Raw genomic sequence first — 70613 nt, 5'->3', positions numbered from 1 at the left:
AGGGAAGGGAAGGGAAGGGATCGGGAGGACCTGGGATTAGAGACCAGGATTCAAGCTCCTCTTTCTGTGTGGTCTCTGGCAGGCCTCTCTGAGCCTCTATCCTCCCTTGTGTAAAATAGACACAATCTACACACATCTCAGGGTTGTCTGTGGGTTTAAATGATAGGGGATATGAGTTCTTTGTGAACTACAAATGAGATGCAGAGGGTGTTTTTATCACCAAGGGAGGGAAGAAGTGGGTGAGAGCTGTGGATGATTCAAAGATCGAGTCCACCCCACAGCTCACAGCTAGCAGAAGGCAGGCGTTGCCTTTGTCCAAACACAGCTTGTGACGCAATGTCTTCTTAACTTGAAAATCCCAGAAAACTAATTCAAAACAGCTTAGCCAGTGGGGAGAATGTGTTGACTCAAGACATTGGGACAGTTTGGGCATTAACTTCAGGTAGGTTTTGATCTGGTCGCTTAAATGTCGCCAAATACCTAGTTTCTAAGCAACAAAGACTAGGTGACTAAACACTAATTAGCAGCCCATTCACTGAGCACATGGGAAGAACCAAGGGCTTTGTTTTGTCAGAACAAATAAAGAATATTGCCCTTGACCTGACATGGAGAACAAATATTAGCTTTGATCATTCAGGAATCTGGTTTTTCGGTTACATGCAGCAAAAGCCGTGTTGCTATTGTTGCTGTAATGGAATGCCTGACATTTTCATTTTAAAGTATGACAGCCATGTTTCAGCCCACAGTCTAAGAGATTCCAGTCCACAGTCCTGGGCTCTGTTGGCTCTGGACCTGTGCTGAGGCCAAGCAGAACATCATGGCAGCAGGAGTGTGCATAGAAGCTGCTCAGTTCATGGTGAGCAGGAAGCAGAAAAAACGACAACCCTCCCCTCTCCCCCCAGCATCTGTGTAACATCTGGTGGTGCCTCTGTAATTTCTGCACTGGGGAGGCAGAGACAAGTTCCTGGAGCTCACCAGCCTAGCCAAATCAACCAACTCTAGTTCAACTCTAGTTCAACTCTAGTTCAACACAAATTAAAATTTCAAAAAAAAATAAAAGAATTCCAGTTCAGTAATGACCACACACACACACACACACACACACACGCACACACATGCACGCACGCACATGCACGCACCCATCCTGACACCGACCCTTTCTGTCAGCTTCTTGTCACCAATGGAATGTTTGGCATAAACAACTTCAAAGGAAGAGTTCTTTTCTCTGTCTAACAGTTTCAGAGTGCTCCATCCACTTCATCTATGATGGACGGAGAGCAGCCTTGAGGAGTCCACATCAGGGCAGGCAGGAAGTGAGAAAGAAGGGAACATAAAAACTAAGCAGGCTATGATACAGTCTCCAAGGACACAGCCCCAGTGCCTTGCTTCCTTCTACCCAGCAGGAAGTCCCACCCCCTCCTTACCATTTGTCTGGTGTGGAATCCATCAGTCAGTGTCAAACCATCTAAACCATCATCTATAGCAATAGCCTGGCAGACACGCCCAGAGTTGTGCTTTTCTGATCCCCTCGGTATTTATGAATGTGAAAAATCAAGATGATCCATTACACTAACGTAAGCCCAAGAAATGCATGGGAAGAAGTGATGGGGAGGTTGGCAAACAAGGCTTGGAAACAGGAGTCAGTGATTGGCAGGGCCAGGTCAGGGAGGACCAACAGCGGCAATGTCCCTGAGAGGGGCCTGTTGCTTCTGTTTGCGTTTAAGAGAAGCCTCTGACTGCAGGGGAAAAGGGCAGAGATAAAGAAGGGAGACAGAGACAAGGCCACTGTTGTTCTTCAAGTGGGAGATGACGGAATCCCACACAGGGATGGAGGATTGAGAGACATGAAGCAGGGATTCAGCAGGATATCAGACTAGGAGAAGGCAAAAGTGGAGCCCACTGAAGGTTCCAGGCCTGACACCCGAAGTGGCACAGGCTGTGCCCACTGAAATGGAAGACTGGAGAAAATAGCTTACCCTAACTGGGCCTCGGTGGGTCTGATGCAGCCAGTGCCACTTAGCCTACTCAAAGCCTGGGCCAAGGAGACCAGTCAGGGATGGACAGACCACAGAAGGATGCTCAGCCTGGTATCAGACGTCAGGGTAATTCCACACTCCTTTGGGTACAGCCCGGGGCCTCTAGAGCCAAGTTCTGGAATGCTCTTTGCCTCTGGCCTCCTGCCACAGGCATCATCTGCAGAGAATAGTCCCAGATGTAAGCATGGTGATTTCATCAGGGTCCTCGTGTGAGGGGACACATGTGCAGGAGATGGCAGCCCATCAGACCATGGAAATCCTGACCCCAGAGGCTGAGACACAACAATGCGGTGGCCTCCTGCTCCTGCTGGCCCGCGCCCAGTTCTCAAACGTGGCTAATTAGTGTAATGAATTATGACAAATGTGGATGGCGCCTCTGATTTGCTGACAGCAGATACAAACAGAGGCGCTGGCCAAGAACCTCAGCGCGTACATTACACACACACACACACACACACACACACACACCACCACCACCACCACCACCACCAAAAATAGCTTGCCGTTGGTCTGTAATCCAGTGACTTCCATCTGTACTGGAACCTGGCTGCTGCTGAGGGTAGAAAAGAAACTGAAGTCGTGGGGTCTCCCTCCTTTTAACCACTTGGTCTTCCTTCTCATCGCTGCTTCTTTCTGCCACAGGCACCACAGCCAGCCCTGCAGTCCTTCAAGGCAGGGACTTGAGCTTTCTGGGGACCGTCTGTGTCCTTTACATACTAGATCAGAATGACTGGGGTCATAGAGCTATTGATCAACAAAAAGGTGTGAGTTTGGGACAGGCCTTGGAAACCAAACTCTTATAACCAAACAGAAGCTGAAACCCAAACCAGGGCAGGCAGACAGCTAGAGCTGGTGACTGATGGATGATGGATACCCCACTGAGCAGAGAGACAGATGGATGGATAGGTAGGGAGGTAGAAGACAGATATGTAGATAAATAGATAATAAGCAGATGACATAGGTGGTTGATAGGTAGGTAATAGATTGGTTGATTGATTGAATCTGTGTCTGAATGTTTGTCTCTTTACTAAAATGTATTCTTTTGTCTTAAGGAGAGAGGACACGTTTCTCTCCCAACAGAAGTTATAGATCTAATGCCTGTGTGTCCTTTGCTAATGACTGTATTAAATAAGCTGTTTAAAAGGAACATACAGTCAGGCGGTGGTGGCACACAACTTTAGTCCCAGCACTTGGAAGACAGAGGCAGGTGGAACTCTGTGAGTTCGAGGCCAGCCTGGTCTACAAAGAGAGTTCCAGGACAGCCAGGGCTGTTAGACAGAGAAATTCTGTTTCAACCCCCCCTGCTCAAAAAAAGAAGATCAATAAAAGAAACATACCAAGCATAAGGTTACTTTCCAATGCAGTTGATGAAGAGGTAACTCTCAGCTTACAGATGCCCGCATTGTGAACTGCGTGCCTGCTAACATCATACAGCAAGGCTCCCTGTTACCTGAGGTACTGCCTGTCAGCTGCCCATCCTGCCTTCCTCACTGCAGCTTCAGGTCCCTTGTCGGGGGTAGGGGGCAGACAGCCCTGTGCATCCCAGCCCTGCCTCCAGGGGTGGGAGCGCCCTTTTTGGATACAAACTCAGGACCAGCCAGCAACAGAGAGGCAGAGAGCCGTGTCCATAGCACCTCCCAGGAAAGCCATATCAAAACTCAGACACAGGATTTCCAAAAGAACCTGTTGTCACAGGCTGGGAAGTACTGAGCAGATAAACATCACTCACCCACACACATGCACACATATGTGCAACATATACAGGCACATACATATATGCACATGCACACATATACACACATGCACATTCACACACATATATACACACATGCACACATTCATACGCTCTTGATACACATGCATGCATGCATTCTCACATATGAATACACACATACCCACCTCCATGCAACGCACATTTATGCACACACATTTGCAAATATGTACACATATGCATGAGGTCGTACATCTGTTAAAGTCTTATTGCACGTGTTTCTGCACATTTGCATGCCACCTGTAACACCAACAACTGGTGTTCCTTAAATTAACTCTTTCTGCCCTTGCTCATATGGACTTAAAAGGGAAATTTATGTTTCTTCCATATATAGAAATTGATCATCAAAATATACTCACAACATTAAAATAGAAAGCAAATGTTAGTCCTAGAGCCAGCTGCAGCCCTCCCTCTGAAGGCTGAGCGTGTGTTTACAGCAGGTTTGCTCCCTGTCTGGGAGCTCTGTGCAGGGGAAAACACAGTTTACCCTTTCAACCCCGTTCAGGGCCCCCACAGAATGAGACTCACAAAATGTTATGCACCCAGGCCTGCATGTTGCTCCCAGGTAGGACTGGAGAGGGGGCAGCTGAGGAAAGGGAGCCCTGCAAGGGCAGTGGAGGACAAGGCTCGGGGCTACTGCTTTGTCTGGCTGAGCCCTGTGCAACCTGACCTCAGAGACTGGTGACTAGCTGCCCTTCCCACCTGTCAGCCTGTCGTGGGCTCTGTCCCCTTCCTGAAGCGCCCTCCCTTCTCTTCAGGACTCGCCTCCTCTTCTATGTCAGTTGGGTTTTCAGCAGCACAAACCATAAAACCCAACTGAGAAATAGATCCAAGGAAAGTCCATCACCTCTGCTGAGAAGACACCAAATGTCTTTGTCCCTTCCATCCCTTTGCTCTGCCAGCCTCAGCGCCGTGATGTCCTCTCCTTAGGGTTGCAAAATGGCTGACATCCTCACAAAAAACCCAAACTCATGGAAAAGAGTCATGACTTTACTACACCTTCGTTATTGTTGTCTTGAGAAAGGATCTTCCTATATAGACCAGGTTGACCTTAGACTCACAATCCTTCTATCTTCGTTTCTCAAGTGCTAAGATTACAGGGGTGTGTCTCTACACTTCTTCTTGTCTTAAGAAGTCTCCCTAGAAAAGATTACCTACTATTATAACTCATTGGCCAGAGTGGAGTCACATGACCCTGCTGAAGTCAGTTACTGGCACAGGGAATAGAGTTGACACGGTGGATGTGGGAAGTCTAGACTCATGGCACAGATTCAGGTGGGGGTAGCCTTTCTGAGGTCCCCTTCCCCATTGTGCCCTCAGAACCGAGTGCTCTGTGCTGAGAAGTCAGCCCTATTCTCCCCAGCACTTCCCCTACTGGAATCGACCTTCAGGGAACTGGGTAAAGCCCCCTGAGCAATGGGAGCTTCAGGGACAATGGTTGAAACATCTCATCTGTTTCCCCTTCTGTCCTCTCATGCATCAAACTCCGCTTTCCTCCCCACTCCTGGGTGTGTGTGTGTGTGTGTGTGTGTGTGTGTGTGTATGTGTGTGTGTGTATGTGTGTGTGTATGTGTGTGTGTGTGCCTTGTCTAGTCTCATTGGATTTCTTTACACTTATATCAAATACATGTTTTCTTTTATTTTTTTTTTAAATACTGGGACCAGTACCCAGAGCCTCTAGGACACTGGCAAGCACTCCACTGCGAAGCCACACTCCACTACAAAATGAAACAATCAACCTGCTTGTGAGCTTGACTTAGTCACTAACATGTGAGTCCCTTCCATGGGCTGGATTTGCTCTGGGATCCAAGCCGGCTCATCTCTGCCGCTGTGCAGCCCTTCCCATGGTGGCACTTAGCACACTGTGGTTGCTATGGACTGCTTCTCAGTCACATGTGTGACACTCGCTTTTGGGTTCCAAGGAACCCAGTATACAGTAAGACCTCAGAACACATTGCAAGCAGAGAAAAGGAGGAAGGCAGGGAGGCAGACCCAAACTTTATAAACTGGTGTGTGCCCAGCCTTTCCCTATGCTTTCCTCCTAAGGGACTCTGTGGAAAGCAGGTGAGCAGCCAGTGGCGAGGAGAAAGGTCAAGATTGAGACCGCATATCTATGGATGTGGCCAACTTTGTTTATGAGACCCTGTCAGTAACTTTGAAAAGCACAGGTATTCTGTAGAAGCTATATCTCACACAATCAAGTTCATTTGGATCTTGAATAAATTTATGTTAATGACTAGTGGCAGCAAATGAAAGATGGGCCCTCAGGTGAGAAGAAAAAGAAGGGGTGCTGGGCAGAGTGATACATATCTGTAATTCAGCATTCAGGAAGAGGAGGCAGGGGGATCAGGAGTTCAAGAGAAGCCTGGGCCAACCTGGGATACATAGGGAGACTCTGTCTCATATATATATATGCTGTTGGATAAAGCTTTTGTACATTGTAAAGATTTATCACTTGTATTCGTTTAATAAAATGCTGATTGGCCAGTAACCAGGCAGGAAGCATAGGCAGAACAACCAGACTAAGAGAATTCTGGAAAGAGGAAAGGCAGAGTCAGTCACCAGTAAGACACAGAGGAAGCAAGATGAGAATGCTGTACTGAGAAAAGGTACCAAGACACATGACTAAACACGGCAAGAGTTATGGATTAAGTTGTAAGAGTTAGTTAATAATAAACCTTAGCTAATAGGCCAAATGGTTTATAATTGGTATACACCTCTGTGTGTTTCCTGGGGACTGAACAGCTGCAGGACTGTGCAGAACAGAAATTTCCATCTACAAGAGTATTTATAGAATCTAGTAATCTTTGTATGAAAGTTAAGTGAGAATACAAGCACCAGTTTTCCACAAGTACATGGTATTTTACATGGGACAATCTGTAGAAAGGGAGTTTGGGACTGGCAAGATGGTTCGGCAAGTAAAGGCATCTGCCCCCAAGCCTGAGTTTGTTCCCAGGGACTCACATAGTGGGAGGAGAGAACTGAGTGCCACAGCTGTCATCTGACCTCTACATGTAACATGGCACACACACAGTAAATAAATCTAATTTTAAAAATTAGATAAGTTTGGAGCATTTCACTCCTGATTTGAACCTGAGAGAGATAAAATTCACAGAGACATAGAATATGACAGGAGTAGACAGGAAAATGGCATGACTCCCCAGCTGAGATTTGCCTTTTCCAAATCTTACATGTGGTAGTTTCAAGATGATCTGGCCAGTATGTAGGTAGATAGGCAGGTGAGTGTGCCAGTGGGTGGTGGGATGGATAGATGGATAAATGGATGGATGGATAAATAGATGGATGAATAGATAGATAATGGGTGGGTAGATGGATGATGGGTGGGTGGATGGATGGATGGATGGATGGATGATGGGTAGGTGGATGGATAGATAATGGGTGGGTGGGTGAGTGGATGGATGGATAAATGATGAATGGGTGGGTAAATGGAAGAATGAACAGTTGGAAAATGCATGAATGCATGGATAGACAGGTGGATAGATGGTCAAGTAGACCTACTGATGCATGGAAAGATACATGGGAAGGTAGAAGAATTGATAGGCAAATAGAGTGAGTATTTAGCCCTGAGTTTGTGTTTCCAGAATCAAGCTTCTCCTACCATTGATATTTCTCTCCCTATGAGGAACCCTCTGTTACAGCCCAGTGCAATACAAGTCAAGATTTGGAGAACAGGAAAGACAAGGTAGCAAACCAAGCTGTTTCCACTCTTACCACCCAGCTGTGCCTGAGCTCAGAACAGCCCAACCATGTCATGACAAAAGCCATGTTTTATTTCTCTAGAACTGGTGGATACCAGGCAGCGAAGGTAGAGGTCCCTCCCACAGGATGAAGGCACCGTGACTGAGCATCCCTATCTTGGACTCCATGCTCTAGAATTTTCCACAGCCCAGGGAAAGACCCAAACAGCAATGCATTGTGGTTAGAGCTACTGCCTTCTCCAGTGAAGTGGAGAAGGGCCACTGTGGAAAGGGGAAGGAAGGAGTTCCTGTTGGTGCATGGAACATGTGCAGGAAGCCAAGCTAGGACAGAGTGTTGAGAGAGGCTGAAGATCCGTGCATGTTCCTGTGAGATTCCTGTGTCCTTGGGCCTCTTGGAAAGCATCGCATACCTTGAGGTGAGTGCATCCCAAGTTGAAGGCCTGGCCTGGGGCACATGCCCACATGGCACAGAAGGATGCACTGAGGGTCAGAACACAAGAGGAGAAGAACGGTAACTTGTGTAGCAGGAGCCTCAAAACCTGCCAGCAGCATAAATCCGAGAACAGCCCCCAGGCTTCTGAAGGTGAGCCTATTGGGTGGGTCCCAGCAACCATGTGTCAATGGGCTTGCAATGTGCTCTGAGATGAGGACCCCAGGCAGGGACTGCCTTTTCACCTGGCATATAATGCCTGTGACCCATCGGTTCCATTTCCAGAGAATATAGCTCAACGGAACCTGTTTTTTCCCTCATCCCAACCTAGATCCATGGGCTGGCCCTGGATCTAGTCCTAACTACATCAGCTTCTGTGTCCCCAGTGACTGGTGTAAAAACATGCAAGACAGAGGTTCATCAGGTCGGAATCAGCAGGATTTTTCCTGGAGCCTCTGAGAATGATGACGTTATTAATCTGGTTGGATGGACAAAAAAAAAACAAACAAATAAACAAACAAACAAACAAACCTCTTCCTGAGAATCAGACGAAAGCCAGTAGGATGGAGTGCGAAGACACTGAGCTTCCGGACCCAGCTTCAGCTGAAGCCAGCTGCCAGCTCACTTTTCTACCATGCATAGTAACAAGGTTCTTTCTGGACTTTCGTTCCCTGTGTGTCTCACACCTGTGGCCCAAAGAATCGCAACCATCATAGGAACAGAACTGGAGACAGGGGACAGAGATAAGGCTCTTTAACTGAGTAGACAAAAGCTCAAATCCTGGCTTTTTTACTTAGCAACTGTGTGACTCTGGGCAACCAGGAAAACCACCAGCTTGCTGTGGTGGGAAGAGAGGGAGACTTTTCCCTGTCTTAAAAACATACGCAGGTCAAATAAATGACCTCCAGCGAGCATGCTTCCCTCCTTGTGCCTCGGTTTCTCTATTGGGAAGAAGCAACTTGGAGAACTGGAAAGAAAGAGATGAGAAAAGTCTGAGAGGGTCACATGATGCTGCTGCTCCGTGGTGATACCTCAGCCTGCACGGTGTGCAACACACAAGCCTTCAGCTGCAGACGGTGACCCCCCCCTCCCCGCAGCACAGCAGACAGAAATTCTCCAAGCGCTAATTAGGCCTGCACACTGCCCAGAGAGGGGGAATGCCGGCTTAATAACTGGCTGTCCCAGCAGGGGACCATACCCAAAGCTACCTGCCACCTTCCCTCCTGGCCAGAGCTGGAAACCCCAGCCAGAAGGCCAGGCAAGTCCTGTCCCAGGACAGCCCGCAGAGTTGAGCCTGGCAGCCATCTGGCCCCCAATTCCGCCTAATGTCTGTAACAGACCTGGAGCTAATTGCCTGGTTGGGGCACTGCCTGGACATCTTTCACACCTAATTCACTACTGTTTCTCTGGAAGACCATTCCCCGCCTGCCCGGGAGAGACATGCCCGTTTACAGGGATTTTAAGGCTCTAGAATCCTGGTCTGATCTGGCAAGGTTCCAGCTGGCCGCATGGCCAGGAGGGCATCCTTGGTTTCTAGCTCAAGCCCTAAGTTAACCCTGTACCAGACCAGCCACCTGCCCCAGGCCTTGGCTCCATCCCCCCCCCCCACTCCACCCGCAGCAAAAGTGGAGGATGGGAGAAACCCAGGATGTGAGACATGGGATCGGGGACCTGGGTTCAAATCTTGGCTCTGTTGTTTCCTGATGTGGGTCCTGGAAGCAATACCATTCCCCTCTGGTCTGTTTTCCTATCTACAAAGATGGTATAACACATGCTCAGTATGAGAACATCTGGGATACCAAGAGCCCTGCTGGAACCCCAGGTCAGAATCAGCGATGTGCTGCAGCAGAACCGGCAGGGAGACTCCATCTAGACAGCACCCCTGGGAAGATGTAGGAAGGACCTTTTTCTCAGACTCTCCCAAAGTTGGTGCTTCTCAGTACCATCCCTGCCACCATCTTGAAACACGATGCCCAGATCCCTTTGGACCTCTGCCCAATGCCCAGGCACACATACATCCCCACTGTGAGCATAGAGCAAAGAACCAGTGTCCCCCACCCTCGCCCCGGCATCCCTTCCCCCATCTCCCACTTCAGATCACAGAAACAGATTAAGGAAGACACTAGTAGGTCTGGCTGTCCTATGATGTCGTCATCCTGACGGCCTCGCTCACTGTAAGAGCTCTCACTGCTTCATTTGCCGTGGCCCCTGAGACTTTCAAGCAGACTGGGACATAAGTCACTGGAAGGCCTAGAGAGTCTCTGCTCCTCTCCACATCTGGGTTGCCTCATCTCTAAAGAGACCGGGAAACAAAGCATCCCTGCTCCTGCCCAACAGTCAAACCCCCTGTTGTCTCTAGAACGATACTTCCAGTCAGTCCCATGAGATCAAAACAGTTGGGGCTTGAAAGGAATCATCCCAGAAAGGGTGTGATGAGTCAAAAACACTCCGGTTGTAGGTCCTGTCTAAAGAGTAGGAAAAGCAATAGTGAACACAGGGGAGCTGGAGCATGAACCTCTTTGCTCCATCCAGTGGCAAGGGACATAATGAGCACCAAGGCTTACTGCAGCCTTCAGGGCTCCAGGGATTGACTTAACTGGGGTGGCGAGGGGTGCAGATGACAAACACACGGACACACTGGAAAAGCTGGTATCAGGGGGTCTGGGCTCTTGGATGAAGCTGTGGCAGCCTTGAAGCTCAGAGATTTTACTACTTACAGGTGAACAAGGAGAGAAGTTAATCTCTGTAGAGGTGGTCTTCAGGTCATAACCGTCCAAGTAGAGAAAGCCGCAGTGGGAATTTTGGCACACCCAATCAACATCCACACGCACACCAAAGGAAGGTGTTGCCATCCTGCCGAGCCTCACCCAGGAGGAAGGCTTTGTCATTTTGCCATGAGACTGGGGCTTTGATCCTTGACATGACTGGTTTCCGTCAACAATACACACCCACTCGATGACTTCACACCCTCAGTGCTTCCTCTGCTCCCCACAAAAGCTGAAACGGGTACCCGAAGCTGTGAAGACACTGGGACTCTGACAAACATAGACAGCTCCAAGCATCCATGGGGTCAAGCCATGGCATTAGAGATGGGCAGGGCTGGACTCAAATCCTAGCTTCTCTGTTTCCTGCTTTGTGGCTTCAAGCTCTGATCCTCCTCTCTGATCCAGATCTATAAAGTATCGTTATCAATGACCACTAAAGAAGCTGCTTGTGGTGGGTCCTGGTGCACAACCTGAGTTCTGAACATGTGGACTGGGATTCTTGAGGTTCCCTGCACAGCTGGACTGTGGGAGCCTTTCCCCACCTCCTCCCTAGAGTGAGTATTCCTAAGAAAACATCATCCACGGCAGGGACGTCTTCACGCCAGCCCACTATGCTTATCATTCACGTATTTCTCCAAACTCAGGAAATGCACAGAAAGTGCTGCTTAGAGCCAAAAGAAGCTGGCCCACATCTGCTGCATCTTCTACCTCGGGTCCAGTGACCCTGATATGGAAGCAATACACCCTGGGGGCCAAGCTCAGAGGCCTGAGTCATCTCAGGGATGCTATTTCTGGGCAGACTAAATCTCTGAGAGCCCAGGTTACTCCGGGACAGCCTCAGGCTGGAATCTGCCATTCTCCTCTGTAAAGCTAAAGGTCCTTGCTTGTCTCACTCTAAACAGAAGCTTTAGGTGGAGTCTGGCTGCCTCCAGATCCCGACTCTATCGCCTTCTTATTCCACGACAGGACACCTGCCTTCACACACTCCGCTCCCTGCCAGGAACTCCCTTTCCCTTGGTGTGGATATGCAACTTCTTGTCCTTCAGATCTGATCAGATCCCTTCCAGAGGCCCCCTCTGCCTGCTCTGAAACCGCAGCCCTACTTGGTCCCCCTCACCTTCTCGTTTTCCATATGGTTTCCTCACTACCTGACATCATAGCCCACACATACTTGCATGTGTATGTGTGCTTGTGTATGCGTTATACATGGACGTATGTGTGTGGGTGCATACCCAGGTGTGTTCATAAGGAGACCAGAAGTGTCAGGTGTCTTCTCCTGTTATTTTCCACATTACTTTTGTTGTTGTTGTTGTTTTGAGTTGTTGTGTGTGTGTGTTTTGTTGTTGTTGTTTTGTTTGGTTGGGTTTTTTTGAGACAGGGTTTCTCTGTAGCTTTGGAGCCTGTCCTGGAAGTAGCCCTTGTAGATCAGGCTGGCCTCGAACTCACTGAGATCTGCCTGCCTCTGCCTCCCAAGCGCTGGGATAAAGGCATGCGCCACCACCTTACTTTTTGAGACAGTATCCTTCCCTGAACCTGGCTCTTGTGGTTCTACTGTGGGCCCTAGAGTCAGTCTGTCTCTGCTCCCCTCCCCAGTGCTGCATGTCCAGCTTTTATTTGAGTTTTCGCTTGAACTCAGACCCTCATGCTTGTGCCAGCAAACTCTTTCCCCATGAGCCATTTGCTGATCCCTAGAGACTGCTCAGCTCCTTGCTGTCCCCAGCCCCTGGGACAGCAGCAGCCAGCAGGAGTGAACAGGGTGTGTTTTCTGCATGAGTGAATGGATGGATGACTGAATCCTGGGTCCAGGCACCCATTCCTTGTGGTTATTTTTCTAAAGAATATGAGTAGAGGGGAGGGGACAGAAGGTACCAGGCAGTGAGGCACTATGGCTTGAATAAGGGTCTCCCAAAAGTTGTGCGTTAAGTTTGGTCCTCGGGGCAGCATTACTAGAAAGAGATGGAGCTTTATGGGAGGCCCCCAGTGGTGCATCCTTGAAAGGGATCAGAGGATTACAGGCCTCTTCCCTTTTCCCCCTTTTTCTTCCTATGATGTTACCACTAGAGCAGTTGTGACCTCCCACATACCTTCCTAGTGTTGTACATAGCCCCACACATTAGGGTTCTCACCAAGGGTTTCGCTGAGGCCTCGAGCGAGTCCATGGTTTTGTTGAGCCTGGGAGTATCTATCTACCTGCCAAATGTGGAAGGAGGCAGAGGGCATCAGAAGGTGCCTGTCCTGCCTCTGTCTTATTCGGTGATCTTAGCCAAGCAGTTTTATGCTTCTTAGCCTCGTTCAACATCTACAATTGGAACAATCACAGAACTCCCCACCCCACTGGGCACCTAGAGGGCCTCCCAGAGTTTCAAGGACACAGGCTGTGCCTGCAGGAGGGAAAACCAAGTGGCAGGAGCTGGGGAGGGGGTGAAGATGATGCGTATGTCATAGTGCCCTGTCCAGAGTTCAGGGCAACTTTTCAGAAGCCACCCGAGGCCCTCCCTGACCACAAGACTTCTCTCCCCAAATCCCCGCCAGACATGGGACCCCTCTCGTCAATCTCTGCAGGAATTCCAAAGGAGGAGGGTGACCGGAAGGCTCAGGGTTCCCTTCCAGCAGTAGGGAAAAGGCGTGGCTACACACCTCACTCCAAGCCTCAGGAAAAGGGCTCCCTAGAGTCACAGCACAGGAGAAAAACTCCAAGGATGGAACTGACCTCCAATCCAGCCTGAGCTTGACCAAACACTGTGGAATTAATTCATAAACTCTTCCTTGATGGATTCCCAACACTTCGCAAAAGTGGTTAATCAATGATAAACGGATAAACACATCAATGAAGCCATGAATCTGAATTGCTAACGGAGAAGTTTCCCAGGGGCTGGGTAAATCCCCAGGGCCCAGACTAGAGTGGAGGCTGTGTCAACACCTAGGAGCAAAGGTCTGAGTCGATCCCCCTATCAAGGACACTGAAGAAGTGATTTCTCTGAACCTGAAACAGATTCCCATCTGCCCTGAGGTGGCAGGCTCAGTGCCTAGACTATAGTGTCCCCAGCACACAACCATGGTGGTGAACGAATGCTCACCACCCAGCCCTCAGCACAAAGAGACTGACTGCCCTGCCGGAGCCTTGCCCCCAACCACAACAACACGCCTCACCGATTTTTTTTAAATAATTTGTGGGTTGTTTTTAATTGTTGAGGCAGTAATACTTGGTTCATGAAACTGCAATATACAGAGAGGTGAAATAAATAGCTTATATATATAATATATATAATATAGCTGGTTTTAAAATATTCCCTTATCATTGGTGTACTAGGTCACGTGAGTCACGGAAGGTCCATAGCAGCATCCTCCAGAACTGCGGGCAAGGCAGGCCACCATGATTGGACGAGGCGTCTGTCGTCGGAAGGTCGAGGCGCGGAGAATTCTCAGGGGCGCCTTCCCTGCGCGGTGTCGCGGGACAGCTTGCAGTGGACAATAAATAAATGACTGCAAACCAGAGAGCGATTCTTGTTGGAGTCTAGGGCCGGGAGAGGGGCAGGTAGGGGGGCTGAGGTGAGAGAGGGGCACTACTTTTCTTTTTCTTTTTTTTTCCTTTCTTTTTTTTTTTTTTTTTTTTTTTTTTTTTTTTTTTTGCTTTCAGAACCTTTGGGGAAAAGGACTTTGGTTTCTCGCTGCGTCAGTTTTCTCATTCAAGTCCTCCTCTGGGGATGAGTTTTGAGTTGTCACGCCCTAGAGAGAGGCAAGCACCTGTGGGTTGACAGCAGTCCCCTTTTGTGAGTCCTTTGTCATGGGGTTCAGGTCAATGGTAGAATCCTATCGCCCCGGCCCCCCCAAGACTTTAGGTTCAGTTTTTGTCTTCTTTTTTAAACACAATGTACAAAAATAGAGATTCTTCCTTATTTTTCGTGTAAAAATATTCCTCTGATGTAGTTCTCTAGGGATGAGTGTGGCCGGACCTAGCCGGGGTGAGTAGGGCGGATCCGCCGGGAACGCTTGGTGACGGTGGTATACTTGAAGGGCTTCTGCAGTTCGGCCTGTCCCTTGGGGTAACGCTTCATGAAGTGCACGTCTTGCTGGTTCTCCCGGGTCTTGGGACCCTTGCGAGGCCTCCCCTTCTTGGTGAAGCCCACGTACCAGCCTGAGTACTTGGCTGACATCAGGGCTGTGTAGTTGTTTTCCAGAACCTTCTCAATGAACACACACTCCTTGCTGGTACCATCAGGCTGCAGGAGAGAGAGAGGAGAAGCGTTAAAGAAAGGAGAGTCAAGGCTCCCTGGTAAGTGTGCTACAATAGACATTACACACAACCGCAGTGATGGTAGTGAGTATGGGGGTCCATTGCACCTCTAGCCCCCCATATTCAGAGGGGCTTCACTCAGCTCCCAGCCTCACAGAACCAGCAAGTGTAGCCTCAAGGGAAGGGGTTGAACACAGGCGTGAGCACACATGCCTTGTGAACATGGTAGGTGATCAGATACCAAGAAGGCCTCTGCTTAAAACTAGGCTTCACAAGCATTCTAGGGATGGGCCTAGGAGAAGATTGGGGAGCTGGGACTAAAGCCCAGCAGGAAGCCTTTGCCTGGAGGAGAAAACAAAGAGAAAAGAAAGTGGAGGCAGCAGGGGAGTGTGTGTCTTTAATCCCAGCACTTGGAAGGCAGAGGCGGGCTGGTGGGTGGATCCCTATGAGTTCGAGGCCAGCCTGGTCTACAGAGTGAGTTCCAGGACAGCCAGGACTGTTTCACAGAGACTGTCTTGAAAAAACAAAGCAAACAAACAAAAAAAAGAAAAGAAAAGGAAGGAGTGAGGGACGGAAAGGGAGAGAGAGAAAAAGAAAGAAACGAAAAAAGGAAGGAAGAAAGGAAGGAAGGAGTTGGCTGCTCTAGGGTGGCCTGGGGCTGGGACAGCGCAGCACAAAGGCCTCATCTCCACTTCCTTATATGCAAATGTACTTATGTTACAGACCCTCACATCTTCCTAGGTCTTCCGCCCAGGGAGCTGAGTCCCACTGTCTTGCAGAAGCCCACACCATAGTCCTCTCCTTCCTCATATATGTAGGCTCCGTATCATCCCTACTTGAGCAACAGACCTAGATCTAACCAATCAAATCGTAGCCCCCATTGACACGTGACCCTGCCCCACCAATCAGAGTACTGTGTGGGTTCAACTGCCAAGCCCCCACGCCACCCCCCAAAAAAAGATGGGTTTAAACTTGAGGTATTTGTAAGGCTGAAATGAGGGTAGCCATTTTACCAACATAAAACGGAAATCCTGCTGGGCAGCGATGCCAGCCCCGAGGAAACATGGCCAAGTGGGAGAATGAAGAAACCACAGAGCCCTGGTCACTACATTCAGGCTCTGGACCCAGCTGCTTCTGCAGGTCACATTACCTCACTAGCATGTGGGCCAACAATGTCTCATTTCCTTTAACTCAGCTGATGTTTTAGTCTATCATTTGTAGGAGAAATGGGTCCTGGCAGATCTGCACAAAATCTGACGTTGAGTCGGCCGGTCAGCCCTTCCGTGACACAGTACAACACAAACCACACTCGATGTGGGATGCGGCGCACTTTACTACTTGGTATGAAGCAAGCTAGATACCATCCAAAAATAAGACAGTAGCGTGGCCAGACTCCACAGGCTGCGTGAGGGGGCCCTGGGGTCTCTAAATCTGGAGAGACCAGATAGGCGGGGCAAAGAGCACTGACTTTGGAGCCAAAAGCCAAAAGAACCCTAGCACATCCTGTGACCTCAGGGTGGCCAAGTTCTTCCTCCAAACCTCAGATTCCTTACCAGACAAAAGAGTGCAATGACATTCTGGGAGGAAGGACATGGGTAAATGAGTTTGACACACAAGGGGACTCTCCAGGTCGTTCCTGAAGGGCAGGTGGCTCTGCTGGGATCACTCTGAACAAAAGACCTTGCGGCCCCGTCTGGAGCAGCCACCGCTCGACGGGAGAGAGTGGGAAATGCAAACTTGGACGGGCTTACCTAGCAGCACAAGTTTCCAGCTAACATCTCCAAATTTAGGCCGGGCCCACTCCTCGTTCCGGACGGCCGCTCAGCCAAGTTGGAAGCCCAGCGGTCTGGCTGTGTGTGGAGACTGAGGTGCGGGTTCCAGCCTTTTGTTTGAAGTGGAAAACTGGCCGAAGCTTCCAGGGACATTCACCTTTGAGAGGAAGGCAAGCCTAGTCCCTGCAGACAGAGTGCTGAACTCTGCAGAAACGCTGGGTAGAGATACTCTGGGAAATGCTGCTTCCAAGCCGGCTTCAGAACAGACAGTGGGGAGGCTCAAGACGCACGTGATACCCAGGACAGCCTGGGTAAGATAGTAAGACAGTAAAGGGGGGGCAGACAAACATGTGTAAGGCAGTGAGGCCAGTGATCTCTTGGCTCTAGGTCTCTCATGGAAAGGTCTAGAAGCCCCTCATCCAACTCTCTACATGACCTTCACCAAAGTTACAGCAACCAGAACAACACCTAGACAACACCGTCCTGTTTCTGTATTTTAAAGCCCAGCTCTGTAATTGCCTCCTCTGGGAAGCATCCCCTGATTGCTGTTTCACTCTCCAGGCAATGCCTTTGCTTCCCTAAAGAGGCAATGGTCAAACTCAGGTGCAGCCTACCGTTAGCCTCTTAGCCTTTCTTGCAAGTCCATAGCGGAGAATCTACTCATCCATGGCTCCACCACTGGTTCCCAAGAGCCCCTCTGTGCCCTGTGGTGTTGGAAGCAGCCCAGAGCCCAGCCTCCCAGTCCTCTGAAGTAAATTTAGACGTGTACTAAGCATCTGCACTTAGAATCCTACTAGCTCACACGCTCCATCTTTGGAAGTCCCTGGGTACCCACCAATGGAGTACTCTGCATCCACCTGCCTCCTCCTTAGTCCAAGAGCTCCCTGAGACCAGGATTGCTTCTGACTAGGAGCTGAGCACAGTCCTTAGGCCAAGATGGGGTTTATAGTCAAACAAAAGAGAGCCTTGGGGTGAGTGGATATCACATGAAAGGGCCTGAAAGAGAATCTACTTTCGAACCCCTTGTAGTGACTCTCAGATGTCCTTCCAGAAGGACTCTCGAGGAGAGTCAAGGAGACAGGGCAAGCTGAGGGCTTGAGAGTTCTCCTGGCCCACTTGCTGTCCCTACTCATTCATTCAGTATGTATTGATCGCTGACCACAGGCCAGACATTCCCACATCCATTATGTCATTTCACCCTCTTAAGTCATTGAGACTGACTCTGCCTAGAGAAAGGAAAACAGCTAAAAGAGGCAAAGGGGCTTGCCCAAGGTCATGGCGCTGGAAAATGGCCCCTGGCGTACTTGTCTAGTCTTGGAGAAGTCCATGGGGGAGAAGAGAAGAGGCAGAGCGGGTGATGGCCACCAAAACTCCTCACCTCCCATGGAGCTGCATTGGATACATAGTAAAACATGGGCACGAAGAAAAATGTTGGGGTGCAATAGTCTAGCACAGAGCAGGCATGTATGCTCAGTACATGTTCACTATGTTCAGAGGGCTGGGAAGCTGGGCTCTGGACTGGTCAACACCACAGGCACAGAGGGGTCTTGGGAACGAGAAGGAACCAATGAGGAGCCTAGGTTCTCCACCATGGGCTCAGCCAGAAAGGCCCAGAGGCTGACAGCAGGCTACACCTGAGTTTGACCATTGCCTCTGTTTCTGACCCCTTCTATGACCATACGTCACTTCCACTGTCACAGTCCTTCTATGTGACCTGAATCCTGATGACATCACGCAATCACACCTCACCTAACACTACAGAGATTTTAGATTTACTGGGGTGGCGGGGGTGGGGGCGGGGAGGGAGATCCCTTTCTGCGGAAACAGTTTTTCAGTGACTTTGAACCAAAGTGACCTTAATCCCCTGCCCTGAAAGACTCTGAGATCTTACTCCCAAAAGGACAGGCGGGGTGGGGGCAGACGAGGGAGTCCTGATTGGTCATGAAAGGAGATGCTGGGCAATTCTTTCTGGACTATGCTACCTTCTGGCCCAGTGGGTAGGCTCGGAGAGGTGGCCAGGAGCAGGCTACCAGAGCGTGCAGGCTCCTAGACAAATAGAGGGAATGACTACAGCCAATGCTAGTGCATCTAAAACAGTTGTTCTCAGGGCTCAGCGCATGACCCTGCTCTGGCCAGATGCGCAAGGCTGGTTCCCATAAGCCACAGGAAGGGGGAAAACATCCTGCTAAAGGCACTCCAAGGCAGCAGAGGCCAGAGGTCCCATGGGTGTCAAAGTGATGCCAAGGCCTCGCTTCGGGCTGGGGGTGTAGTTCCGTCCATATAGTGCCTGCCTGACACGCACAGAACTCGGGGTGCATGCTCAGCTCCACATGAATCAGGGGGGAGTTATGCATGCTTCCAATCTCTGCACTCAGGAGGTAGAGGCAAGGGGGATCAGAAGTCCGTGGTCAGCCTTTGTTACACAGGGAATTCCAGAGTTCCAGAACAGCCCATGAGGGAAGAGACCACGTCTCAAAAAAAAAAAAATAAAATAAACCTGTCTTTGAAAGGAGAAGGAAGAAGAGACTAACACTCGGGCACTGCCTGCTTAAATGACTGCATGAGTCCCCCTTACAGACGAGGATCCAAGGATCAGTGGGCCAGAACATAGTGGGTCAGGGCACCAGGCTCCCTGACCTGGTGGGCATCATTCTTCCAGGTGGCTGAGTGATCTCAGAAAGCGAGAGGCAAATTCCTGCTTCTGTGTTGTGCCTGTGCCCCTCAGGCACTGCATGTGCTCCACGCAGACCGGAGGACAAGGTGAACAAGTGGGGGCAGAGACAGCTGTGGGAGGACAGTGAGCTAACGGGGGGGGGGGGGGGGGGGGGGGGGGGGGGGGGGGGGGGGGGGGGGGCAGGGAAAAACAGAGACCCAGAAGGTGAGCCAGGAAAAAGAGCCAGGTCCATGAAGCAAGGAGATAGCGCTGGGAAGGCTCACATAGGGAGCCCTAAATCCGCGTCCAGGAATGGGTGTGAACAGTTCAGAGAGCCTGGGGCAGAGGTTTCCAGGAATATGGAGAAGCTCAGCTGAGCCCTAAGCTGGTCTAGCGGAGGAGGGGAAGTTCGGCTGGGGCCTGAAGTTTCCCAAGCAAGGCAATAAAGGTTGGGGCAGCAATATCTGGAGAGCGCTGAGACTGTGAGGAGGAGGGAGACACACCCAGTCATTAAAGAGGGGACTTTCCCCTCCAGGACGGGGTCTGAGTGAGCAGGGAGTATGCCACAGACAGCCTACCAAAAGCGGGATTCCCACCCCACCCAGCACAGGTCCGGGGAAGGGGGGGGCACCCAACCCCTGGGACCAAAAGGGTGGTGGATGCAGTTTGGCTACGAGGGCGCAGAGGTGGAGTCAAGGAGACCCAGCCGGCTTCACTGTTGTGCCTTGAGCCAGCTGAACCCTCACCAATATTAATGTCGGGAGTGAGGGCAAGGGGGCAGGAAATCGGAACCGGCTCCTGTGGAAGCGGTGACTCAGCGGCCAGCCGGCAGGAGGCAGGCTGCAGGGCTTCTCCTTGACCCCATGATGGCACTCCTGGGGGTCAGGGTGCCGGGAAGAATGAAGGCAGGCGGGGAGGCGGCACCGGGCTGCGCAGGCACTGGGCACAGAGGGGAAAACCGAGGCTCAAACCCAAAGCAGGTTGGTCTGGGAGGAGGCCCAGGCGGGCAGCAGAACAAAGCGCCTGACGCGGGGCTGGGCCGCCGCCGCAGGAAACTGCCGGCCAAGACGCGACAGGCTGGGCCAGGGGACCCGGCACCCGCCCCTGTCCGACGCCCCAGCTGCTGAGGGACCCCCTCGCCTGCCGGCCTGCGACGGCGGAAAGTGAATCACTAATTGAAACCACTCCTCGGCATCCCAACGCTCTTTGGATTACTATTATTTTGCAGTTTGGTTGGTATGGGTGTGTGGCTGGAATCTTTCCCTTTCCAACCCAGCTTTGAATCCCGCCTAGGGCTAGTATGGGACTTGGGACAAGTGCCCAGGGATGTAGACAGCCCTCAGCTTTCCCATCTGTGAAATGGGAATGGCAGTGGTGCCAACCTGCCAAAATTATCTGCAAGTATTTTTTGCCCGATGCCTGGGAGACAGCAGGTGTTCAATCTAAAGGAAGTTGTCATTATCCGTGTGTCAACCTTGGTCCTCGACCCAGGGATAAGGGGGCAGAGGGAAGAAGAACTAAAGGCTCAAGAAATCAAATATTACTTCAACAAGACTGATCATTCTCCCCTTACTCTGACAAGGTATCATGGAACCAATTTCCCCCAGGGCCTTGTTCCTAAGCAGAGGCCCACCTTCCATGACACCAGTCCAGACAGACTTCACCCTCAGTTCAGCTTAGAAGCAGGGGAAGACCCTGAAGAGAGCAGAGAACAGACAGGTGACTTCACTAAAGAGCTACCGTGGGTGCCATCTTCCTCTTGAGCCTCTGGAAGAAACAAGCCCAGGACCCTCGCAAAGCAGTGTGTGAAGGGAAAGCGGAAAGATGAAGGGTAGCCTTCCAGAAGCGTCCAAATCCAGCAAGTGGGAGCACACGTCCCGCACGCATGCACGCTAATTCAACACTTGCGGTCCTCTGGCCTGTTCCAAAGTAATAAAGTCTTCTTGAACTGAAAGAACAGAGAGCCCCAGCTCCGAGGAGTGACTGCTTCCGGAGACTTCTGCTGCTGCCAACCCCTGAGGATTGTTGAGATGACCCCTGCAGGCACAGCCCATGGGCTGCAGGTTCTCCGTTCCCAGACACCAGGAGCACAAGAGCTGGCTGCCCCAAGGGTTCCTCCCTATAGAACAAACCAGAACTCCGCATCCTTTTCCAGCAGATTCTAGGGCTCGTGGCACCAAGAGGCAGCCATAAATATCCCAACCTGACTGCTGCAGGCACCAAAACAAAACCCACGGCCACGGGAAGAGATGCCGTTGGGTGCTGATCTCTCTCATCCGTATATACCCCAGACCTGCATTCCAGGTAGGGTTAACAGGACCATGGCTGTGCTTTGCCCCGTCTCCAGAGCTGGCTGAATGGAGCCCCAAGCACCCAGGGTTTCATTACTCACCTTCCCCACGAGCTTGCCTTTTCGGTTCATGCACAGGTAGAACTCAGTCTCCTTGCCCTTGATCCGGACTTGACTCCCGAAGGTATCTGTCTCCACTAGGAGCTGGGCTTCGAAAGGCAGAAGGAGAATAAGACAAACTTTTGAACCAGAGGCAATGGTATAATCTAAAGACCCAGCAACACGCTCCTTGACCTTCCCCCTGGTCCCTCAATTTCCCAAAGTCAAACATAGAGGATTCTGGTTGGTCCCGTGAGAACACCCTGACTCTGGGATTGGGGGGAGGGGGAATCTGCTGCCACGTCCCCTATGATGCAGTCTGAGAGAACTTTGTCTGTGACCTGTCCCCCTCATACACCTACGAGCCCCTCAATTCCACTCTGTAGGTCCCTGGATCCTTGTGCAGCAGTTAGGTAGATAAGGACTCCCCCAATTCTAAATAAACGGGCATTCGGCTGATCGCCTTTGAATGAACCTGGTCTCTGTGTGTGTGTTCTTTCAATCTCCAGGCCCTTGCTTGAACTGTACCGAGGATGTAACACAAAATCGGGTGTTACACCACTCTCGAAAGTGGGACCAATAGTCACACAGAATACCCAGAGAAGTAACCAAGGGAACACACACACACACACACACACACACACACACACACACACACGGGGGGGGGGGGAGCCTTTGGGACCTCATGCTGTTTCATTCAAAAGTCAGGCCAGATGTCCTTTCCCCCAAGGGCAAACATCTGGCTCCCTACTAATGCAGTTTTGGCACCTTTGACCTGGCCACTTGACACAGGAAGACACGGAGGTGAAGGTGCCACACCCCTGGTAAAGAGTCTATGTTCAGAATCTCCCTTCCGCTGACTGAGGCCATCAAAACTGCTGGGTAACTACTTTCAAGAGCATAGAAGTCTGGTCAGGACCCAATTCTCCCACCCCCAGGACCAGAGCCCACCCATGCCTCAGCATCAGAATGGAGGGGTCCACACTGCTCCCCTAAACCCCTGGCAGACCAAGGCACCAGTGATGTTCCTTTAGCCAGTCCACATTACCCCCTGTAGGATTCAGTGTGACTTGGGGTGAGCTCTCACTCGTCCCTGGTCTTGAACCCCCATGACCTAATCTCCTTCACCACTCCCCTCCCCCACGGCTGTTTTCTTTGGCTGTGACCCTTCCCTTCCAGCACCTGCCCCTCCCTCAGCTACAAAAGTTTCATTTCAGTGACAAGGGACTCGCTTCTCCATAATCATAGCCCCAAATTCCTGAGTACGGTATCTATGGAGCCACAAGGAGTGTACCTCGGTGCCCCTAAAATACACTAGGTATGATTTTAATAAAAAACATTTACAAATATAGGCCCTAGTGCCCTGCTGTGAAAATTGAAACCACCTGGAACGTAGGGTTTCTATAATTAATCTAGCCCTCCTTTGACACCACTTCTAATTAAAATATGATTCCCACCTTAAAAAAAGAATTTACATAAAATTTAAAGACCTAACAAGAATTTTGTAATTCTGGGAGCAAGGTGGGGCACATTCTTCTTTCCGCCTTCCCCCACCCCCAGTAAACACTGAGGTAGGAATATGAACGAGGCCTTGATGTACCCTGCTTGCCCTCGTTCCCCTTCTCCACTCACTGGAGTCCCAGAGGGAAAGTCACAGTAGCTCCCCAGCCTTCTCCCGTCTCCTGGCAAATCTCAGTCCTCCCAAAGTGAGAAAGTTCTAGAAGCTTCGATGGGGGCTGCATGTATATGGAGAAGGCAAGGGTCTGGTATGCCTAAATATGGACTTGATACACACACACACACACACACACACACACACACACACACACGGCTCTGCTTGACTTCTGTGTGGCCCTGGGCCACAGGGTCTTTACCAGTGAACTGGGGAGAATTGCACTGACCCCTCAGCAGGGCCCGGGAGGCCTGTAGCATGTAGCCCTGTTCTAGAGGTCCAGAGGGGAAGCTCACTAACCTAAAAGCCGCGAAGTTGAACTTTTCCTGGAAGAAAAGGGCGCCCAGAGGCCAAGCCCACGTTTCCTGAGCGTGGAAGGGAGCCTGCTTCCTGAGGCCCTGCCCCTGCCCTGAACATGCTCAGTCTTCCCCCGGCACAGACAGGCATCCCACACGAGACAGGGCATCCGAAAACACCCGCGGGTCTGTTGCCATCCGCACTGAATCCTAAGCAGATAGATCACCACACCCCTGTCTGAGCCTCAGTTTCCTCCCTGGTTCAAGGCCCCATTCTAGTTCTTTCTGGAACCCTGGAGTCAAATCCAGGAGAAGAGCAGACGCTGCTGGGAGGAGGGAGATTGTCATTAATGGAGGAAGAATGGGGGCAGGGCTCAGGACACTGTTCAGCCCCCATATGTCCTCTATGGACAAGATCTGCTTCCCCACATCCACATGAAGTAAGCCGTCCTAGTCCTCATTGCTCAGGGAAAGTGAGGTGCCCAGCGACAGCCCAGCAGGAGGACTAACTGCAGGGTTGGCTGGCTCCGAAAGCCACTCCTAAGATTGCCCCACCTCTCAGCAACAAGGACCCTGGCCATCCCCCACCCTATCCCACCGCATCCTGGGGGTGGGTACAGACATCCAAAGGGTCTGGGGCAGAGAGGTTAGGGCTGCAGTTCAACTCCGCCCTCCAGAGGCCAGACCACCCCCATTCAGCCCGGGCAGGGTCTGAGCTACCCACCCTGATCACAGCATGCAGTAGAGTGACCTAGACTCCACTCAAGAGAATGACATAATGAGGCGGAAGTCAGGCCAGAATTATGTAAAGTCTTTGGGGAGTAATAGACCAGCAGCAGCAGCGGCAGCAGCGGCAGCGGCAGGAGAGAAAGAGGAACAGACACTCCACCCAAGCTAGATCTGCTCCAGAGCCTCCCTGGTCCTCTTCATCCTCCACCCGCTTCTGAGAGCCAAGCTCCAAAGATGCAGCTCTGAGGAGCAGGCCCCTCACTCTGGCTCAGTTCCATGGACAGGGCCTGCAGCTGGCCTGGGGGAATGACATTGTCTTGCCACCCCTCCCCCGCCAGCCTGTACAGCTCAACAGCCACCTTCCTAGGCCACTCTGGCCCTCACTGGTCTTCCCTCCACACGTCAGCTGAAAATGTCCTTCAAAAAGATCGATGAGGCTGAGAAGGTGCTTCTGTCGGTAAAGGACCTGCCGCGTAGCATGAGGACCTGAATTTGGATCCCTGGCAACCCACGTAAAAGCTAGGCATGGTGGTGAACATCTACAAACCCTCCTGATGGGGAAGCAGAACTGGGGAGACTCACAAAGGTCACAGGCCAGACTGTCTAGTCAATCAGTGACCTCCAGGCTCAGTTAAGAAACTGTTTCTCAAAATTAAAGATAGAGAGCAATTGAAGGAAGACACGAAGTTGACCCCTGTCTACACACACACACACACACACACACACACACACACACTCACAACAATTATATCTCTTCCCTGTTGAAAAACCTCCCAGAATCCTCAAACAACTTAGAGAAAACCCAAGCTCGCCAGTAGGACCCACATCATCTGGACCCTGCTGTCCCTCCTTCCAGCCCTCCCAAGCACATTGGCTCCCTTGCTATCTCTCGGACACACCTGGCTCCCGCTGCAGGCCCTTTGTGCTTGCTACCCTTCTACCTGGAGGCTGCTTTGCCCAAGCCTTCCCACAGTTGAGTCTTATCCCCCAGATGGCCAAACATCATCTCCTCAGAGATGCTATGGTTTGACTAATAATGACCCCCACAGGCGCCTACATTTGAATGATCAGTCTCCGGGGAGTGGTGCTATCTGAAAGGAGCCTACATTTGAATGATCAGTCTCCGGGGAGTGGTGCTATCTGAAAGGATTAGAAGGACACAGAGAGAGTGTGTGGCCTGGTTGGAGGAGGTGTGTCACTGTGGGTAGGCTTTGAGGTTTCAAAAGCCCATGCCAGGCCCAGTCTCTCAGAGACTCTCTGCCTCTCTTTCCTACCCTTCAGATCAGGATGTATCTCTCAACTACTTCTCCAGCACCATACCTGGAAGAGCAGCCCATGCTCTTAACAGCTGAGCCATCTCTACAGTCCACTATTCCAGCCCTCTAAAACTGCCTGTTGATATTGTTTCAATCTTAAATGTCCCCCCAAGGCCCATGTGTGGAAGGTTTAGTTGCCGGCTCTGGCATTACTAGCCCTTTCAGATGTGAGGTCCAGGGGAGGATGTTAGGTAACACGCCCCTTCTTGCCTCTCTTTCTGCTGTCTCTCTGTCTACTTCCCAGTCATCAGGAGACAAGCTTCCTCTCCTACACATTCAAGCCCCAACATTCTGACTTGCCACAGGCCCAGAAACAAGGGGCTAACCAATCATGGACTGAGCCTCCAAACCTTACTTCTTCTTAACTTGACCACCTCAGATATTTTGTTACAATAATAGCAAGTTGCCAGGCCATGGTGGCCCACACCTTTAATCCCACACCAGGGAGGCAGAGGCAGGAGGATCTCTGTGACAAACCCTGTCTCAAAAGAAAATTAAAAAAACCAAAACCAAATAATAATAATAATAATAATAGCAAGTTAACACAATTTGCCACCGTTTTCACTGTGCGTCCTTCCTCACCAGCAGGTAAGCCCACGCAGGTAAGGACAGCTCTCCTTAATCACAAGGCTTTTTTTGTAGCACCCCAGCCCATGCCTGGCTCCCAGTAAGTGGCCACTAATTAAATGACAGCAAGTGCATGGACAGCCTTGTGATGTCGGCAGTGACTAACATGATTCAAGAGCTAAGGGAAGACGCAGGGTGGTGAGGCGACACGTTACAGAGCGCAGAGCTGGTGATGACAAGTCTAATTAGCCTCTGATTCAATGTCCTTCATCACTCCAGTCTCTGGGACTCCTTACACTGTCCAGGCCTTGTCAGAACTCTAGACTCTGACCCACACAGCCCCAGCCACAGTGACAAAGAAAAATCCCTGCAACAAAAGAAGTACTTGGGTCGGGAACAGGAGACCCTGAGGCCACCTCCTTTTCGGCCCCTTTAGGAAAAGATAGTCACACTCTGTCAGGCTCCTGATGTTCCGGGCCAGGGCCACTACATTCAACCCTTGCAGACATCCATCCTCTGAGTCAGCACAGCTGCCACTGTCCCCATCTCACAGGTATAGAAACTGGGTTCCAACAGCATGGATGATGAGGCTAAATCAAACCCGGGCAGGCTGGCCCCAAAGTCTTGGTCTTAACCTGTTCACTCCACCTTGCCCCACTTGGACTTTTGCCCAGGTGAGTAAGCCCTGCTGGGGCAGCTGGGTTCCTCACTCTGGCCTTGCTTTCCTGGGACAGAATACAGGGGGGATTCATCCTCTTCCTAGCTTTACTTCCTGATAACCTTGAAATGGGAAGAGTCCCCAGGTCACCCTGAAGAGGACACCTGGAGTCAACATGGGGGATGGGAAAGCCCATGGGAGCATGGAGGGCTAGACTCCCGTCACAGACAGAAAAGGAGGGCTCCCCAAACCCTCCAAGAAGGCGGGGTGAAGGGTCATGGAAACTCCTTCCTTAAAGCTTTACATTGTCTTTTTCCCAACTCCTCTTCTCTGATATGCCTGGAGACAAATAAACATGACACCAGACTGGAAGGCTGAGGCAGGAAGATCATAAGTTCAAGACCCGCCTGAACTCAAAAAAGAGAGACTGATAACAACAGCCACTACCTGTAATGTGTATCCCATGTGTGAGTTGGGGGTCCGAGCATGGAATGTCTTACTGGCTCACAGCCCTGTGAGGCAGGGGCCATGATGGCAGTTTACACATGGGGAGTCTGAGGCCCTGCAGCCAGCAGAGCGGCTGAGTCGCTTGCCCAGAGACACACTGTAAGGTGGAAACATGAAGACAGACTGCAGCTCCAGAGTTCACTGCAACAGGCAGGGATTGGACCTGAGCTGCATTGTGCATGGACAGAGCCTGGGCGCACAGTGTGGACCAGAAAGGGCAAGAAAGGCCCTGAGGAATAGATAGACTGAAGCGTAGGTCCCCAGCTGGCCTTCCCAAAAGCAACTCGGGGCCTCCGCTTTCAGACTGTGGGTTTGAAGGGCGGGGAATGGTAAGGGAATACAGAGGCAATGGAGTCAGAGAGAGCTGGGAACCTGCTTCAGTGAGAGGCAATTCAGAGAACAAAGCCAGGACGGGTTAGAGCTCCCTGTACCCAGGGAAAGCCCCAGGACCTGTTGCTCCCAACCCTCTCCTGCTGTGGGTGTGCGCGTGTACACACACACACACACACACACACACACACACACACGCACTGGGGAGAGGCTGGGCAGACCCATGTGCATAAGGGACTGGCTGACACATTCCCACATCAAGAGTTTTTGGCCTCCCCAGACAATATCCTCCCACGAAGAAAGGTTGTTGCCACCAAAAGCACCAAGAGGTCAGCAGTCAGCTCTCCCTTTCCCCTGAAGGTGAGTGGGGGGGGATGGAGGGGGAGGTGGGGCTGTAGTCTGGATCCCTTACCCTGTTATTGTTATACACACATGCTCAGGTGCCCAGAGTTCCTTTCTCTGCAAGTCCCTGAGGAGGTCTGCAGGCCACACACACTCACCAGAAAGGAAGAGGGGAAGAAAAGAAAATCAATTGGATTGATCGGAAACTATATTGGATCCTGCTGTAGTGCTAACACAGCCCTTCCCACATGGGATCCACAAGGCGTGGGTGGCCGCTGCTCCCTGGGGACAAGGCCAGAGGGTGGGAGGCTTAAGCTGAGAGGCAAAGATCCCATGCTAGATGAGAGAGTTTCTAGAGGAAGTCATGTCTGTTCATATTTGTATTCTCAAGGCAAAAACAGATGGGAGGAAGGGAGAAGGGTCTGCCTGAGCACCGGGCCAGGTTTCTCCTGAGCTTGGAAGGAGGTTTTTGCCCCGATGTCCCGTGTTGACCACCTTGTCCCCGGTCTTAGATGTACGCTGCATGTGTTCCTGCATTCAGGCAATGCTGATCACCTCTCTGTGGCTGGCTCTGAGGCCTGGGGATGAGACAGTGCACAGTCCCAGAAGCCTGGCATCTCCCAAGAGACAGAGTGGGGAAGCAGAGAACAGGATGCCAGACCGTGAGAGAAAAGCACAGCAGCAGAAGGGCAGAGGTGAGACGCTGATAAGAGGACAGGGAAGTGAAGGGCAGGTCTCAGGGATGTGTCGATAGAGAGCATCTTAGGTGTTTACACGAAATGTGCTTGGCCTGACCAAGGCACCATGCCTGCTGTATCGCAGTACACAAGAGAGGTAATACAGCCTGAGGCTGTGGGGGGAAGGGAGTGTCTCATGAGCAGAACCATCCCAGGACCCTGGTTGACCCAAGCACTTATATTCTAAGTGGCATGAGTCTTTAAGCGATAGAGTGGCACTTTGGACTGGTGGACCGAAAATGGACCGTGGGGTCAGACTCAGAGACTAGGAGACAAGAAAAACAGAAGCCTGCAGCCTCAGCCACGGCTGGTCCAAAAGACCCTTGTTCTTGACTCAAACCACCTTCCAGAAAGTACTAGAATGGAGAAGCAGCAAGATCTGAGGGTCCACAGACCTCTGTACCCAGCACAGAGGCTAGGCCTTGGACAACAGACCCGAAGCTGAGGATTCTAGGTGTCCACTTGACATCTGCTGTGAACTTCCGGTCCAGCAGACGACACAAGGCCGGGAAGCCAAGTGGATATCACAAGACTCTGGTGGTCCCAGACCCAGCCCTGAGAAGACAGAGCAGGTTCTGAAGTGCCCTGCACCCCGCTGCCCCTCCCCCAGCAAGGCAGCTCTCTGATGCAGAGAGGCGGCCCATCCTCCTGCCCTGCGTGGTCACATAAATCACCCTCCCAATAATATTTGTATTGATCATCTAGATTGGAAGCCTCCGTGGGCTCCATTGTCTCACTTCCTCTCCCAGGGCTCACAGATGGGGTCTCCCAGCCTCATCTGCGTTTCTAATGGGACATTCAAATGGAACAGCGACAGCCCGCAAGGCCCCACGTTGCCCTGGGTGTTGGGGGGGCTGGACGATCATGCAAACATGTTCCTTGAGAGAGAGGATGAAGGCTGAGAAGAGTGGCAAGCCAGGCCAGTTCTAGAATCAAAGTGGGCTTCTGTCAGAACCACTTGGGTGCTGGTCAGAGTGGAGGCGGACTCAGAGCACACCCCCGACCCACGGATCACTGAGGACATTTTGACTAGATCCCTCCCTCAGAGCCACGTGCATGTTAACGACACTGTACAAATAAGAAATGGGGACAGAGAAGGCAAAGTGCTTGGTGGAGGTCACAGAGTGGCCCAATTGAACTGGCTAGCGGGCCAGCCTCTGCAGAGAGTGTGGGCCATTTTGGGCTCCTCTCCCTCCCCAGTCCCTGCCTCCCTTCCCAGGGTGTGGACAGATGGCTCAACCAGGGTCTGACCCCCCTCCCCTTGTATTCTCCAGCCTGGAGGGGCCAGAGTGAGCTCCGGGGACACCCCAGGAGGGCACCTCCTCCTGCTTGGCCAGCCAGCTGCCCCTTCCCTGGCAGCACTGGGCAGAGGATCCCAGGGAAAACTACCACCTGGGTCTGCCCTGCACGGCCTAGCATCTGGGGGTGCCCCCCACAGGAACCAGAAGGCCTGAAACCTGCAAGGAGGGAAGCTGTGGTCAGAGCAAGGAAGGACAGTGAGGAACAGGGATGGAGCAAAACAAAGAGGGAAGGGGCATGAAACAGGAAGAGGAGAAAAGGAGAGGAGCCATGAAGAATGACTGTGCTGGAAGCCGAGGAGGCAGCTGGCCTGGAGGTGCTGGGGCCCGGGACCAGCCCATGCTGCCCAGCCTGGCCCAGCCCCCAGTATGGTGCAGCTGCCTCACTCAGGGCCGTACCATGAGGTCAGTACTGCCCTGGGGCTGTGGGAAAATAAATGGTGTCCAAGATAAAAGGTCCAAGAAATTATTCGTCTTGTTGTCATGTCCTGATGGCAACGGGCAGGGGCCGATAGGGCACCATCCCAGAAAGGCGAAGCTGGCAGGCTCGGCACACGTGCAGGACCCCACCCCCAGCCACTACCTCTAGGACCTGGGCCCCAGGAGACAGAAGGCTGGGGACTTGCATCCCAGACATGGGTAAGGACCAGGAAGCCTCCTGGCAGTCCCAGGTCTTTCTGTCTAGCAATTTTAAAGAAGTTGTTTTTGGGTTTTGTTTTGTTTCTTTTCTCCCTGGGACAGGGTTTCTCTGTGTAGCCCTGGCTGTCATAAAACTCACTCTGTAGACCAGGCTGGCCTCAAACTCAGAGATTCGCCCGCCTCTGCCTTCCAAGTGTTGGGATTAAAGGCATGCACTACTACCGCCAAACCCTGTCTAGCAACTTCAAATAAAATATCTGCATGTTTAATATTTGCCCAGCATCTGTCTTGGCTGAATCCTCTTCAGAGTGCTAAGGAGGTGAAGTTATGTCTGCTCCATTTCATGTGCTGGGGGCTAGGGAAGAGAAAAAAAGTTCCAGTGTTCCTCTTCTGACTTCTGCAGCAGAGGAAGGCTGCAAGTGCTCCTCAGCAGCCCCTCCCCCAGGAGAACTGAACTGTGTAGGGACCAAGAGAAGGTCACAGGGCCCATGACCCACGTTGTTGTGAGTACCCATGTCTTATGGGTGTACAAGGTCAAGCTGAATACACACATGCACATTTGCATACACACAGATACACACTCCAGAAGCACTCATGAAGATGACTTCCCCACTAGAGCATCCAGAGAGCAGAACCAGAGGCTTCCACCCTTCCCAGAAGCTGAACCTGGGCAGGAGGGAGCGGTGGTGCAGGGAACCGACACTGACATTTGTGCATTCTCACCCAAGCCACCGTGGAAGGGGTGATTTTTATTCATTTATTTAATGAGCTTCTTAAGGGCTCACTAATGCCCCCCCCCATTTTATAGACTGAGAAACTGAGACCCAGGAGAGCTAACACTAGGTCCCAGGCCATGCATCCAGGACAATACAGAGCCGGGGTTTGAATGGGAACTCTCCAAGGCTGGCAAGAGCGTGTGCAAGGCGTGTAGGTAGGGTCTGACACATACCATACTTGTCCCCGTCCTCGCCACGGGCACTGATCCTACGGCCCAAGACTTGAATGTGCTTCCCACTGGTCCTGCTGTAGAGCTGGTACAAGCGCAGCTGCTTCCGGCTCACATCATCGCGAGCCCGCGTCTGGTTCTCCACGTGGATGCGGAAGTCCACGTTCTCCTCGGCCGCCAACACCTACGCAAGGGGAGGAGCCAATGGTGAGTCTCTCCGCTACACCCCCCTTTGGCCAGGCCCCATTTCACAGACAAGGCAACGGAGGCTGCTGGGAAATAATATAGCTGAGAATCGGGCCTGGGTATCTAGATCTTCCCACCTGCCGGCACGTGGCGTTCTCTGTGACCTTGGCATGCAGGTTGCTCTGCTCCGATCTCCTTTTAGTACAGAGCCCCCTCTCCCAATGGTATCTGGAACTATAAGGAGCGCCTGAGCAACTATGAAGAGAACCAGTGTCCACAGGGCTTCAGGGAGAAGATGGAGGGACACATGGCAGGGACAAGTCAGCACGAGCAATCACAAGTACTGGCCACTGCGCCAGAAACCAGCATTGCCACGTCCCCTGGATCTCCACGGGAACCCTCACACTCACTCCACGGTACTGGCCCATGTCCCAGGCCCCATATTGTCACCAATTTAAATCCCCCGTGATAACGCTGTGGCCCTCTTGCCACTTAGTTCTCATCAAGCCACACCCTCCAGAAAGCCTCCTTAGGTTGCTCCCTCAATCTCTGCTCCCATCCATCTTCAAAAATACAGCCCCTCCCCTAAACAGCATGCACCCCTCTCCTCCTCAGTCCAGTCCAATTGTGCCCTGCTGATAACCCACCCTCTACCAAACACAGCCCTGCCATAGAATCCTCCCGGTCCACACTCCTCAGGGCTTCCTCACCCTCAGAGGTCCTCCCTGGGGCTTCCAGGCCAACAAGCAGCCCCCCTGCCCCCCCATGCTTTCCCTCCTCTTTCTTCTTCTCTTATTCCTTCTAGGCCTGTCCTACCACCTTAGCTTGAAAGTCTCTGAAACCCTCCTGATACTTAGCACACACCAACTCAGGTCCTTTGCACCTGCTCTCCGGCTCTCTCAGTTCTCTGTACTCATTTCTCTCAGGTCTCTGCCCAGACGTCACCTCAAACAGACCTCCTCGGGTTGCCCTCCCCCTGCCACCCTACTACGAGATCCCTCCTGGCACCTGCAACTCAACATAACATTTACCTACTCGGCTTCCATCTGTCTGCTCTGACGACACTGACGGCACCTCACAGAGTTCTCGCTCTCTCCCCTGGGCCACTGTCCCAAGAGCCCCAGCACAGACACACAAGCCTTTGTTCCAACAAATGCGTGAATGAATGAATGAATGAATGAATGAATGAACAGATGAAGTCCTGCCATGCCATTAAGAATTACGTTACATTCACCTGTACCTGCTAGTTAGCTGGGCGGCCCATCCCATCTTAGAAGTCAGGACAAGGCTAGAATGAAGACAGTTTGTCCTGCAAGATGTGCTGGGGTAATGGTTAGGATTAGGGGTTTGTTCTGTGACCCCACCAAGTCTGGCACAATGCTAGCACACAAGACCCCAGTCCCAGAAAAGCATTGCTCACCCAACCGTTGCTAGAGCTCTCTGGACCCTGGCAGCCCAAGCCATCGCCTTCACTATGAGATCTCTGTGACTCAGTTTCCTCACAATGAATATGATGAAGACAGTACCCACCTCGGGGGTTGCTATGAAGACTAAACACAAAAAGCAACATGGCAGTTACTTCCACATCTAAGCAAGCGCCAGAACTTTTGACAAGACTCCGAGTGAAGCTCTGCTAAGTGGAAATCGAGGTTCACAAATGCCCATTCTGCAACTACCATGCGCCTCCCTCAGTCTCCACCAGCCATGAGGCCCACTCACAGTAGCAGGGTCTGCCTCTCCTCCCACCCTGACAGCCATGGAGGCCCACACACGGAGGGTATTTTTCGGGAAGACCCTACACTTGGGGCCATTGACCTTTCTGGAGTGATTCCTGGAGTCATCTTAGCCCTATCCCCTCCCCCAAAAGTAGGCACAGGATCCCTGCCCTCCAGCGCTCCTCCTCCCACAGGAGACTATTGACTGGAGGTCAAGCTGGCCTCCTCATCACCGGTTCCCAAGGGGCGCTTTCCTACCCCAGAAGCTGTCCTTCTATTAATGACTTTTTTTCCTGGCCCGCTGGACAGAAGCAGCAGAGTGACCCAGGGTCAGCAAGGTCTATTGGGTGGCCCTGCCCCAGGATATGGGGACACAATCCATCTTGCCTAGCTTCCACCACTTAAGCCATAGTCTGACCAGGTCGATCTCTAGGGAAGTAGCCGGTGGCCTCTGCAGAAAACTGGGCTCTTCTTCTGGAAAGGCTGGGTACCCTAGACTTCCTATCAAAACCTCTGGAGGGTCCAGGGCACCAGCCCCTCTACCTGCCATTAGAAGCCCGCATTAGAGATTCCCTCAACATTACCTCACAGGGCAGGGTCTTGGCATGCTATTGTTCCCAGGGTTTGGAAAACCAGTCTCATTCCTGGGTATCAGCTTGTCCCCAGGAAGCAATCAGCAGTGTTTGCCAAATGACTGGAGGCCAGCAGCAAGCCCTTCCCTTCCCATCCAGATACCCAAAGTGCCTGGTAGAGGGAAGCAAGGGATGCTGTACTCTGGGGGGGAGGGGGGGGACCGCACACATCGCTTTGCTCCAGGCATCTTGCTGAGAAGACCCAGGCCATATGCCTGTTCTAGCTCCACCAACTCCAGAGCTTTGGAATATCAGGGAGCCAGGGAAATCCCATTTCCCAAGTTGGACCTTGAGGCCACCCTCAAGAGCCATAGGGCTGGGAATGGGTACACCAAATTTTAGGCTTCGCTGCCCAGAGCTATGCAATGCAAACTTGCCTTGGGAGAGTCACTGTCCCCGCTTTCTGGCGGAGTGAGTGGCAGCTTTCTTGGCTATGGTACCTACTGCCCTCATCCTGGTGATAATCTGATCGATACGAAAGGGAGTTCTGCCAGCTTCTGGAGACCATGGGGACACCTGCCACACATCCTCCATCCATCTTCTTCGAAGGCTTCAGCCCCGACTCTGAGAAGCACGTCTGGGAGCATCCCCATTCTCCCCAGACCACATACATTGCCACCTCCTGAAGACATCCATCAAGATCCAGGCCACTACATGAACCTCTGACACCAGGATAACAGGTACCATTCGACCTACAGGTTCCCTCGCTCCAACCACAACAGGTGACTCCCATTTTCCTATCTGCAAAATGTAATTTTTTTATAACATTTACCTTGGGAAAAAATTACATTTAGTAACTGTAACAGCCATTACATTATTTTTTTTAAAGTCTTGCTTTATGAACAGCCATGGGGTTTTTAATCTCTGTGTGTGCACCTGAGTATGTATGCATATTTGGAGGGGGGTTGCATGCTGAGGTGCATGCGTGGAAGTCAAAGAACATGTCAGTCCTTGTCTCTTCCCTTGCTTGAGACGGGATCTCTTTCTGTTATTGTTCTCTGCTATATACACCAGGCCCTCTGGCCCACGAGCTTTGGAGGTCCTCCTGACTCCACCTCCTGTCTCGCCATAGGAGAGCTGAGATTATTAGGTGTGCACTTCCCTGCCCAACTTTATGTGCACTCTGGGGATTTGATCTCGGGTCCTCACTCGCACAGAAAGCTCTTTACTTGCTGGGCCAGCTCTCCAGCTCAGCAGCCATGATAAGTCACCACCACTGTGGGTGACTTATCTTACACAGTCACCAGAGTGATGTCATAAGCAGGAATGATTAGCATCCCCACGTCAAAGCTGGGGAAAGTAAGGCTTGGGGGAGGTCACGTGTCCTAAGTCATGGAAAGAGTGAGAAGAGGACTCAAGAGTCAAACACAACTTCACCTGCGTCTAGCGTTCAAGCCAGCCGCTTCGTCCACACCTCCCTCCCACCTGGGTCCCCTCATCCTGGGTTTCAGCTATACCTGGCCAAACACATTAGACAGAAAATTCCAGACATGAGCAACGATGTTCTAGTTCAGTAATGTTATGAGTAGCATGATAAAATTTTGCACCATTGTCTGACCCACCTATCCGTGTTGCATCTGCTACCCACCTGTTAGGTATTAGTTAGTAGCCGTCTAGGCTCTGAGGTTTACAGACTCAGCATCTCGGTGCTCGTACATGGGGTAGCCCATCTGACAGATCTGAACATGCATGACGCAAGTAAAAGGATACAGCTGCACTCTGGGAAAAGCCGGATCAGAACCTATGGCATGGCTAAGGAAGAGGATACCGAACACAGAGGAACTAGAAACCTGAACTCCCCTGTGCAAGAGGAAAATGAAGTCCCCCAGCTACCCTCAGATTCTTGAGACCTCTTGCCATCCATGTCCATCTCCAGACATCCCTGCCCAGGACTGAAGGACCTCCCTAGTCCCAAGAAAGACAACCACAAGTTCAAGCAGCAGCAGGAGCCTAGGGCTTTTATAGCTCCTTCAAATTCTAGGTTCAAACCCAAGATTTCAAGCCTTCTAAGAATGGATTCCAGTAAAGTCAGCTTCCTTCTCCACTCCAAAAGGTAGCCTGCCCCCTCCAAATGCTTCCTCAAGGGCAGCCTGGAGTTGGCTATGTGACTCACAGTGGCTCTGAATTCCCAGGCAGACGGTAAGCGCCACCCAGGGGCCATCGGCTCATTCCTCAACGAACTTGAGCAAGCGCAAAGGACCCTACCCCTAGGCTCCCTGTGACACAGGGAGGCACAGAGAGGACAAGAGACTTGTCAAGGCACACAGGACACAGCAGAGCCAAGCAACATCTCAACACATTCAGTTTTGAAGCATCAGTTTAATCCAACTGGCACTGCTTCATAAAAAGGGGGACTAAGGTGCCCCCTCTCAGCCCCCTTTGATGCCCCATGCTCCCAACAGCCCAAGCTTATGGCCTCTCCCAACATGCTCCCCGCACCCACCGCAGCCTGGATAGACAGTGTGGCAGCAAAGGGCCTTTTCCCCACCCCCAGCCTGTCCATTAAGCTCCCAGGGCTATCAATGTATTGATTGGCAGGACCAAGCCATCAGCATGGGTGGGGCACTGCAGAATGGGGGCTGGGCCCAAGGTCCAGCCTCCCTCTCCCCATACATCAGCCTTCCCCATACAGATTGTCAATACTGGGCAGGTAGTCAATCCTGCGGCTAGCCTGGTGAGGGACAGGACTCGTGTGGACTGAGCTCCTTTTCCCTCCTCTTGTCCCCTGCCAGCGTCTGTGTCACTCCACCTCCCTAAAGTTATGGGCAGGGGTAGTCAGCATGCCCAGGAGATGACAAACAAGCTCTTTTTCCAGGGCTCAGTGCCCACAAGGGCCTTTCTATCAGCCCGGCCCTAAGCATGACGCTCCAGTGGCCACAAAGGGTTTGCAGCACACTGAGCACAAAATGTTGTTCCCTTCTTCGAGGTAGCCTGTTCCACGGTCCTCGGTGACCTTACGTGAGCTCACACACATGCACCTGCAGGTTCGCAGTACACTCTTCATCTGGCCAACTGCCCTGGCTGTGGTCTGGTTTCAGGGTCCAAGCTCCATTCTCCAATAGCACTCCTCGGGGCCTGCTGCCTGAGGGCTGGGACAGGTATAAATCCCCTAGGGGCCCAGCACCTAGAACAGAGGCAATGGGCACAGGGACTCCAGGCCCCTAAGCCCCTCTGCTCACTGAGCTGAGAGGGTCCATCCAGTGCCCAGAGCCTGCATCTTTCTCCCCTGGATCTCTAGAAATAAGTACAAGCTGTTTGATGGGCAAACAGGCTTCAAGAAGTCCATAGCTGAGAGCTACAATTCTGCTTCACTTAACATCTGAAAAGAGCCTGGCTCTGTGCCAAGGGCTCCCCCAAGGGACCACAGTCCCCCTCCCAGCAACCCCAGGGGCGACACTGTATCCTGGTGTTCCATTAGTGAGGAGGCCAATCAATCCTCTCCATCACACAGCTGGTGAGAGCCCGAGGCAGGGTGTGACCAGTGGACTGAGTTCAGACCCCAGACTCTATCCTTTCCCTGCAAAGAGCGCAGTTGACCAGAGAAAGTGACAAGTGCCATGGGATTCCAAGGCAGAAGGTGGAGGAGAGGGGAGGCAACCTAAAGTGCCCGTGACCTCCTCATGTAGTCCACTGAGGGAAAGCAGAAGCCTTGAAGACCAAACCCACTGGGCTCCAGGAATAGCGTGGGTATCCTATAAATGCTCACTAGTTTGTTTATGAGTGTCCACAGCATGCTTGGTCCAAGATACGGCCTTCATTAATCCTGTCAATGATTCTGGGAAATTCTTGAAAATTTCTGCTGTGCCCGTTGTGACTTTCTGGAACAGGTTCTCACTATAATGCCCCAGGCTGACTCAACATCCTGCCTCGGTCTCCTCCGTGTTGAGTTACAGATGAGTGCCGCCCTGCAAAGCCTTGGGAATAACATAATTAATCCCTCTTCATAAGCGATGAGGAAGCGGTTACGCCAAGAGGCTCAAGGTCTTGCCCAAAGCCAGGCACCCTGAATGGTGGAATTAACACGCAGAGCTAAGTTCAGATTCCCTGCTCCCAACAGACCGGAGTACCTGCTGCCACTCAGCCAAGGAACATTTCCTTCTTTGCTTTCTCTAGCCCGTGGCAGCGCACGGTGCACCTAGGACACAGCAGACAATCGACCGGGCAATTACAACCACTCGGTTATTGGGGTGAATGTTGGCCACTCTCTATAGAGCAGCTCATTTAGCTCTCACCAACCCTAAGGAGGTACTTCACTTTAATTAACCCACTTTACAGAGATAGGGAAAACAGGAGCAGGGGGTTGAAGACCACAGATCATGGGCTGAAGGACTGCAGAATCAAAACCCAGGCCCCTCTGACACCACTGCCTTGCACAGGGCCCTTCACAAGCTTCCAACGCCCGGCTCCTACCCAGCTGGATGAACCAAGCAGAGCAACGCGCGCCAGGGTGGACTGAGCCAAGGCAGAGACTGATCCTGTAACCTTGGAGTCTTTGTTCTGTGGCCCTTCGCCGACCAATGTACAGTGTCTCTGGCCCCATCGTCAACATGGCAACATTTTTTATGTCACTTAGATGTCAGAGCCTAAGAACTACCAGTCAGCCGGTCCCACAGTCTAAGGAACTTGCCCGCTGCTGTTCCAGAACAAATTTTCACCTCAGGCCCAAGGTGTGGCAGCAGGCCTAAACTCATCCTAAGGTAAGGCTGTGTGCCTCTCCTCCTGCCTTGGCCTAGGCGAAGAAATGTCAGCACGCTCTTTCCTCCAGGGGTCTGCCGCAGGCCCTTTTAGTGACTAGTCTGGCCAACCAAGTCAAGGACACACACAAGTTCATCAGAACAGATGAACACACACACACACACACACACACACACACACACACACACACACACACAGACAGGCAACAGAGGCAGGCAAGAATCCTCCTAAGACCAGAGTCATGGCAGTCAGGCATAGAACTGCCATCTAATCCTCTTAGACAACAGCCACTATTTTATTGGGGCTTTTGTTTGTTTGTTTGTTTGGAGGGGAGAGTGGTATTTTTGCCATTTTACACTTACAGAAGTTAAGCATCAGGGAGGTGAAGTAACTCACCCCAAGGTCACACAGCACACACAAGGCAGAGCCACAGCTTGAACCAAGCTGCGTGAATGGAAAGCCCTCAAATTGCCTTTAACCTGGGCCGCAGATGCAGGCATCCAGAGTTGAATCCTTAGCTATGCTTCCTTTTTGCTGTATGACCAAGGACAGGTTACTGTGTAGTGCTGAGGTCCTTGCTCCCTAACCCCAAACTGGTGGTGAGCTAGAACCTGGGCAGTGTTAAGACAATACCAGGCACCCAGCGAACACAGTGGGTTGGAGCTCTTGTCAGCAGCCTTACGGGCCGGCACCCTCACACCTTTCCTGCTACAGGACCAAGTCGGAACCACAAAGTCGTACTGGAGATAGATGCGTCCTCCCTGTTCCCTCTCAGCCTTCCTTTGGGGGCCCAGAGAACCACAGTGCTGCCCCAGGGCAGGGAGGAGGCCACACCTGTGACTGTGACAGGCTGCCCCCGGTCCACTGACACTGGCTGCGCCAACCACAGAAATTTTAAAAATCCACCTCCTTATCTCAAAGCAAGTGGGTGACCTTCCCTGGCTTCAGGAATGCTGGCAGGGTGCCCCACCACTCCCCTCTTTCTGCCCTGGGAAGGAGGCACCCACATCTAGCTCTGGGGCCCTCCAAGATCAAACCTTTCCCAGGAGAGGAATAGAGAGGCAGCTGCCTTCTATTAGTGTCACCTACCCTCGTGAGATCCTTCCCACCAAGGACCCCCACCATGCCTGCCTCCTGAGACTCTTTCCCCTACTAGTAAACTGCAGGATTCCTTCTAGAAGAGATAGAATTAATACAAGATCTTAAATCCAGATTCTTGGCTTGTAGCCATAGCCCTGAACAAATCCCTTCCTGGCTAGTTCTCTATCTGGCTTTCTCCGTCTGGGAGTCAGGAATGTGACTCCATCCTACCTGGCTTCCCCGTAGAAAGCTGGAAGGATGAACATCGCTTCTCTACATGAGATGCCTTACATTCTTACAATCAACCCCTTTTGTACCTAGGTAAGATGCTTCCCAGGAATTGGAAAACCTCGCATCACGATGCTGGAACATCCAGCAGTGTCCCCCTCTAGGCTGGAAGAATCTTGAGGCCAGGGATTGTCTAGGTTCAACAAGGACCAACCGCCTAGGATCCCAGGGCCAACAAAAAGCAGGCTAAGTGCTGAATGAAAATTCAGCTGAATGGACCAATGAATGCTGCTGCTTTTAATAACTTAAAACGCCATCCACGGGGGCTGGAGAGATGGCTCAGCGGTTAAGAGCACTGCCTGCTCTTCCAAAGGTCCTGAGTTCAATTCCCAGCAACCACATGGTGGCTCACAACCATCTGTAATAAGGCCTGGTGCCCTCTTCAGGCCTGCACGTAGACAGAATATTGTATACATAATAAATACATAAATAAATACATAAATAAATAAATACCATCCAACAGGACCACCCTCCTCTTGATGCAAAGGCCATCCCTAGCTGGCCAGCCTAAAGGAAGGCTCTCAGCCTCAGACAGGAGGCTAGGCGCGGGTGGTCAGGCCAAGTGGGGAGGGGAGGGGTATGACTAGAACTCCAAACTCTGACACCTCCTGATGAGACAGGAAGTAGCCCTGTGGAAGAACAAGGGGCTAGCAGGAGGGACAAGAGGTTGGAGGAAGCCCCCCCACACACATACCTCCCTCACTGGCCTGCCTTATGCTAGCCTGTCTAAGGAAGGCAAGGACCTAGTGGAGCCTGGCGGCAGGAACAATGTCGGGCAGGTGCCGGCAGAGCTTCGTGAAAAGCCTGGCCCGGTGTCATTGTCAGAGCTCAGCCAAGTGCAGAAAAGCAATTTACTGGTCACGCTGCCTGCTCCCCGCGGAAATTTTTTAAATTCTTCTGATTTGAGCTATCTGCGGTGTCCTGAGTCGTGTGGAGAAAGGATGAAGGGGTTTTTATTAAATTCCCAGCTTCCCACTTCCCAGGGTGGTCAGTGGGTGAAGGCGGGGCTCACCACACTGGTGGTGGGCGGAGGACAGTATCTGGCATTGAGTGTATTCATGGAAACCTAACTTAGGGGAATCCATTTGAGGCCTTGTGACTGAGAACTGGGAGGAGGGGAGGCCCCCAGAAATTCCACCGCTAAAACTGTACCAATCCCCTAAAATAGTAAAGACGGAAGTACACTAGCTTTTTAGTTGGCCAACACGCCTCCCGGATTGGGGTCACCATCAACAACATTTCTTCTGCCCCAGCCACACAGCACTTCAGCTTAAGGGCCACCTTTCACAAAGGATGAAACTAAACTCCTACAGAACCACAGACAGGGCAAAGAGGGCACAACGAAGCTGGGGTCTGGCAGAGATCACCTATTGCCAAGTCCTTGGGGCCCTTCCTCACATGGGAAGGCCTTCTGGTCTACTTACACCAAAGGCATTCCTTCTGCGCGTGCTCCTGTGCAGCCTGCCCAGGACAGCATCAGACAAAATTGCCTCTGCAATGTTTGGACCTCACACTCACGGTCATCTTCATCTCTACCATTAATGGCCACTCTATCCCTGCCTCTGAACTATAAAGTGACCATGAGTCCGCTAATCATTTCCTCTGGTATTTATTTACCTTTTAGGAATACTGGATACATATATATATATGTATATGTATATATATATATATATATATATAGAGAGAGAGAGAGAGAGAGAGAGAGGGTTGCTATGAATCCTCTTCCAGACACACCAAATTTACGCACTATCCTCTGAGTTATCTTCAAGGACACTCCCCGGCCAGTCCCAAAGATAAAGACCAGGGGTTAAAAACACCAGCCCTATGCAGTTCAAAAAAGTGCAGTAGCTGCAGGGGACAAAGGGGCAAAGGAAGGGTGATGGAAGGGAGGGAGGGGAGGTTCCCTCACCTGCATGGATCCGGCCTCTTGGCCTAACCCAAGCAGACCACCCTGCCTAGAGATGCTGGCTCTAGTTCTGGCCCAGAGGTGGAGGTGAGAGGCAGACGCCTCCCTCACATTCCCATCAGAGAACACAAAGACCACCCGGCAGCCCCTCCCGGGCCCTACTTAAAGAAGAATGGAGAGCAGCAAGCATGCGCAGGTTTGGGCAGCAAGATCCAAAGGTTTCTTTCTGCCTCCACACCCATTTCCTCAACTCCTGCCCAGGCTCGGCCAGCCAGACAAGCAGACCCCCTGGAGTGACCCTGGAACCTGCCCTCTGCTTGGGGACTCAGCTGCAGACGAACTAGCAGCCCATGCATGGCACTAGCCCTTTTCCCTAACATCGACCACCCCCCCCACACACACACACACCCGCTTCACCACACAGGGTCACATCTGCTTTGGCAAACAGCCAGTGTTAAGTTACTGACTCCAGTTGTATTGATTCAAGGAGTCACTGGGGACCCCAGCCTGGCCAACAGAAGGAAAGAGGCCATCAGTCTGTCCATCCATCTAGCCTTCCAGTCCCCAGTCTCAACTGGTTGCCCTGAGCTTCATGCCGGTCCCAAGGAGCAGTCTTCTCCAGAGAGTGGAAAGAGATGCACAAGACCCAACAGCAAGCACTGCTCAAGCAGCAGTTACACACAAGCTTCCTGTACCAGAAAACTGAGAAAAGCACCTCTGGCCCACGTACAGGACTGTCTCCAGACACCTCCAGAACTCAGAAGGCTCCGACCAAGCATCTTCCCATTAACCCAGCAAGGACACCTGCCTTTCACGGAGAGGGGGGGAGGGGACAGATAATCCTCTTTTGGTTTGTGTCCAGTTTATCCTAAGTCTCCTCCCTTTTTGCTGTAGGTAGGTGGAGGTATTGGGCAGCTGGTGTTTCCTATTCCCTTTCCCTCGCCCCCCCCCCACCCCTCCCCACACACACCACGCTGAGGCAGCCCTGGTCTGGTTCTAATCGGGGCTGAAGTCGACTCCCTACCCCCCCCCCTTTTCCTTCATTTCCACGGCTTTGGAAGCCAGAGCATTCCAACTGTCTGTGTGCCAAGACCTTCCCGAGTCTGAAAGCTGCTGAAGTAACAGATCAGATTTTAGCAAGTGCTTTCCAGGCTGAGCGCCAAGCCCTCTTCTGATTCACAGAGTGAACGGGGACCAGGCAGGGAACAAGCCCTGGGCTGCACCACCTTGGGCAAGGACATGTGGAGCAGAGCGCAGCAGGATGGGGAACAGTCAGTCTCGGTCTCTCTCTCTCTCTCTCTCTCTCTCTCTCTCTCTCTCTCTCTCTCTCTCTCTCTCCTCCCACCCACAGAGTAATTTACAACTAAAGCTCTCTCTGGACTCAAAATCCACTCAACTGAAAACAACCTTTTTGTCTGCAAGCACAAGCAGGCTGTAAAGGGACAGTTGGCAGAAAAAAACCCTAGGTCCCTACCACTCGCCAGCTGCAGTCGGGGGTTGGTGTCCCGCACATCGCTTGGGCCAAGCCCTTGGGAAATCTACCGACCAGCCCGCACTGGCTAGAGCCCCGCAGCAGCTCCTAGCCCTTGGCCCAACACCACCAGCGCAGGACGCGCGCGAAGCCGCCCTTCCGCGCCCTGGGAACAGGTGCACTGGGCTTGTTGCCCGGGAGGGGTGGGGCACCAAGAGGGGGCGCGGTCCCGGGAAGGGGGGTCGGCCCGAACCTCTAGGAAGAGTGCGCGCGGGGGAGGGGGAAACCTCTCAGTCTGAACCCCACGTACCTGAACCTGGAAGCACAGCAGTAGAAAGTGTAAACACCTGCGAGAGAAAGAGGGAGAGGTGGTCAGTGGGACCCGAGAGAGGGGGCGCGGATGGACAGATAGACACGCAAGCAAAAAGTCATGCGAGCAGACGGGCAGACAGACAGAGCCACACGCACAGGGACAGGCATCCAGGCAGGGTGGGCAGCCCCAGGCGGGCGCTTACAGGCAAGTGCAGGCGGAGGGCGCTGAATACATCGCGGGGCGGGGGGGAGGCGGCGGCTCCTAGCCCAGCCTGCACATGTCCGCTCCGCGCGGCCAGGACCGGGCGCCTCCGCCGCCGCCGCCGCCGCCGCCGCCGCTGCTGCTGCTCTCTCCTCGCCGGCTGCTGCTGCTGCAGACTCTGCTGCTCCGGGGCGCTCCGCGGCGCGCCCTGCGGCATCAGCGCCCCGCGCGGCTCCTCCCGAGCGCTGCGCCCTCCGAGCCGGCGCGGGGGCTGCGGGGCGACCGCGGTGCGGGAGGCGCCCGGCCGGTGTGGAGAAGCTGGTCCGAGGCGGGCGAGAGGGCCGTCTGGGCGTTCGCAGGACACGGGCTGCCGACTCAATCCAGGGACAGCATGCACCGCTGGGGTTGCGGCTGGGGCCCCGCTGCCAAGGCGCGAGGCTGGCGGGGCCGGCGGGGCCGAGGTTAGCGCTCCGAGGCTGGGGCGCGCGGCTGCAGTGCGAACGCGTCACGGCCGCTCCGTCTGGGCGCCCGCCGGCTCATGTCTCCTCCTCCGTGTCTCTCCGGCCGTGCGCATCGCCGCCTCCCACCGCTGGCGGCGGCCGGGGCGTTTTCTACGCGCGGGCGGCGAGGGGGCGGGGGGCCGGGGGCGGTCCCGGGCCCGCGCCGGCACAATGAGGATGCGGGGCCCGGGGGCTCCCCCCTCGGGGCGCGGCCGGACGGGCGCTCAGCGCGGCTGGGTGCGCCGCGCCCACATCAAAGCCGGCCCTGCCTGCTTGCCTGCCTGCCGCGGCCTCTCCACTGCCTCCTCCTCCTTCTGGCGGCTCAGGGCTGGAGGGGAGGCACTCAGACTGTCTGCGATGGGACTGGCCGTTCAGCAGGGCAGAACCCACGAGGCTGGAGCTGGTAAGCTCTGGGAGCCGTCGGAGCACTGCGCCACAACGCTAATATTGGCCGACTGGAGCAGGCGGGGTTCCCAAAGAACGCAATTAGGTGCAGAGCGTCCTGCCTCCCTCACATTTGCTGTTCGCACTCACATCCACTAGTGCTCGGAAGCAGGGAGAGGACAGACGAGGCCCACCAGCTGGGGTGGCTCAACTAAAAGGAGTAGCGTTTACCCTCGACCTGAGGCCACGCAAGATAAACCCACGCCCTCCCCACAATGGGGTGACTACGCTAAGTGAAGCCTTCTCTTCCCGTTCCTGCCGTGAGAGATGGAAAGGGCTCAGGAGCGTCTCTCCCTTCCCCCGCTCTGGGACTCTTAAGGTCGGTTCTAGGGATTCCAGCTGCATTCTCTAGTAGGTGATCCGTTTTTTGGAAGCACACGGCTACCACCTAGCGGTTCGGAAGTGCCGCTGTAACCCCAGCCTTGACGCGATTTATGCGAGTAGCCAGGACTCTGGTCAGCGCTTACTCCAGGCCCTCTTTGGTTCACACACCAAGCAGCTTGTTTTCCTGCCCTTAATCATCAACCCTGAACTTTTTCTGTCCTTTTCTGTCCTTCCATTAACCCCAAAGTGTAGATATTGTCATAGGACTGCCTCATTCTGTCTAGAACCTGGATCAGCCAAACTCTGCTTTGGACTGATGCTAAGGCAAACAGGTCAGTGTGCAAGAAACTAGAGAACAGGCTCAAAATGCAAAACTCAGGAATTCAGATTATTTGGTTTAAAGCCTTGTCAGTAGCTGTGGTTGCTATTGCCCGTTCACTGGGGCATACAGTAAAGAGGGTGCTGCTCAGTAGTGTTTGTTATTCCCGAAGTTATAGAAACATAGTAGTATTTATTCCAAGTATCAAACCTCCCTGATAGCTACTTTTCAGTTCCTTTTCAAAGCCAAGGCTAATGAGACAGCATTCAAAACAAACCCTGAGCCATGCAGCAGTGGCACAGACCTTTAATCCCAAAACTCCCAGGAGGAAGAGGCAAGCCAGGACAGCCAAGGTTACACTTTGAGGGGGAGGGGGGCACCATACAACATATAACCTGAAAACCTTTGCAAAATCTTGTGCTTTGAGATAGTTCTTGCATGAGGCTAAATTCATTTTATGTAGATTTTCTGGATTGCTAGAACTAGTCTTGCGAATTTATAACTTCCTAAAATTGGAGACTAATGAATCAACCAATCCTTGGAGTGAAATGACCAACCACGAATAGTAATGAACCAAAATGCCTTTGGCCTTGCTTTACAGATTCTCGAAAGTTGTGCATGCATGCAAACACTCTGGGAGGTGGTGTGGGGGTTTTATCTTCTGGCTAAGCATTCTTTCTTATCTGCATTCTATTACCATTTTTCGTTACTTTTGTAATGGGTATTGTCCTACCTACAATACTTTGATGACTTCATCTCAAGACAGTCCCAGATCCTCAAAATCCAGTCGAGTTCTGAACATAAATTCAAGAACCACAAGTCCTGGTGCTAACGATGTAGCTCAGTTGAGAGACCCACAGCTCAATTCCCAACACCCCTTAAAGTGAGGTAAAAGCATACAGACCTATAAGCCCACCAACTACAGAGATAGAAACTGCAGATCAGCTCAGGCTTACTGCTTGGGCTCTGTCATTGGAAGGAATATTCTACTTCCTTGCCTACAAAATATAGCTGAGTGTACAATGAGATCTGGCACATACTGGACAACCAGGTTAGCTGTCAATAACCCTAATTTCAGCCTTCACATCCCTCAATTAAGTAGACAAGATCATTCCTTACACTTGAAGTATCAAAATGTTGACTTCATACTCATGATTCCTTCTCTACTACTCACACTAAAGTCGGTTCACCACTGTTACCAATATACATATTAAATTTGAGATGTAATGTGCTAACCTGATAACTTACTCCATTGCTGAGATCCTACCTTGTTCTCAGTCCTAGTTGAGACAAGGTACCTTACTTAAAATAGATGACCAGGCAGTGGTGGCCCATGCCTTTAATCCCAGCACCCAGGAGGCAGAGGCAGGTGGATCTCTGATTTGGGGTCCAGCTGATCTACAAGAGCTAGTTCCAGAACAGGTTCCAAAAATAAGAGAAACCTTGTCTTGAAAAGCAAAAAGAACAGGTATGTGGCAGTCGAATAACTTCATGGAATTTCCTGAAACCCATGTAAAAGCAAGTCTTTGCATGAGACACAAACACACACACCCCAAACCCAAGTAATAAACTCACTTTTCCCAGGAAAACTGAGCAATCTGAAGTTTTTTTTTTTTAAAACCAGTATCCTAAAGGGGGGAAAAAATTAAACTGCAGAATGATAGTCTGACTAACTTGGTTAACAGGTAGGCTGGGAGGAAAGGTAGGACACAACCATCCAAAGGAACATTCCCTTGTGTCAGTGTAGGCTTTAGGTGACCAAAAACAGCAGTAAAGAGCAGGCACAGCACCTTGTAAGGAGGCCCTTGTAAGGAACTTTAGCCAACAATCTTTTCAGAGTTTATACTGAGTTTAATTCATTAGGTGACAAACCCACCACCACAAACATCATCTTTAACAATGCTAAATTACAAGATCCCTTCCATTGGAATCCTGTTTGCTACATTTGGACATCATAACAAGATCATTAAAAGCTCTGAAAATGAAGATCAAAAACCAGGCACTCCTGCTAAATTAATGAAATAGGATACTAGGGCTGAAGTAATAATAGTACACATGAGGAACTAGGCTGGATGCAAGTCTGTTAAGGTCTCCAGTATATGGTAGTCCTGCACTTGGCGCTAATACATTTGCACATCTTTGCATACACAATGAAATGTTAAACCCTGCTTATCATATCAACACCCAAGCACTTGTAGAACTGGGAATGTATGTGTTATGTTTAGATATTCTCCAGAAACAGGCAACTTGACTGGAACATCCCTGTAGTCCATAGTCGGGTTCCATATTGTAAAGACAAAGATTAACATCTTCCCTTAAGCACCTAGATCTAGTATTGCTGGTACTTCATATTATGCAGTATTATGCAGATATGTGCATGTAAGCAGGTGAGACAGCCTGTACTCCAATTCAGACTGCTTTACCTGAGGTCTGTAGTTCTTGCAGATTGAGTTTACTGTATACAGAAGTTGCAGATCCATACCCAATAAGGTTGAGACAACCCATCTTTGCCTTTTTATAACATTGTTCATAAACACCCTCTATTTTACTTCCATCTTAATGTAACTAAACCTTATTTACTGAAGTCAGGGAGCCATCTAGCGTGTTTAACTTCTAAGGACCACCAAACTGCTTTCACTCGAGATGGAAATTGTGTTCCACTCAACCAGTCTAATTTCAGACAAAAGCAGTTTCAAATTAAACACCGAAGACCTCTCCCATCCACTAATACTTCAAAAGGCAACCAACTTCTGAAAATATAATCAGCACTAGTTACCTACCATGTTATAAGGCACTACCTGAAACCATTTAGGTGAGCAAGGCCATTAAAATGCACCACCAATATAGGTGTCTGTAATGCAGCAATCAATGGTCACTCTGCACACCATTACAACACCAAACACCACCTACCAGGCTTGATAGGCCTATACCAGTTGAGGCTATAGACAACTCTGTAACAGACCTTTTGACTATCAATAAAAAAGCTGTTAAGAGTTTAATCCTGGTAACGGGTTTGCTTATGATTTACGAGTTTCAGTCTTCTGAAATATGCCTACTTTACAATTTGTATCCATGAAATGGGTGTTCTGTTGATAATTACCATAAAATTTACAAATATTCAGCCAAGTGGCTTTATGAGAAAAAAAATCAAGCACACCTATCTTAGTATGAAAATTCTACTTTAATCTTGTGTACCTACCAAGTAATTTAAAAATGTCATGATTGCATGCCTGCTGTGTACCTGTATGTATAAAATTTCCCCAGTAAGACTGAGGAACAAAGCAGCCCTTGACTAAGTTACAAAATGCTCAAATGACCAGGAAGACAAACAGTACCATACACAACCTTCTGGACAACTTCAATATCTCAATTCCCAACCAGATTCTGATCACTCTAAAGAACCAATTTGCTAAGTTAGAAATAAAATTTTAATATAAAAGGATTCAAGAAAACAAAGAATGGATGCAAGAACACTTAATTGTCCCAAGAAAAATCCCAGAACCACTTGCTCCTCTTGGGGACTATAAAGCTGATAATTATACAATTACAGAGAACCATATAGAAAACACTTAAAAACAAGCGGGAGGTACACTTTGATAGAACTTGAGTTGTCTTGTATGTAAGGACTCTGCCATGCATTGTGACAATGCCATGTTAATACACAACTGCAAACCAGGATGAATGACTCAGTGATTATGTTCATTATGTCATCAGGTTAATGAACAGAACTAGAGGGAAGTTGTTTATATTAGTCCCTAAAAAATCTTTAGTCAAGGCTTATAATAAATCAACTTACAAACTACCTGGTCAGGAATGGAAAGACATTATATTTGAGGGCACTGACATTTAACTTCAGACAATGTATGTTAAATAAGCAAATAGAAACAGTGCTACTTTATTAAAATACTGAGTTTATTTCACATGTATATTTGTCTCCCTACCACTTCCACATCTGACCACCACTATTACTATGTCCTATCATAACATTCCATACATACTTAAAACCAAGTAAAGGGTGGAGCTCCATCCTTGAAAACTAAACAGGCATTTTAGACAACATTCTTGGCAATGGAACCTGGACAACATTTATCAAACACAGTAGGGAAAGTTCTCACTTTGCATTATAAAAAGGACAGCCAGATATATCAACTGTTACAGAAATTAAGTAAGACGGAATATTTCAAACTGTTTAAACCATTTTCTTAAAGAGACTTCCTCCACTGCCAGAGATCTTGAATGGCCTGTAAAGAGGGGGGAAATGGTAGAGATTAACATTGTAAGTCAATACATTTCTTCATCATTTTTTTTACCAAAGGAAGTTAATCATTTCAACTCAGACATATAGCATAAGATTCCTTAATAAATGCCTCACGCATAAAAAGAGCTGGCTATCTGGACACTGTTGCCTCGGATTGTGGCTCAACCACATTGTATTTAGGCTTCAAAATTTGACTAAGAATGTTCAAACATTGTTAAAATAGAAGTATATAAGCCCGTTGACAAACTTGGCATTAACAAAATCCATTTAAGGATATGTGCAAACTTTTCCTGCTTTACAATTCATGCCACTGGGAAGACACATCATTGGTTGTGTTTTCCCTTTACATGGTTCAAGTGAATTCTCCTAAGCTCCATAAAAGCAAAACTTTTCTGACATTTACATAAAGTCTCACATGTAAGGGCATTAAAATGCTTCCCGCCAAAATTAACCCATCTACTACCTGGAGAAGGTACTATCACTTCCCAAGACTTTATGTAAAGCAGCCAAATGGAACAAAGGAAAAAAATAACAGCCTATTTTCTTAGCCAACACACTACACTAAGAGTAAAACTAAGAAACCAAGAGATAATCTAACAACTATTTCAAAGCTGGGAAAAATGTGTACTAAAAAGTTATCTGTTCAGTCTGCCAATTAAATTCTTTCCATGTATTTAAGAACTGTCTGTGGTTAGGAACCTTTTACAAGGAGCCAACTTAGGAGACTAAAAGTAAAAAAAAAAAATCACAACGAAAACTTTTGCCTTGGTTATATATCCACAGAAAATTCAGTTACCTCCTGGTCAGTCATCCGGAAGCAATTCTTCACATAATTAATGAACTTGGCTTCCACTTTGGGAAGAGAGCCACCCTATTGAGGGAAAAAAGATTATTAAGGACATGCATAGGAATTGATACCACTAGAACTTTTCCATTCTAAATAACAAAGACATCTTTTGATGTCCAGAAAGGCATAACAGGCAGCACATTAACCATGACCATCTTTTTTTAACATGCACTGGGATATTTTGCCCCTGAAACTGGAATTAAGAGTTGTGAGCTGCCATGTGGATGCTGGGAATTGAACCCAGATCCTCTGAAAAGAGTAGCCAGTGTTCTTAACCACTGAGCCCTCTCTCCGGCCTATGATCTTTTAATTGCTGCAAGCCCATTCCCCAAGACAGTCAATTTAAAATAAAGACATGCAAATATAGCCATATCATGAAGCATGTTAGTCTTATCAACCTTATTACCCAAAAGTAAATTTAATCCATCCAGGCTGTTTATAAAGAACTTGTGTTTTCCAAGAACCTAGGATAGCATACCATCTAGAAACCAAACTACCCTTTACTAACTACAGCACAAATCTGGCATTTGTTTTCAATTATGAATGTAGGCAATGAACCCCAATAACAGAAATACATAAGGCTTTGTATTCATAATTTTCAAGGTATCTAGTTATTGCCTAAATACCATTAATTTATCAGCTTTAAAATTAACACTACAGATCATTCCTCATTTCGTTTATTAAATGTATCACTTAACCAAAATCTTATTTTTGCACCGTTTTATGCATTTAGCTTCCAAATGCAAAAATCAATTGCCTCCATCACCCAGAATAAGTTCACTATATAGTAATTTTAAAATATTGTCACATAAATCCTTATTTGGTTTATTCAAAAAATTTATTGAACAGCTAAGGATACAAAGGTATTAAAACATGGTAAGAGATGAGGCATATGCACAAGTGTAGAAAGCAGTAAAGTTCTCTGCATCACAAGAGTGAAAGAAAAATGCTTTAGGAAAACAAGAGATTGCTTCCAGCGTGCAAGGGTGAATGGATGGCCAATCAGGAAAGGGGATTGAGATTAAATAGAAGACTTCAGTCTGGATTGTTGATGGTACTCAGTATGGACTATATTTGTTTCTCCTTTTCCTCTTTCCCCATCTTTGGGCTTAATTTACCAGTAGTGCCCAGGAATGTTCAATGCGCCTGCAATTAAACCAAGGAGATAGGACCACATTAAAATGGGGGGGAGGGGCACCATTTTAGCAGTGTATGCAAGGGATAAAAATTAATCAGTTGTGACACCAGGAAAGCTAAATTTTACAGTGCTGGCAATTAAAGTGCTAATTTCCAGTTCACTGGTGGATGCACAAAGGAAGAAAATCTTCTGAAGCCATGTTAGGCCTATAGGGCAGGAAAAACATGGAAAAGGGAGGGCAATTTTCCTTATCATTCCACATTTATTCCCAGTAACTAGTATGTTACAATCATAATTCATCTGTAATTCTAAAAAAAACATTTGAACTGTTTTTCCATTTCCTACACACCCCAGGTCCCTTAAATTTTATTATCAGCCAAATGGCACAAGATAAATTTTACTTTTAAGCCCAGATATAAGCCTATTTAGCTGTCAAATTCTACATCACGGACATAAGTTTGATAGAAGGCAGAGAAATTATTCAAATTGCTGTGAAGTGCTTAAAGGTGATCCTGATTTTTTAGTTATCTCACAATTATTTAGCTTTACTTTTTCCAAGATGTTTACTGAAAATCCAATCGCCCTCTGCTAGCTCTACAGCATAAGCCCAGAAAAGGCAATGCTCTCACTCATTTTTCCATCAGTGTGCATCCTTGTCCTTTTATTACAGTAAACTGTTTTTATGCACAAAACTTTACGCCATTCACCATATAGTGGAAAAGACCAATACATTCAAGGTAATTTTTACTTACTTTTTCTATACTTGCTTGCATTTTTGCCTTAATGTCTTCTACAGAACTAGGTCCTTTTGGTGTTTTAGGGGTTTTTTCCTGTTTTTTGAAGGACTCTTGACCCTGGAAAGTTTTAAAGGTAAGATTTAAAAATTGTACTAATTACTATGACTTTTCAATTATTCTAATAAACTTACACATAACTTCATGTAATTTTATTTCTTTCTAGCCATGCTATTTCACACCTTTAATCTCATTCTTTAAAAGGTTGAGGGATTAATTAAGAAACCCAGTCTGGGATAGATAGAGCTGGCTCTCAGAAAACCAAAATGTCACTATTTCATAACATTTATATGCATTGTTTTGCTTACATGAGGATATTGGATACCCTTGAATTAAAGTTAGATAGCTATAAATTGCCATGTGGGTACTGAGAATTGAACCCTGGTCCTCTAGACCAGTGCTTAACCAGAGCCATCTCCAGCCCGCAAACCTGCTATAATTTAAACAGCCCTGCCTGTCCCTCCTTAGTGCCAGATAAAAAAAATTAAAGGAGCATGCCACCACCACCTGGCTTTGGGGGTGGGGGCTGACAAGCACATCAACTCCTGTGTAATTCACAATTCTACAGGAATGCAATGGGCATATGAATGAATTATTACGAAGAAAAGGGAGGCTTGAGAGACGGTATGAGCACTGGCTGCTCTTTCAGGTCCTGAGAGTTCAATTCCCAGCAACCACATAGCACCTCACATCATTCCTAATAATACTTGGTTCCTTTTTCTGGCATGCATAAATAGAAATAAGGGCTGGAGAGGTGGCTCAGAGGTTAAGAGCACTGCCTGCTCTTCCATAGGTCCTGAGTTCAATTCCCAGCAACCACATGGTGGCTCACAACCATCTTTAATGGGGTCTGGTGCCCTCTTCTGGCCTGCAGGCATACAGACAGAATATTGTATACATAATAAATTTAAAAAATAAAAATAAAAGGAAGCATAGCAGGGCAGTGGTGGCACGTGCCTTTAATCCCTGCACTTGGGAGGTAGAGGTAAGTAGACCTCTGAGTTCAAGGCCAGCCTCTTCTACAAAAGAGCTATTTCCCAGACAGCCTTTAAAAGCTACAGAGAAACCAGTTTCAAAAAAAAAGGAAACAAATTAACTCAAAGCTCAGAATTCAGAAGAAAAAAGAACTATTGATGCTTGGAGCTCATCCCAGATTCAAGTATTTTAATAAACTCTGCACTACAAAGCATTATGTCATCAGGATTAACTTCCTTAAACACTTACCAAATGTTATGCAAAATAGATTCTTATACAGAATTTACTACTTTCTGTAACTAACTAGATCAGTGCTGTCTTGTCCATTTTGTTACTTGGGTACTTACCTTTGATCTTGGTGTTGATGGTTTTAAGTCTTTTCCATTTTGGTTTGATTTTTGTGCATTTTTGGCTGGGGTTTCTCGGACAGACTGCAATTAAAGAACGACCTTAATTATCACTATGCTAGTGTTAAGCCATTTAATAAACTGCACAGGAAAAATAAAATTAAGAAATTTTGAAAGAATTCAAAGAAATTCCTTTGAAAAGTTTGTAGTCTTAGTTTAAGCAATTTTTAATATGAAATCAACTAAGCTCTTTTCCCTCCCCGTGAGCACTAAGAAATCTCTTACTATTTTTGACAATCTTGGTATGTATATACTTACTTTCTTCACTGGAACTTTTTCTTCAGCTTCCTCATCATCAAAATCATCGTCGTCATCACTAAAAGTGAAAAACATAAATTTGTCAGTTTGACAAAAGCCACCTTCAGACACTGTAGCACATTTCCAATAGACAAGCCACACATCAGTATTTAAAAGAATTAACCATGTATTTAGGTTGCACTAGTGACACACACACCTCTGATGTCAAGTTCAAGAGATAGAGAAAGGCAGATATCTGTATCAGAGTTTAAGTCAGCCTAGTTCACAAAGTTGATTCCCATAATGGCTATGGCTAAAGAAACCCTCTCTGGAGAAACCAAATATTTAGGACTAACAAAGCAATGCTACTTAGCCCCTTAAAAAGCAAAATCAGGATGTCTGGACTACTCTTCCAGAGGACCCGGGTCCAACTCCCAGCACCTACATAGCAGCTCATAAGTCTTATAATTCCAATTTCAGGGATCTGACACTTTTACAATTACATATAAATGAAACACCGAAGCACATGAAATACAAATTACTAAAAGAAAAAAGGCAAAAAAGCCAACTAATCAAACAATACATTATTTCTCACAATACTGTTACTACAGATTATAAAAAGTAGTTTGGTTTTGCTGTTAGTAGTAAAGAGCTTTCCTCAATCAGTAGTTAATACTGCTAAAAATGAGAGCTCTCCCTATAACATACAAATTTGTAGTTATTTATCCTAATTCAGATATTCAAATCTAAGGTAGAAAAATTATCTGCACAAAGAAAACCTCAAGTCTCACACTTGGTCTCGATAAGGAAATAAGCTACAAAACTTGGAAGTAGATTTTATAAGTTTAAGTTTCTTAAATAAGGCTAGGCCTTTTAAAAATTAACTTACTTTAAAGCACCCCTATAAGGGTAAAGATGCTTTTCAACTGTACAAGTATTAAAAATGATCATTAACATGCTGAACCTTTATTTATTCTTCAAGAGGTAATTTAGTTAAGAACTCCCAAGTGCCGCAGTGACCTATGTCCACAGCAACAGCATTCCCCAGGCCATAAAGAGTACAATCATTTGTCATCAGGATTCTGTTATGTAAAATACTTTGAAAAAGCCAATGTCTAAAACCCACTTGCGGGTAACTACAGCTTAAGGAATACTGGATAAATCAGGCTGTGGTGGTACACAATTATAATCCCAGTACCTGGCAAGCAAAGGCAGGAAGAGACCTGAGTTCATTCATGTCCAAGCCAATCTATTGAATTAGCCTCAGGATAGCCAGTGCTGTATACCACACTAAAACCCTGTCTTTGTGGCAGGAAAAATAAGCATACAGTAAAAAATTTATTGTCTTAATGCTTCTCATTCAGTTTTTTACACTTCATTCCAATGTGTGTGCAGTGTTTGGCAAGGCTTATTTATTGGCTCTTCCCATTAGAATTAAGATGCCAGATTGCAATTAACAGAATAATCCACCTCCAATTACTTCCATGTTATTCAAAATCTCAAAAGGAGCTGCTTCTCACTTTCACAATCTAGCTCTAATATTATGATCCACAAAGCACTTGCTTTAGGAGGAAAAGTATAAAATGTTCTTTAGTTACAGCATGTTTTTTTATAAGTGAGTGAATCACATTACTTGCTAAGTAAGTACTCTTTAATAAGTACAGTTTAATTATCCCGATCTGTGTTTAATCCAGAAGTTATAACTGTGGTCACAGTTAAATTGAAAAAGCAAGAACTTTATGCAGTAATTCTTTTTAGTTGTGGAGAATATTGTTAGCATTTATACCATGATCTCAAAGCCACATGTAAATTCCATACTTTTTGTGAAATTCAATAAAACTGCCCAGCACTAGGGAGGCAGAAGTGAGTGGATCTGTGAGTTCATGGCCAGCCTGGTCTACAAGTTCCAGGATAGGCTCCCAAGCTACAGAGAAACCCTGTCTTGAAAAACCAAAACAGAACCCTATGTGGAGCTGTTTTCTCTATTTAGAAAGATGCCAATTTCTATAACCTGAGTTATTTCAGCTCCTTAACTATATAATCTCATACACAGTATTTAGGTATTGTCATCATGCATTATCTAAAAATGATTCATTACTAGGATTTCACTATTAAAGTCATCCCTAGGCAGTATTGTCCCATGGGACCAGATACATATCATGCCTTAGGAACTTATGTTTACTTTCTACCTTAATCCTCATATGTAATATGCTTTCAATATACATGACCAATCCCAAGATATTCAAGATCAATTGTCATGTCAAGATTTCATCTGTTTTCTAATATAACCTGATCATAAAGAACACAGAATCTTATTTAGCCATCTTCAAGAAACAAACCATTCATTACAAATGGTAATCCTTTACAGGTTATTTAAGTCACTGAATCACAGGGTCCACTGACAAAATTTTCCTATACATCCTTCATGGTGTATGTAATATGTAAAGTTTCTAAAATCATACTACTTATACTTACTCTTCATCATCCTCATCATCCTCATCATCTTCATCATCATCCTCATCAAGTTTTACTTTTTTCTTAAAGAAAAATAAATATTCATGAGCAAAGCCATTCCTTGGTGAAAGTCAGAAAACTTGTTTAGTTAAAAAAAAAAAAGTCTTTACCTGTGGAACCTTGTTGCCACCTCCCGGAGCAGATCGCTTTCCAGACATACTCAACAGCTTTACATCCTCCTCCTCTTCATCTTCTGACTCTGCATCTTCCTCTACAGCTAAAAATTAGATATACTTTTGAGAACTTATGAGTGGAGAACGCATGGTATTTTTTAAATAAAATTCCAGTAAAGAAACCTTAAAATAGAAATGCTCACTGTCTAAATACATATTAGCAGGTTCCCATTTCAGTATAAGACAATTAGAACTATAGCCTGCTTTACTAAGTCTGAACTGGAGATCTGGGGAGATAGCATGAGAGCCCCAGGACCCATGTGAAGAATACTCTTAAAGGCAAATGATCTTGTTTAACCTGGACATGTATTCCATGGTCAAATGAGTGCTTTTAAAAATGCCAGTTCTAATCAGAAACCTAGATATACCACAGATTAAAAAAAAAAAAATCAAACATACCTACTAGATGCTGTCCACTAATGTGCACTGGCCCAGAACCACACTTCAATCTTAAGACCACAGGAGGTGTTATTTCAAATCCCCCAAGAGAAACCTAAAAATGAGCAATTTTCAATCATTAAACATTGTCAATAATGTTTTACACCAAGTATCCTCAGCAGTTATACAATCAATAAGTAAACCTATTTAGAAGCAGTAGAAATAATCTGTCACAGAAAATGTAGTTTTTCGTTGAATTATCTTTTGTGTATCCTAAATTAGTCTTAGAGACTAACATGAAATTCAATGTTTAGAAATATACTTACTGTTGGCTGTACAGACATTTTCAAAGTTGCCAGTGTTACTTTAATTGGACTGCCTTCATAGTTCATTGCTTCTGCCTCTACGATGTGTAATTCGTCTTTTGCCCCAGCACCTAAACTAACCTGTGAACAAAAAGATACTTCAAGCCGCAATTTAATATAAGCACCCCTTAAAATTTCTGTCCTCACTACTGATGAAAACCTAAGCATCTCATATTTAATAGACATTAACACTATGTTTCTAATACCAATCAGCAGTAGTAAAGCTGGCAAATAGTTCACATTCCTGCATAGCCTTACTAGGCAATTTTAACAGTAACTGTGAGTACAAAAAAATTTTAATCGGGCAAAGATGTTGAGTGCACTATTTGAGGTACAGAAAACACTATATTATATAGTGATTCTTTTTTTCCAGCAATAAGGAAGCACAATGTCCTGACAAATCACATCAGTAAGAACCAAGTGGCTGAATTTTTGTAATAGGTAGTTTCAAAGTTTAAGTACCGTTCTTAGTGATAACTGGTGCTCGTTCTCATCATTATCCACCTTAAAGTGATAATCTTTGTCGGCTTTTAGTTCACAGCCTGTAAAGAAAAAAAAACGAACTGATCAAGGGATGAACATCACATTCTAAAACCACCAACTCATGTAGTTTTTAACTAAAGTTCTCTGGATTCCACTCTATATACAAATGTTTTATTTTCTCATAGTATCAATGAGGCACTATTGCCATTTTCACAGAAGATTCAATGACCTAAATAAAACTGGACCTTTACATACATAGTAGCTGAAGCTAAACTCAGAATTTCCTATTTTGAAACCCAATTCACCTATGTTCTGAAAGAAATTACAAATCAAGAGTGGCTACACATCACCAGTAGGGACAAATTTTGTGTCTCTATCCAGAACGAATAGGTATAAAACCCTTCGTGTACACTTCAAGTGGGGGGACTTCCAATTTCTCTAAACATCAGTTCCTGCCTGTTTACTGCTGTTAACAGACCTCAGCACAGCTAATAAACTAAAAACTTGAGTCACTGAAAACCAAACTAAAATATCCTTTGTATACACTAAGTATGTGGTAGCAGGGTTTAGGTGCGATCCTAAATAAACCCTCGTGGCACTTCTCTCCCCCGCCCCATCACCAGATCTAGAAAAGATAGTGGTCCTCTTACATATCAGCCCGGTCAGTCATCTGCAGCGTGCTGACTCCACCTACCGCAGAGGCAGGAAAGGGTCTCTAAAATCACTACCATGCCCGTGGGTGCTAAAAGACCTGAACAAAGACCTTCAAATACTCTCACGCCACCAGCCACTTAAGCATTTCCCGCCCAGCACTCTCGACTAAGCTACAAGACCCAAGGGCTCAGGGTTGACCAGACACCATCAAGAGAGCCCGGATGTAGAGCCCACACCCCCTCCCTACCCCCAACCACGTGGCAACCACGTGTTCTCAGGGGTTGCGGCCCCCTCTGCCGGAGGGCGCCTGCTCGGCCGCATCCTTCTTACTGGCCGAACCCCTCGGATGCTCCCCGATGTGGGAGCCGTGGCCCGTAGAATTCACAGCGGACTGCCCGCCCGTGTGCCGTCTCAACACGGCGACGCAGGCCTCACTCTGGAAGCACCATCCTCCCGGGCCACCCGCCCGGGCCCATCACTTAAAAAAAAAAAACGGACACCTGGCGCCAAATACTTCGCGCTAGAGGTGAAAGTGTCGCCGCAGGCCCTGCTCACGCCTCAATTAAGTCCGCCTTCTAGGCCGACCGAGCTCTCAACGCCCGAGGCTCGAGGCCGGGCCTCTCCCGCCCCAGGTTTCGGTCGCTCCCAGCCATAGGGCCTCGGCTTTCCCCGCCCGCCTGCGGCCTGAGGCCCCGGCCGTCCCTCCTAGCCCTGCGGCCTCCACCCACGCCGCGTTCACCTCACGCCAGGCCTAGGCGGGCCTGCCGCCGCCCCCCACCACCAGCCACCAGGCCCTGCTCGGGCCCTTCCCGCCAGGCAGTTACCGAAAAGGTAGTTCTGAGGCCTTAGAGGGCTCATGTCCATGTCCATGGAGTCTTCCATGAGGTGAAGGCGCGTTCTTCGGTGGCAGAGAAGTCGGACGGAGGGTTCTGCCTGCTGCTCCTCAGAACAGGCACGCAGGACGGAATCACGCCAGGGAAAGGACGCGGGCTCGCTGCACGCATATATGGCCGCAGGAGATCTCGCGAGATCCGCTCTAGTCCCGCCTCCGCGAGCGTGTTCCCGACCCCCCCCACACACACGCACTTCCCGCACCGTCGCGCTCTTGCGCAAGCGCTCTCCTACCCCGTGCCTTTCTACCGCGCCCCCCACCTCTCCAGGTGCTTGGCGGGCTCACACTGCGCACGCGCGTCTTCTCCTCGCCCGTTCCTCCCCCCCCGCCCCCCACCGCGGTCGCCCGAGCGCAGGCGTGCTTTCCCTTTGTAGCGGGCTCATGGCGTCCAGCTCTTCCACGTCTTCTTGGCTTCGGCACGCGTGCCCTGTGCGGAGAGCCTACGCAGCCCACCCTAAAAGATGGCGACTGCGGGCAGGGAGGCAGCGAGCGACTCCCTTCCCTGTTCTCTGCCCTCCGCTTCCCCGTTGACCTGCAACAGGCAGAATCTAACGATATGATTTGCTCGAAGGCTTGGTCTCAGTTCATCCTTTTCCCGTAGAGCTTCGGGAGCCGAAAGCAGAGTGGACGGGTCGTTAAGGAGAATGATTCTCTACCGGTCACTTAGTCGGCCATGCTTTCTATACCTCTTATTGAGACATCTCCAAAGTCATTTAGGAACCAAAGGGAGCCCAAGTCAGTCACCTTCAAAGAGCATCTTTCTTAATTTTTTGTTTTGTTTTTGTTTTTTTCGAGACAGGGTTTCTCTGTGGCTTTGGAGCCTGTCCTGGAACTAGCTCTTGTAAACCAGGCTGGTCTCTAACTCACAGAGATCCGCCTGCCTCTGCCTCCCAAGTGCTGGGATTAAAGGCATGCGCCACCACCGCCGGGCTAGAGCATCTTTCTTAAAGTATAGGAGTGTGCAGAACTGAGACCACGCATCTCATCTTCATCATTCAAGAAATACAGGAGCCTTAATGCGAGGCTCTGGCTGGGAATTAGTGTTTAAAACTGCACCCTGACAAACATCTCTCAGTCTTGGGTGCTATTTGAGAGCATCCTTAATCTTTTTTATCTCAACGTAGCTAGCAAATGTTAGGATTATTGGGAGGAACGCAAGTGGTGATACCTCTGCTCCCAGATTCTCTTTACTCCAGAGACGGTCCAGTTGGGAAGACCAGCTATATATTATACGCATGAGCCAATTATTAACCAAACCCTAAATCTGAAAGAAAAAAAAAACCAGCATCAATATGTGAATGGGGTCCATTTCACTACAACTACAGGAGAAAATCTTGAAACTTGGGAGAATTGTCTGTAAACAACCTGAGAGAGACTGGGGAAAAGAGAAAAGCACGTGTGAACAGAATTTTGCCATTCACAATGAGAACACTTTCAGTCCAGGTGCAGGAGGATGCTATTAGAGCAGTGCGGGGTCAAAGTTAACTACTTCATTGCTTCCTAAATTCTGGATCTTTTTTAAATTCTGGGTTTTAGTGGCAGTTGTGGCCCACGCCTTTAATCTCAGCACTCCAGAGGCAGAAGCAGGCAAGCGGATTTCAGCATTCCAGGACAGCCTGGTCTGCAGTAGCAAGTTCCAGGACAGCCAAAGAAACTCTGTCTCAAAAAAAACCAAAAATAAATAAATAAAAGAAATGCAGCTCATGCAGAGACTAAACTATCACTAATGTAAATCAACACACTTGTAACATTTCAGGTATCTTGTCTAAATATAAACACATGGAATTGGGGGACTAGAAGTTTCGCAGACTCCCTCTTAGGCAAACAGACAGGGAGAGGGGCCAAGGCAAGATAACATGTCCAGCTTCTTAGCTTTACAGAAAGGCTTGTAAGCTTTTTGTCTCCCTCCAGAGCAGGCATTCTGCTGACAGACAGGTTCAACAAGCTCAAGGCTGGCCAATCAACTGTCCTAACTTTCTTCAAACTGACCAACCCTAAACTAGGGGAGGAAAACTTGAGACTTCTAACCTAGCCCTGGAGAAGAGGCTGGCTTTTCCAGCTCCACACAGGTCTCTGTGAGTCTCTGCCTGTGTAGGCTTCCAACCCCCATACACACCTTCCCGCTGCAGATCCTGCCCTCAGAGTTCTCTGCTGCTACATCACGCACTTCAGATTCTTCCTGCCTTTAATTCTTTCTCTGGCAGAGAAAACAAACCTAATCAAGACCCCCTACACTGTATCAGAATCAAGGATTGATTGTGCTTTTTAAGTAGTTTTTTTTTAATATGTTTTTAAGCCAGCCTTAAAATGGTGTTGCAAACCTTTAATCCAAGCACTTGGGAGGTAGAAGTAGGTGGATCTCTGAGTCCGGGCCAGCCTGGTCTAAAATCAAATTCCCGGACAGCCAGGGCTACACAGAGAAACACTGCTTCAAAAAATAAACAAAACCTGTGTTTTTTTTAAGATAACCATTTCTGAATGTTTACTGTCTTTTTCATTGCAATTATATAGACCTATTCAAACTGAAAAAAAAAACTACCTCTGTCATTCCATTTCCATTCCCTAGGGTTAATAATAAATATATGAAAATGCTCAGTATCATTAGCCATTAAAGAAATACAAATCAAGCTGGGCCCTGGTGGTGCACACCTTTAATCCCAGCCTCGGGAGGCAGAGGCAGGCGGATCTCTGTGAGTTCGAGGCCAGCCTGGTCTACAAGAGCTAGTTCCAGGACAGGAACCAAAAAAGCTACGAAGAAACCCTGTTTCGAAAATAAAAGAAAATGCTCAATATCATTAGCCATTAAAGAAATACAAATCTTAATCACAGTGATAGTCTCTTAACCCCAGTTAGACTATCTATTACTTAAAAAAAAAATTTGGTGTATGTGAGCAAAATGAACATATACATGTTTTCTGTGGGAATGTGAGTTAGTAGAGCCACTAAGGAAACCTGAAGGTTCCTCAACACTAAATTTACAGTGATTTAGTTGCACCACTTTGGGGTATACGTTTGAAGGAACCAAAATCAGCATACAGAAGAGATCCCTGTGTGCCCATTGTTCTGGGAGAAGCTTCACCCCAGTCTCTGGCAACCATACACCTAAGAAGTCTGGAATGATCTACTGGAAGCTGCACCTCAACCCCCCTCCCCCATCTCTTTCTCCCCAAACCCTGACTCATCTCAGAAAGCCAGAGTGTGGAGTTTATGAGAAGAGGGACTGGACAGTGGTGAAGCACACACCTCAGTTCCTCCCACAGAGGTGCTCAAGACCACTCCCACAGGGTGTTTAAACTGCCCCCCCCCCCGAAAATAGACACGTGGATTTTAGGTTTCTCTTCCCCATCTCCTCTCTGGAGGGCGGGAAAATCATCTGGGAACGTTTTACCCCTCAAACCAGGTCTTTTTCTAATTCAGTTTCATTTGGTCTGATTTGGGTCGCTGCGTTGTAGAGAGGCTTTTCACCTGTGTTTATTGTATTGTTATTCCCACTAGCTAAGACAACGAAATTAGATGAATAAATACAGAGAATGTGATGTATGTATATATACACCATTGAGTATTATGCAACCACAAAGATCTGCCTGCCTCTGCCTCCTAGGTTAAAGGTGGAATTAAAGACCATTGCCTGGCTCATGGGTATAGTTGGGTTTTTTTTTATTTATATATTATGTATAGAGTATTCTTCCTGCATGTAGACCTGCAGATCAGTAGAGGGCAACAGATCTCATTACAGATGGTTGTGAGCCACCATGTGGTTGCTGGGAATTGAACTCAGGGCCTCTGGAAGAGCAGCCAGTGCTCCTAACCTCAGAGCTATCTGGTCTACTGAGGCATGAGCAAGCAGCCTCCCTTCTGTGGTCCGGACCGTGAGCCTCTCCTTCCACAAGTCTTTCCTATCATGATCCAAATAACTATGACCATCTGAAAGTCCATCCTTCAGATCCGGATCAAGTTTTCCAGCTGCCACCACACAGAACAGAGATGAGCCACCTCTGCCAGGCCTTGTCCCAGGAGCAAACTCACAGGCGAAACACCTGATTGCTATTTTGAGCTATGAATCTTAGAGCGGCTACTTAGCAATAGATGACTGTTCCTTCCGTCTACCATCCCGAGGCACCATGCCAAGAGACACGCTTTCATGACAGGACTCTGAGCACTAAGGCGGATGCTCATTCTGCCTAGGAAAAGTCATGACTGGAGGCGCAGCTCTGCAGCGACTCAGGGCAGTCACTAACTGACCAATGGGCAGGGACCTGGAAAGCACGTGACTAGAAAGTTTGAGCCAAACCCCTCTGAAAAGATGCAGACTATGAAAGGTCCTTGCATGGTGTGACTGCTTACCAGAGCTGCACCGGCAGAGAAGAACCATAATCATCATGTGGGTTGGATGACCTGCTCTGACATCTTCAGTCAGCCTTGTTCCCCAGTGGTTTCCACCCTTGCCTTCAAAAGTCTTGGGGAACCAGGCGGTGGTGGCACACATCTTTAATCCTAGCACTTGGGAGGAAGAGGCAAAAGGATCTCTGTGAGTCCGAGGCCAGCCTGGTTTACAGAGTGAGCTCCAGGACAGTCAGGGCTGTTACCCAGAGAAACCATGTCTCACAAAAGAAAAAAAAAAAGTAAGAAAGAAAGAAAAACAACAACAACAACAACAAAAAAAAAACTCTTAGGGAAAAAAATGGAAGATTTGCAGAAGTTTAGCAATATGGACTCGAATAGGCCATCGTAAAGATCAATCACAGGCCTCCATGCAGCCCACTCCTCAGGGGATCAAACAGCCCAAAGGCAATTGTTTCCAGCAAGACACTTCTGTTTCAGAAGGGACTGTGTCCTGTCCTGGTTGTAGTCACACTTTGTGGCTAGAGTCGCCTTACTTACTTACCAGATTGCTGCCAAAACTCTTCCTCTGTGGATTTCACCATCAGCTCTGACTTTACGGCAGATGGTTTCATGCCCAGAGAATTCACCAGCGGAAGCATCTGCCCTCACCAGTGGTGGAGCACATCTTTAATCCCAGCACTTGGGAGACAGAAGCAGGTGGATCTCTTGCATTCGAGGCCAGCCTGGTCTACAAAGCAAGTTCCATGACAGCCAGGGCTACACAGAGAAACCCTGTCTCAAAAAAAAAAAACAAAACAAAGAAACAAACTAAGGCCCCTGCTCTCATAGAACTTGCAAAGGCCTTGTAAAGATTCATTTATACATCTAGCTAGATGATAGGGTCTCACTGGGCTAGAGGAACACTCTCCAAGGTGAAGTATTTGCCCCCGAGAGCAATGACCAGTATACAACCAGGAGACCAGTATACAACCAGGATTCCCACCCTCTGGATGTTGGTGAGCTCTTGGATCCCAAGACAGGACTGATTCTGCTGAGATTTACAGAGCAGTTCAGGAGACAACAGGAAGCATCAAGTGTCCCTTTTTACTTTCACTGTTCTTCTGTTTTTATGAACCCGGCTGCATACTGATTGGCAACTTCCTTCTGTGCTTTTTCTCAGAACAATAGAAACTTCCGTGTTGGCTGTGGCGATCAAGGGACAACTGGGGCGCTGGTACACAGTGGGTGTAAGGATTGTGTCTGTTAGGCAGCCACTCTCTGCGACTGTAGCTTTCTTCTTTCATGTCCTGTGATAAAAGTTAACAAAAAACTACAGCACAGGGGTTTGAAGGCTCTCAAAGGTGGATAGGACTGAGCTAGAAGTGAACCTAAAAGATGAGACTGTGTGTCATTGTTTTGTCATCCAGACAACCTCAAACTCAGAATCCTTCCACCCTCGCTTCTCCAGTGCTGAGATTACAGTGTGAGCCACTGTAAACAGTCTGTGTCCTTTTCCAAGAGAGAAAATCAGCAAGATTTTATGCAAAAATGTTGCCTTTATTTGGAAGATAAACACAGCTAACGGAGATGGGTTAAAACCAGGTGGATCTCTTACTTTTTTTCTTTGTTTGTTTTTGTTTCTCAAGACAGGGTTTTTCTGTGTAGCCCTGACTGTCCTGGAACTCGCTCTGTAGACCAGGTTGGCCTCGAACTCACAGAAATCTACTTGCCTCTGCCTCCCCGAGTGCTGGGATTAAGGATGTGGGCCACCACTGCCCCCAATCTGTTGCTTTCTGAACCTGTGAAACTGAAACCATGTTATCTAGAATTTCAAATCCGCAGTTCCCACAGCAGGGGTGCGAAGCCTCTCAGCAGTGTGAAGTTAGGGGTTGTTATTCCAGAAACAGACAACAAAGATAAACCAACAGGACTGTGGCACACTAAAAACACCCTGCACAGCGAGTGTATCAGTGAAGAAGCAACTCACACACCGCAAGTTTTGGAGTTGATATGCAAGATACATAAGAAACGCCAACCATTACAAACTAATACACACACACACACACACACACACACACACACATAGTCTGTCACCTGAGTACCCTGTCCCTTTAAAAGATAAGCACCGCCCACTTCCAACCTCCCCCTCCCCCCATCTCACTTCTCTCTCCAGTTCCCTCTGTCTCTCTGCCTTTCTTCTGGAGAGGCAACGTCTGCTTCTCCCCCCCTTCCCCCTTCCCCTACACAACCCACTAAATAAACTCTATACCCAAACTCACTCTATCTGTCTGTCTCCCACCAAAACCTCAGGCCACCTGCCAGGGAACCCACTGAGGCCTTGGTGACCCGCTGCAGCCCCTTGTGGGACCAGTCCCCCACTACCTCTTTATAAATGATAACATATATCCTATATATAGCACAAACTAAACAGTAGAAATATATATACCATATATATACCCTAAATTTATGTATATATATATATATATATATATATATCCTAGTCGTAGATGTGCAAAGAACCTGGATGGATATTTCCCAAACAGACTTTCTAGAAGCTGAAAACATTTGAGAAGATGTTCAACAACTTATCAGGGAAACACAAATCAAAACCGCAATAAGCTCCCTGTCTGGGGCATCCAAAAAGACAAAATGCAGAGAGCACTTGTTCAGCTATGAGAAGGAATCCTTCTTTGCAAGCTGCTGGTGGGGATGGGAATTAGAAGAGTCACTGTAGAAAACTGTGGAAGCTCCTTAGAAGTTAAAAATAAAAGTTGCTGGGTGCGGGCCTGGTGGTGCACTCCTGTAATCCCAGCTCTTGCTGGGTTGCTGGTAGGTCGGGGAAGGAGGCCAGAGGTCCAGGAATTCAAGGCTCTTCAGCTACACAGAGTTCAACAGCAGCCAGGGATGTGACAGCATTTACCTTTAACCCTGCACTCTAGAGGCAGAGGAAGAGGACCACCCCCCATGCCCATGACTCGTATCCCTGTTGGACGACTCACAGCCATCTGTAACACATGTGCTCCTAGACATGTACCTACATGCACACAAATGTGTACACACATGCCCACTGTCTTAGCCACTGTTCTCCAGCTGTGAAGAGACACCATGACCAAGGCTATGCTTATAAAAGAAAGCATGGAACTGGGGGCTGGCTTACGGTTTAGAGATTTGGTCCATTATCAGCATGGCAGCACTTATGCCCTGGAGCAGTGGCTGAGAGCTACATACTGATCTACAGGCTGAGAGAGTGAGAAACCAGGCCTGACATGGGTTTCTGAAACCTCACAGCCCTCCCGATGGTGACACACTTCTTCTAATAAGGGCACAGCTCCTGGTTCTTCTAAGCTATTCAGATAGTGCTGTTTCCTGGTCATTCTTGTTCAAGCCACCACATCTACTCCCATAGGCTTGTAGCCAAATCTGTAAAGCAAAGCGCATTTAATCCAACTTCAAAAGTACCCTAAGTCTATCACAGACTCAACACTGCTTAAAAGCCCAAAGTTCAAAGTCTTTCTGAGACTTGTGGCAATCTTAACCGTAAACCCCCATTAAATTAAGATTTAAAAAAAGGTCACATACTTTCAACATACAATGACCTGGAATATACATCACCATGCCAAAAAGGGTAAAGGGAGCACAGTGAAGAAAACCTGGACCAAAGCAAGACCTAAGACCAGCAGAGCCAATGCTGCATCTCCATGTCTGATGTCAAAACTCTCTCCAGATCTCCAACTCCTCTCAGCTTTGTGAACTGCAACACACTTCTTTCTCTTAGACTGGATCCACTCCCTGTCTGCAGCTCTCACTGGCGGGTATCTCACAACTCTGGCATTGCCAGCATCTTGGGGTCCCCAACACAATCCAGGCTCCATCTTCACTTCATGCTATGACTTTCCCAGGCCTCCATGCAGGGACACCCCTGACACATGCCTGGCCTCGGTGTCTCTCTTTAGGAACAGGGGGTAGATGTCACAACCCTTCTCTATTACTTGTTTTGTTTTTCCAAAGGGAGTTTCTCTGTGTAACAGCCTTGGTATCCTAGAACTCACTTTGTGGAGCAGGTTGGCCTCGAACTTCAGAGATCCACCTGTCTCTGTTTCCCGAGTGGTGGTCTAAAGGTGTGCGCCACCACCGCCCCGTTTGTATCCTTGACTCTAGAGCCAGAATCAAGTGCAAGTTGTCCAGTTCTGCTGCTGATCTGGAATGCTGGGGCTAGAACTCAACCCCTCCTTCATCAGCTTTCTATTGTGGATGGCTCCCTTTGCTGCTTGAGTTCTCCTTTGATCCCTTTGCACAAACTGTAAACTTAGCCAGGTGGGGTCTTGCCCTGAGGTCACCATTCCCTTCCTTCCATTTAGCTTCAGACTTTTCTTTCAACTTTCTCTGTGAGCTCTGGTGCTCCCTTTCTCCTCACACTGTACATTTGGAATTGCTCCATGTCCAGCTTGCTCCTTTTCATTATGGGTCTACGTAGGAGTGAGTACCAGCTGGGTGTGGTGGTGCATGCCTTTCGTACCAGAGGCAGGTGAGTTCGAGGCCAGCCTGGTCCACAAAGTGAGTTTCAGGATGGCCAGAGAGAAATCAAAGGAAGAAAAATAAAAAGAGTGATTACCAATAACAGTACAGCACAGTCGATACTAGGCTGCCCTGAAATCTCTTCTGACCACGCAGGCCATTGATCCAAAAATCTTCAATTTAGCCTCAGGCAGAGTTTTAGGACAAGGGCAAAAAACAGCCACATTCTTTGCCAAAATATCACCGAGAGAGAGGAGGGGGGGGGGAGAGATAGATATCACATGCAGACATATGTATATAATTAAAAAATAAAATAAATTGTACTTATTTCTTTTGTGTGCATTGGTGTCTTGCCTGTGGGTCTATCTGTCTGTGTGTGTGCAGTGCCCATGAAGAGCAGAAGATCTTTATCCTGAGCACACCCCAACTTGTTCAGTTTTTGATTTGTACGTGTGCTGCCCAAACACTTGTCATTTATATTTTAAATCAGAGCCAGACATCTGAGAAATTTAAAACAGAGTCGTCTGTTCTTTGCCCTGCCTGATGAAGGTTGAGCCCAACGAAAGACGATCCATCCCTGCCTAAAGATAGTCAGGGACAGTACAAACCGGTCCTAGCTCCTGTCTTACGCAGGACTCCCCACTGGAGAGGATACCCCCTTCTCTTTTTCCATCAGCGTTTCTTGTTTTCGGTAGTAAATACGTTCTGCCGTCTCTACCTGCTTCTTTAGTCCTCACAGCTGTTTCTGAACTGTCTCGCCGAATGAGAAAGAGAAATCAGGGCTTCTAGGTGTGGTCTGAACAATTGAGTGAGGACTCATCTTCTTATGGAGAGAGACCACCCAGAGGTAAACCCTGACCCGGAGGGGAATGGGGAAGTGGGCAGCTCAGATCGGAAAGCCTTAGATGTAAAAGGCTCCGTACAGACTGGACACAGGCATCCAGAAGGCAGGATAGAAAGTCCTGGGGTTCAGTCAGGGAACACTCAAGTTGGCTTGGATTTGGGCCCACTGTCAGCGTTCAGGTTCTGCTTCCTAAAAGTTGACAGCCTGCCCTTAGCCTGTGAGACCCTTTTTTGAAAGACCGTTTTGTCTCCAGCGCATCATTAGAAGGAACAAAGCCGCGCAAGTCACAGCAGAGGGCGCTGTGGAGCTAACCGGCAGGACCGGTTGCATTATTATCGAGAAGGGGGGTCTGTGGCATATCCCGGCATGGATTTAAAGTAGAGCAGAATCTCTAATGTTTTATACCTTGAGATATCGCCAACTTTATCTTGAACGGCAAAGGACACAGTATGGAAGAATAATAAACAAATTGGCTATTTTCTTTGTGGCTCATGATCATAAACCCGTTATAAAAAGGATCAGCCTGGTGTTTTATGGGGTGGCTAGTTCATGTTCCTACATGCAAGCAAAGCAAAATTCTCATAAAATATTCTCTTCTAAAAAAAAGTGATAAAAATTTGCCGGGCGGTGATGGCACACGCCTTTAATCCCAGCACTTAGAAGGCAGAGGCAGGAGGATTTTAGAGAATTTGAGGTTAGCCTGGTCTACAGGGTGAGTTCCAGGACAACCAGGACTATTAGAGAAACCTGTCTGGAAAAACCAAAACCAAAACAAAACAAGGCCGGCAGTGGCTCACGCCTTTAATCCCAGTACTCGGGAGGCAGAGGCAGGTGGATCTCTGTGAGTTCGAGGCCAGCCTGGTCTACAGAGCGAGTTCCAGGACAGGCTCCAAAGCTACAGAGAAACCCTGTCTCGAAAAAGAAAAAAAAAAAAAG

General features: G+C 48.8%; 2 protein-coding genes across 4 annotated transcripts; both read right to left on the bottom strand.

The window, feature by feature from the left end:
* Positions 1-13879: 13879 nt before the first annotated feature.
* Fgf18 (fibroblast growth factor 18) lies at positions 13880-44462 on the bottom strand. Of its 2 annotated transcripts, XM_050137226.1 has the most exons (5): positions 44295-44462; positions 44090-44126; positions 31810-31990; positions 21773-21879; positions 13880-14941 (listed from the first exon to the last, which is right to left on the bottom strand). In XM_050137226.1, the coding sequence occupies exons 1-5, from the start codon at positions 44324-44326 to the stop codon at positions 14675-14677; spliced, it is 624 nt and encodes a 207-aa protein (XP_049993183.1). In that variant the 5' UTR covers positions 44327-44462; the 3' UTR covers positions 13880-14674. The 2 variants fall into 2 exon arrangements, with proteins under 2 accessions (XP_049993183.1, XP_049993193.1); XM_050137236.1 differs by lacking the exons at positions 44090-44126; positions 44295-44462 and adding an exon at positions 43783-43911.
* Positions 44463-49771: 5309 nt separating this feature from the next.
* Npm1 (nucleophosmin 1) lies at positions 49772-60107 on the bottom strand. 2 transcript variants are annotated; one of them, XM_050132236.1, is made up of 11 exons: positions 59928-60107; positions 58429-58508; positions 57928-58047; positions 57623-57716; positions 57161-57267; positions 57012-57073; positions 54558-54615; positions 54240-54323; positions 52876-52977; positions 50935-51009; positions 49772-50121 (listed from the first exon to the last, which is right to left on the bottom strand). In XM_050132236.1, the coding sequence occupies exons 1-11, from the start codon at positions 59983-59985 to the stop codon at positions 50083-50085; spliced, it is 879 nt and encodes a 292-aa protein (XP_049988193.1). In that variant the 5' UTR covers positions 59986-60107; the 3' UTR covers positions 49772-50082. The 2 variants fall into 2 exon arrangements, with proteins under 2 accessions (XP_049988193.1, XP_049988267.1); XM_050132310.1 differs by lacking the exons at positions 49772-50121; positions 50935-51009 and adding an exon at positions 51802-52131 and having other exon boundaries at positions 59928-60106.
* Between the last annotated feature and the right edge of the window lie 10506 nt (positions 60108-70613).

Source organism: Alexandromys fortis, unplaced genomic scaffold, assembly GCF_014885135.2.
Source record: "Alexandromys fortis isolate MF-2015 unplaced genomic scaffold, M_Fortis_MF-2015_v1.1 scaffold_29, whole genome shotgun sequence".
Taxonomy (NCBI): domain Eukaryota; kingdom Metazoa; phylum Chordata; class Mammalia; order Rodentia; family Cricetidae; genus Alexandromys; species Alexandromys fortis.
The sequence above is the reverse complement of the archived record's forward strand: the minus strand, read 5'-3'. Positions and strand labels throughout refer to the sequence as shown.

What these genes read in the sequence shown, in the direction of transcription:
- Npm1 (XM_050132236.1), bottom strand. Translation starts at nt 59,985, where the DNA reads ATGGAAGACTCCATGGACATGGACATGAGCCCTCTAAGGCCTCAGAAC. An exon ending in AAAAAGTTCCAGTGAAGAAA is followed by an intron (nt 54,324 to 54,557) that starts GTAAGTATATAC and finishes CTTTAATTGCAG; the next exon opens with TCTGTCCGAGAAACCCCAGC. An exon ending in TCCGGATGACTGACCAGGAG is followed by an intron (nt 50,122 to 50,934) that starts GTAACTGAATTT and finishes CCCTCTTTACAG; the next exon opens with GCCATTCAAGATCTCTGGCA.
- Fgf18 (XM_050137226.1), bottom strand. Translation starts at nt 44,326, where the DNA reads ATGTATTCAGCGCCCTCCGCCTGCACTTGCCT. An exon ending in TGCTGTGCTTCCAGGTTCAG is followed by an intron (nt 31,991 to 44,089) that starts GTACGTGGGGTT and finishes CCCCTTGCGTAG; the next exon opens with GTGTTGGCGGCCGAGGAGAA. An exon ending in AAGGCAAGCTCGTGGGGAAG is followed by an intron (nt 14,942 to 21,772) that starts GTGAGTAATGAA and finishes TCTCTCCTGCAG; the next exon opens with CCTGATGGTACCAGCAAGGA.